Source organism: Narcine bancroftii, chromosome 8, assembly GCF_036971445.1.
Source record: "Narcine bancroftii isolate sNarBan1 chromosome 8, sNarBan1.hap1, whole genome shotgun sequence".
NCBI lineage: Eukaryota > Metazoa > Chordata > Chondrichthyes > Torpediniformes > Narcinidae > Narcine > Narcine bancroftii.
In genome coordinates this window covers 56,080,638-56,152,726 of record NC_091476.1, presented here as the reverse complement: position 1 = coordinate 56,152,726, position 72,089 = coordinate 56,080,638, and the positions used below count along the sequence as shown (strand labels likewise).

Sequence of the window (72,089 nt, the reverse complement as noted above, 5' to 3'; positions counted from 1 at the left end):
CAGAGGCAATGGAAGAGTACCTGTGACAATTTACTGGACCACCATGTTTTCACAGGGTCTAGGCTCAAGAATTGAAAATCTTTATACTATTAAGTTGGTGCCAGAAGCTGGTTGAAGGTTCCTATTCTAAGAGGGGTCATGTGGTTTTGCAAACATGTGATTCTTTGGAGAGAGTTAGAGGGAGAGATGGGTTTACAGCAGAAGTTGGTGTTTGAGGCTGCAAGCTTTGCACTCCTGCTAGAAGACCCCATTTGAAGACGGGGTTTGAGTTCTGAGGTCAGCCTATTCTCAACATATAGTCAATTACAAGAGGAAGTGGCTGGTTAATATGTTTCTCCTGGAATAGGGGTAAAAAAATTTCTCTATGGTAACCTAGAAGAAGAGGTTATCTTTTGGAAAACCCATGAGTGGGCAAGTTTGTTCAGCAAGACACTGAAGTGGCTGATCGAAGGAGATCAGTTTTTGTGTGTGTCGAACAAACAACAAATATCTCTCTGAAACCAACAAAGACCTTCCTTTGTGGTAACACTTTACGTTAAAGCCCCAGAGCCTGGTGAAGATCATAAATGTTGAATTCTGTGCACAGTGTTGGAAATTGCCTGATACCAGTGAACTTGGAGAAGTGAAAAGTGAATGATTGGACAGTAAAACAATGAACTTTCCTGAATACATACACATGCACTTAGAATTAGAAAAGGGTTAAGTTAATAGTCATAAGTTAAAGATTGATCTTATTTTTATGTTTGAAGATAATTAAAAGCCGCTTTTGTTTAAGTGACCGTTGTCTTAGTGAATTTCTATTGCTGCTGGGTTTTGGAGTCCACTGGGTTTGTAACAAGTGGAGGCTCATCCATTATGGATTGAAACATTTGGAGTTGAGAGATCTTAAACTCTTGGAGTTTTTTTGATTTATTAGTAATTTGTTTTAAAGCTTGTGTGTGGAAAAACAGTGGCAATCAATGTTAGGGTATTTTTGGTAGCTGCAGAGAAAAAGAAAAGAGGAACTGATGGTCATTGCTGGCTGAAGTTAAGCATTTTATGAAGAAAATGCAAATGCAGAGGATTATAGTGAAATATTATATAAATGAGGGAACATTTGAAGAGAAATACAATTTTCCTTTCAAAATGCAATTGCAATTGGAAAAATTGAAGTTCGATGAAGAAAGAGAAATGGAGGGTGAATGAGGAAAGAGAGAAATGGGAGTTTCAATGGCAGAAACAAGAAGTAGAAGATTCTGAAAGAAATAGGCTTTTTGAATTAGAAAAATTAAGACTTGAGGTGGAGGGATGTAAGAGAACTGAAGTTCAAACTCCTGTAGAGAATTTTATGGTGAGTCGAGAGGTTAATTTGGTTTCTCCTTTCAATAAGAGAGAGAAAGAGAGAGAGAGAGAGAGAGAGAGAGAGAGCGAGAGAGAGAGGGAGAGAGAGAGAGAGAGATACATATTTTCAGCTTTTTGAAAAGGTTGCTCAGAGCTCAAGCTGACAGAAAGGAAAGTGGCCACTTCAGCTCCAAAGTGTATTGAAGGGAAAAGGGCAACTGGCATACTCTAGTTTGACTGCAGAGCAAGTGGCAAATTATGAGACTCTTAAGCAAGGAGTGTTTGTTCCAGAAGCACATAGACAAAAATTTAGGAGTTTGGTGAAAGCATGCAACCAATCTTATATGGACTTTGGACTAGGAAAATCTGTATGTTTTGACCATTGGTGCACCTCAAAGTAATAAATAATGATTTTGACAGATTGATGTTAATTGAGGAAATTAAAAGGTGTCTTCCCAATTAGATCAAATTATACCTGGATGAGAAAGACACGGAGACATGGCAACAAATGGCTAGGTTAGCAGATGAATATGCCCTGACTGACAAAAGCAAATGTCAGCATAGTCGACCTTTTCAGAAGGTTAATGCGGAGCAGAGCAGTAAGCCTGAAATTCAGTCTTGGGTGAATATTAAGAGGAAAGATTAAGGTAAAGTGGGAAAGGAGAGAATTTCAGGATTTGTAAGAAACCTGGTGTAATGGAGGATTAAAACCATGCGCCCAGATGCTTTTTGCTTATGTGGAACTGACGACACTGGGTCCACACGCAGGTCACCTTACTTTCAGAACTAGCAGATGTAATTAAACACAGCCATGGGGACTTATCTGAAGATACACTTTGAAATGGCATTCCACTGTGAGGCCCAGGGAAAGCAGTTGTCAAATGCAACACTCTGAAATTGACGAATTGGTCACAACCTGTCTTGCTCGAGAAGTTTTAATAAGTCTTTGTATCTACGAGATAAACCAGGAAATCATAACATCCTGGTTCCATAATAATTAATCTTCTAAATTGTAGAATATTATGTTCAGTATTGATTTTGACTGACAAATGTTAGAAGGAGTAGGCGCATGATTAATTGTTTTTGGGGTATATAAGCTTGTGGTCCTACTGCTGAAGTTTAGACTCTCCGAGGGGTGGGAACACCCCTTGTCAAGAAGGAAGAACAGCCAGAGTCCGAGCAACGACCCGGTCGGCACCCTGACAACCTACTACAAGTGTGCAGTTGTTGCCTTGCTTTGGCAGTTGGGACCAGTCCAAGCGTTGATAAGTATAGTTGGAAAGGGCTTGCATATTGTAGTGTGAAATCAGCTGTTAAATTAGTAATAAACATTTGTATAAACTGAACTGCTCTCGGTGTGTGTGTCTATTTTCTTTCGGTAGCTCAAACACTGTGACCAATCTAAAATGAACAAAATGAGAGGTATAAGTTTACCCAAGACAATTGCGCTGCGAGCAGGATTGGTCTCAAGATGTTTCACCGAAAGAAGGAGGTGAGCCCTGAGCAGTTCTTAATTCCTGGATGGACTTCCAAAGATGATGGGTTTGGCATGTTGGCCAATACCCTGGCTTTGTTGGGACCACCCATTAGTTGGGATGAGAAGTCATCAAGTGCACCTCAGGGAGAGTGGGTTGCCACTCTCCTTCGAGAAAAAAGATTTCCTGATAAAAAGGGGACACTGACGGATGGTTTTTGGTTGCTGGCCACAGCCTTACGCCACTCCGTTCAGCGTGAAGCAGAATCAGTTCAAAGAGAAGTAGAATCTCAGCGCAAGAGAAAGCAATTAGAGGAGGAGTTAGAAGCCATGCGACAACGCTGCTCCATGATGAGTGAAATTGTTCGCACCAGTCAGGACAGAGCCAAAGAATTGGAAGATAAGCATGTTCAAACTGTCTGCCGTAATATTAAACTCCGGCAGCAGCTCTGTGCAGATAAGGAAAGGCAAGGAGTAGAACCCGATCCATATCGTATTCGTGCCATGATAATGAATGGCGACGGGCCTGATGTAATTGAGGATTGGGATGGGAATATCTGGAATGATGACCATGGTAATGATGCAGATACTCCTCAGCATGTGTCTAACATACTACCCTCTGCACCTGCTGTTCACGCCTGCCCCATAAGGCAGCAGACTTCCCAAACAGACGGAAGGGGGGATGATGTAAGGGTAGAGATGGAAGGGATGGATACCCCGGTCTCTCAAGTGGAACCAGGGGAAAATACCCAAACCCCTGCTTATGCTCTATGGCCTACCCCCTCTACTGGATGGCCTCGACCTCCTCCCCTAGACTGGGTGGAGGGCCCTGTGGGCCAAAGTGGGAACAGGGGTCGGAAACAGTCAATGATACGTGATTTCTCTGTAAAAGAGTTGGCTGCCATTGGAGATCGATTTAGGCAAAAGGCAGGAACGACAGCAACACTCTGGCAGCCTGGCCCCTGCGTGTCTGGGAACAAGGGGGGGGGGGGGTAATATATATTTAACCCCTGAGGAATTGTTGGGATTAGGAACATGGGCTACTAATATCCAGGTCACTGCTGAGCTGTGGGGTAGAGGGAGAGAGGTGGATTATTTACTTACTACTCTAGGGGATGCCCTGCTACGAGTATACCCTTCACCAGTAGATTGGGATTTACATTTGCAGAACAATTGGAGAACCCCAGAGAAGGGTATAGCAGTAATTCGTCAACAGGCCCTGGCCTCTGCCTTGTATGCAGGGCGTTTGAGGCTGTGGGTACACGGGGGGAGCCCTGATGAAGAGATATTCACGGCCAGAATGCATACCAGATTGGTTCGTTCCGCCCAACCCACTACACGGGGACTGGTTCTGTCCGTAACTAGTCCGCTAATTGGGCACCCTGTGTCTGAGGCGGTGCGCGCTTTATCTGGGCTTCGAGAATTAGAGTTGGGAGGTAAAATGCACTCACGTACAGCCCAGGTTAAGGGTTAGGGTTAGGGTTAGGCTGCTGCTAATAACGGACCGACAAGGAACGACCTTTTTCTAACCTTGTTAAAGTTAGGGGACCTAAAAGTGATATTGATGGGAAACCTACTGCGGTCCTTTATGGCCTTTATAAGAGAAAAGCAGGGGAACATCATCCCCAGCTGCTGAGTCCTCCTGGCCCAGCTGTGCTTTCTGCTCCCACTGCTGCTTCTATCGAGCTGGCTTCTCCTGCTCCAGTTACTCATGATGAGGTAAAACAATGGGTTAAACAGGCTCTTAAAGATAACAATAGCATGTGGTCCTGGAAGCCGCCAAACCCTTCTGAAGCCTGAAGGTGTGAGCAGGATTCCCGTGTCTACTCCATCGAGACGGCGCACACACGGGGATCCGCGGCCCTACATACCGTTAACAATCCACTGGGGTGGGGGTAATGATCGCCAATACTTGGCTTTGGTCGACACTGGTGCAGAGCACTCGGTGATTCCTGGTAACCCCGAACTCTGGACTGGACCGGCCTTTCGAATAGAGGGGTTGGGAGGAGTGGTCACCCTGGCAAAGGAAATAAAAGTCTATGCCATGGTGAGTGATAGCCCTTCCCCTGTCTGGTTACATGCCCTGGTGGCTGCTACTGACGAATGTATCCTGGGTATTAATATGTTGGCCGGTATGGCCCTCAATACTAGCCAAGGGGGATTGGAATTTGGAATTCAAACTATTACAAAAAAATTAGTAGTGGGTCAGGCTAAGTGGGATCTTGTGATGGTGCTACCCCCCCATGAAACCGGTGTGCATTCCACAATATCGTCTCCCTGGGGGGCAGGAAGAGATTACTGCCACCATCGATGCTCTGCAAGAAGAAGGGGTAGTGAGGCCCGCAACGTCGCCCTTTAATAGCCCTGTTTGGCCGGTCCAGAAGCCGGACGGCTCCTGGAGAATGACAGTTGATTATTGTTTTTTGAACAAACATGCCCCACCACTTGCTTCAGCAGTTCCGGATATTGTCACCCTTATTGAAAACATTGCTACTGGGAACTCAGGAACATGGTATGCTGTCATTGATCTCGCTAACGCCTTCTTCAGTATTCTTATAGCTGAGGACTCACAGGATCAGTTCGCCTTTACCTGGAAGGGGTGCCAGTATACCTTCACCCACCTTCCAGTATCGCCTTCCCTCTCAATTCACCATTATATTGATGATGTGGCCTCCTGGAGCCTCTGGCAGAAACAAGAGGGTCACCGAGTCCCACTGGGATTCTGGTCACATACCATGCCTGAGGCTGCCATTCGTTATTCTGTTTTAGAACAACAGTTACTAGCCTGTTACTGGGCCCTGCTAGAGACTGAAAGAATTACAGGCGATGCAGATGTTCAATTGCGACCTGCACTACCTATAATGAATTGGGCCCTGGCTAATGATGCTAATCTAAAGATCGGGAGGGCTCAGCAGTCTTCTATTGTTAAATGGAAGGGGTATATTCAGAGTTGTGCGACCAGAGGGCCTGAAGGGGTGGGCCGCATACACGAACAGGTGGCTTACCATCCCAGGTCAGGAACTCACTTATCGGAGGAAGGGGATGGTGGCTCCAGTCAGTATGCTGAGTTGAAGGCAGTCACCTTACCACTAGATCCCCATGATCACCCTCTTCGCCTGTTTACTGATTCCTGGGCTGTGGCTAATGGACTTGTGGTATGGATGCCTGATTTGCAAAAGAACAACTGGATGATACTTAACCACCCAGTATGGGGCAAAGAGTTGTGGCAGCTGTTGTGGGATGCTTCCCACCATCGTAAATAACCGTTTATCACGTTGATGCCCATACCAATATGGCGACTAACATGGCTCAACAGAATGCAGTAGCAGATCAGCTTGCCACTATCAGCCGTGCTGATACCGTCCCCCTGGCTCGATGAGCACATGAACAGAGTGGTCATTTGGGGGAGAAGGGATCAGCTATGTGGGCCCGTACACATGCTTTATCCGTCCATCAGGATGATGTCCGCATGGTCGTACGTACATGCCCAGAATGTCAGCTTGTGAAGTTCCATACCGTTCCACCTGGTCCGCATGGCCGAATAAAACGGGGTGCTCACTCAGCTGCGGTCTGGCAAATTGATTACATAGGCCCCATGCTAGACTGTATGGGTAAACATTACGTCCTAGTAATGGCTGACACCTTTTCAGGCCTCTTTTTGCTTTTCCCACCAAGATGGCTGACCAAGCTAGCACTATCAAAGGACTAAACCATTTGATTTATCGTTATGATGTTCCAGAGGAGATTCACTCTGATAATGGCTCGCACTTCTCCGGGAAATAAATCTGTGATTGGGCAAATGACAACGGTATCTTATGGGTTCACCATATTCCTTATTACCCGCAGGCTGCCGGGTTAGTTGAACGAATGAACGGCTTACTGAAGGAACAAATTCGTTTGTTAACATCACTGGGGACCCAGAAGGGATGGTGCCATGTGCTGCAGCAGGCAGTCGACAATTTGAATCATCGCCCTTTGAAGGGAGGTACCTTTCCACCGACTTCTTCACGCTTCTGAACTACAGCCTATTCCAGAGGAAAAACAATCATTGCCCCCCCATTCCCGAACTAGAGAATGTTGAACAAAAGGTATGGGTGGCACCACCAGGTAGTGGCCCTCCTGTAAAAGGGGAAATAGTGACACCTGCCCAGGGTAACACTCGGTGGGTAGCTATTGAGGGACAGGATGATTTAGTCTGTTTAAACACTGAACGCTTATAGTATCGTGAGTGACATGTGTCAGGCTTCTTTGTTCCAGGTTCTCCATTTTACACGCCTGGTGATCTGGCTTAACAGCTGCTTTGATGCCAGCAATTGGATTTGTAATGTCGAGGACGTTCCAAGGGAGTTGCCTGTGAGAAACACGGTCCAAGGCATTACATCAAGGAAGTCCTCAGTCACCCGCCTCAAGTGCAGCTTATATAAGTATGTTATTGTTCAGCATGTTTCAAAATCTGTTCGTGAGCTCCAGTATCTGGGTATTGTGGCCAACAAGGATAATTTGAGCCTTGGTTGGAATCCTTTCTCATGGCTAACTGCTACATTTGGGGGAGTGGGCCACACTATCCTCCGTTGGTTGCTCGCGTCATTGCTTATCTTTGTAATTGTTGTTTTGATTTCTCTTTTTTCGCTCCCTCTGTACTCGAATACTGGTTAGGCCTCGCAAATGACAGATTGTGACCAAGGGGTGGAATGTAATGGAGGATTAAAACCATGTGCCCAGATGCTTTTTGCTTCTGTGGAACTGACGACACTGGGTCCACACGCAGGTCACTCAGCCATGGGGACTTATCTGAAGATACACTTTGAAATGGAATTCCACTGTGAGGCCCAGGGAAAGCAGTTGTCAAATGCAACACTCTGAAATTGACGAATTGGTCACAACCTGTCTTGCTCGAGAAGTTTTAATAAGTCTTTGTATCTACGAGATAAACCAGGAAATCATAACATCCTGGTTCCATAATAATTAATCTTCTAAATTGTAGAATGTAATGTTCAATTTGATTTTGACTGACAAATATTAGAAGGAGTAGGCGCATGATTAATTGTTTTTGGGGTATATAAGCCTGTGGTCCTGCTGCTGAAGTTTAGACTCTCCGAGGGGTGGGAACACCCCTTGTCAAGAAGGAATAACAGCCAGAGTCCGAGCAACGTCCCGGTTGGGGGAGGTGGAGAAGCTGCTACCGGCGCCCTGACAACCTACTACAAGTGTGCAGTCATTGCCTCGCTTTGGCAGTTGGGACCAGTCCAAGCGTTGATAAGTATAGTTGGAAAGGGCTTGCATATTGTAGTGTGAAATCAGCTTTTAAATTAGTAATAAACATTTGTATAAACTGAACTGCTCTCGGTGTGTGTGTCTATTTTCTTTCGGTAGCTCAAACACTGTGACCAATCTAAAATGAACAAAATGAGAGGTATAAGTTTACCCAAGACACCTGGTCATGTTCTTGCAAATTATTTAGTGCTGAAGAAGAGAAGAGAAAAGGAGACATTACTAGAACCGTATATTCAGACAATTGGTTTTAATGAGAACAGAGATTCCATACCTTGTAAGAATGCTATGGATGTATCAGAGGTCTTGATTTCAGTAAAGGAAGGACCTTCCCAAGTGCCAGATAAAATTCTCACAGATACTGGGCCTGCCCCAGTCACTGTTGTTGGAGAATGTATTAACTCTTTGATGCACCATCCATCACTCAGGAGACTATTGTGGAGAAACATAATTCAATAGAGAACATAACATATGACTACTGTTTAGTTGTCCTGCACTGAGTTGCAGGGGAGTGTGGAACAGTCACCTTTATACAGGAGCCTGTAGGGAGGGGTCATAGGTACAGCCAGCCAATAGGTATGCTCGACCAGGTAATTATACATTACAGTGGTTTACCACACTCTTGATCAAAAGATGGACACAGGAAGGACAACTTTGATTAGAGGTGTTGGAGGAGATGTTGAGTCAAGATCTCTGCACAAAATAGTGTTGAATTCAGAATTGGCTAAAGGACCTGTTTTAGCAGGAGTTATTTCAAAGTTACCCATGCAAGGAGCCTCATTCTTATTAGGGAATGACTTGACAGAGGATAAAGCCAAGTAAGGATGAGGTTGAATAAAAATGTGAGATAAATCCTGCATGTGCTGTAACAAAGTCTTTATCTAAGAAAATTAGGAAGATCCAATTGATAGAGACTTCGCCAGTTCTTCTGAAATAGTCCTAAAGGAGCAGGTTAAATTTGAGAGTCAGGATTTGTCTTTGTCAAGGAAAGAGTTGATTGAGAAGCAAAAGACAGATTCTGATCTTGCAGTCTTAAGGGAGAAGGCTGTGGATGAGGAGGAGGTTAAGGAAATGCCCTGTGGATATTACAGGAAGATAAATTGTTCATGAGAAAATGGAGACCTCATGATGTTCCTGCAAATGAAGAGTGGGCAATGATTCATTGGGCGGTCATTCCTAAAGCTTAAATTTTAAATTTGGCCCACAGTACACCTTTGGGCGGTCATCTTCGTGTAAAGCAGACCATGAATAAAATTTTTAAACAATTTTTCTGACTTGGTTTGAGAAAGGATGTTGTAAATTGTTGCCAGACTGGTCACATTTGTCAGGGAAACCTAGCGTGGGTCCTCCAGTAGCTCCCTTGCAACCTATTCCTGTTGTTGGGGAACCTTTCACTAGGGTTATTGTGGATTATGTGGGTCCCCTCCTAAACCAGCTGGGAATCAGTACTTGTTAATAATTATGTGTATGGCATCTACATTTCCAGAAGCTATACCATTGAGGAATATCAAAGCAAAAACTGTCATAAAGGCTTTGGAAAAAAATATCAGTTTTTGGGTTACATAAAGAGATCCAGAGTGATCAAAGGTTTCATGTCAGGATTGTTTCAGCAGTTGATTTATGAGCTGGTAATTAAACAGATCACTTTATCTGAGTACCATCCTGAAACTCAGGGAGCTTTGGAAAGATTTCATTCTGCTCTTAAAAATATAATGAGGATTTCTTGTCTGGAGAATGGAAAGGATTGGGATGAAGGTATTCATTTACTGTTATTTGTAACAAGAGAGTCTGTGCAGGATTCATTAGGTTTTGAAATTTTGAAATTGTGTTTGGACATCAGGTTAGAAGACCATTAATGTTGTTAAAAGAACAATGGGTTAATGGGGATGTCCAGTTGGACTTGCTGAATTATGTTTCTAAGTTTAAAGATTGATTTTAAAATGTACGGTCTTTAGCTCAAGAGAATTTAAAAATGGCTCAGGGTAAAATGAAGCATTTATTTGACAGGAATACTCAAGTGAGGAATTTTAACCCAGGAAATAAAGTGTTGATTTTGTTCCCAACACCTGACAATCCTCTTTGAATTAAATTTTCTGGGCCATACGAAGTGAAATCAAAACTGAATGATGTTAATTCTGTGATAAACATTCCAGATCATAGGAATAAAACAAGGTTTGTCATATCAACATGTTGAAACCTTATTATGAGGATAAGGGTAGTGGAGAACAGTCTGTATCAGAGGTGTTAGTTGTTAACAGGGTTGAGGAAATTATAGATCACAAGATCATAGAAACAGAATCTTGTGAGGGTAACTTTAAAGAAACCATCATTCCTGTGCACCTGTCTAATTAAACAATTTTGGATTATTTGAAGGAAAAGTTAGGCCATCTTGAATTACCAGAACAGAGGCAGTTGCTTTTGAAATATGCACATTTGTTTCCTGATGTGCCAAATTAGTGATTAGACAAGATGGGAGAAGCAAGTCTCATAAAACAATGCCCCTAGAGAATAAACATTCAAAACAGTAAAATCATGTTTCAGGAGGTGAAATTATATTGAAAAATGATATTATTAGACCTTTGAACTCGGATTGGTTTTCTTCTTGTGTTCTACTGCCTAAAACAGATGGAACTATTTGAACTTGGAGAATTTAAAAGTGAATATTTGGACAGTAAAACAAAAAAAATTCAAGAGCACATATACATTACATACACATGCACTTAGAATTAGAAGGGGGTTAAGTTAGATTAATAGTAATAAGTTAAAGATTGATATTATTATGTTTGAAAAAAATTAAAAGCAACTATTCTTTAAGTAACCATTGTCTTGGTGAATTTCTGTTGCTGCTGGGTTTTGGAGTCCTCTGGGCTCATAACAGTAGATAAACTAGTTTGGCAGGGAGGTGGGAACCAGATGTGAGGGCAGAGATTAGGGAAGGAGGTGGAAAGTAAGATGCAATGTGTTGTGAGTCTCTGAGGAAGGACATTTGGGGCAAAGCATAAATGTAGTCAGTTGGAGGGTTTGAAATGTGTCCATTTCAATGCAAGGAGAATTTGGAATAAAGGAGATGAACTTAGAGCTTGTGGAATTACAATTTTGTGGCTACAACAGAGACTTGACTCATGGAGGGACAGAATTGACTAAGACAGTACTGGGATTTAAGTGTTTTGAAAGGAACTTGCACGGAGTTAAGAGGGGGGGGTAGAATATCACGGTTATAGAAAGGGAGGATGCTGCCAAGAGAGTATCCATTGAGACGGTGTGGATATTAGACAGAAATAGGAAGGAAGAAATCATTGTACTGGGAATAGTCTATAGGCCCCCAAATAACCCTCTGAGGAGCAGATAGTCAGGTAGACTTTGGAATTGTTCAGAAATTACAGGGTTGTTGGTATGGAAGACATCAATTTCCCAAATATTGATTGGCAACTCTTGACTCGAAGCAGGATAGTTGGGGCAGAATTTGTCAGGTGTATCCAAGAAGGATTCCTGAAAGAGTATGTGGACCAGGCGATGAGAGGAGGCCATATTGGATCTAGTACTGGGTAATGAACCTGGTCAGGTGACAGACCTCTCGATGGGGGAACAGTTCAGTGAGAATGACCATAACACAGCTATGGGCAAGGATAAAAGCAGACAAAATTGGAAAGTATTTAATTGGGGAAGGGTAAATTACAATGGGATGAGGCAGGAATGAGGGAGAGTAAACTGGAAACAGATGTTCGCAGGAGAAAGCACAGAAATAATGTGGAGGAAGTTTAGGGACAACTTGTGCAGGGTTTAGGGTAGGAAAAGATAGAAGGAAAAGGGAACAGTGATTGATGAAATAGGTGAGGCCACTAGTTAAGAGGAAGAAACAAGATGAAGATTCAGGAAACCGAAAACTGGAAGGGCTCATCAGCAGTATATGGTAGCCAGGAAGGAAAAGAAAAGACTTAGAAGAGCTCAAAGGGGTCATGACAAGGCCTTGGAAAGTTGGAATAAGGAGAACCCCACGGTATTTTATATGCGAAGAACAGAAGGATGATGAGAATGAAGGTGGGGCTGCTTAAGGATAAAGGAAGCAACAAGTGCCTGGAGGCAAAGGAGGTTGTGGAGATCCTAAATGAATACTTTGGTTCAGTATTCAACAGTTAAAAAAAACCTTAATCAGGGTGAGGTCAAATAGAACAGGCTTATGTGCTGGATGATGTTGAGATTCGGGAAGAGGAAGTGTTGGATCTTCTTAAAAACATTAAAATTGATATAGCCCCAGGGACGGACATGATATACCTCAGGTTGCTGTGGGAAAGGAGGGAGGAAATAGCTGGGGAAGTGGCTATGATATATGAGTCCTCCTTGACCACAGGGGAGGCACCAGAGGATTGGAAAATGGCAAAGTGATCTCCTTGTTTAAAAAAGGGTAATAGGGAGATTCCTGTATATGTCAGTGGTGTGAAAACTATTGGAGAGGATTGTTAAGGAGAGGATTTAGGAGTATTTTGGAAAGAACAGTCTACTCAGGTTAGTCAGCATGGTTTTGTGAGGGAATGGTCATGCCTTACGAGGCTAATTGAGAGTTTTTTGAGGAAGTTGGGGTGGTGGATGTGGTCGATGTGGATTTGAGTATGGCATTTTTACAAGCTCCCCCATGAGAGACTCACTCAAAAAGTCATGAAGCATGGAATCCATGGAACCTTGGCTTTGTGGATTAAAAATTGGCTTGCATGTAAAAAAGAAAGTAGTAGTGTGTGTAAAGTATTCTACCTGAAGGTTAGTGATTAGCGGAGTTCTGAAAGAATCTGTTCTTGGACCCCTGCTCTTTGTGATTTTTATAAATAACCTAGATGAAGATGCGGAAGGATGGGTCAGTAAATTTGCAGATGATACCAAGGTTGGAGGAGATGTGGATGGAGCTGATCATTGTCGTAGTTACAAAAGGATATAGACAGGTTGAGCTCAAAGGCAGCTAAAGCATTGTTGTCTTTGATGAAAGATTTTAATTTAATTGATATATGGAGAAGAATGCATCCTAAGGACAGGGACTATTCCTTTTATTCTAATAGATTTGATACATATTCTAGGAATGATTTTCTTGCTTTCTGCTCAAAATCAAACAAGAGTGATTGATGTGGATTAGAATCCTAGATTAATATCTGATCATTCTCCTCTTTTGATTGACTTGGAGTTAATAGAAAGACAATATTCTGTTTATAGATGGAGATTGAATTCTTTATTATTGAAAAAGACTGGATTTTTGTCTATTTATAAGACAACAGATTCAATTATTTTGTGATAATAATTTACATTCAACAGAGGATATGTTTATTATTTGGGATGCATTGAAAGCTTATTTATGAGGCAAATTATATTCCTTTTTAAATTCTGAAGAATAAAAGGAATATATGAAGAATTAATCTTTCAACTTTGGAAAAAAATTATGGTTTGTGGAATGATTAAAAAGTTTATTTCAATTGCATAAATATTATTACAAAAACATTTGCCTAAACTAAGTCTGTTTAATTCAAAAGAAAAATGGGAATGAGAGTCAGATACAATTATAGAACAACAAGATTGGCAAAATTTGTGTAAAGAAGTTATGACAAATACTATCAATGTAAGATATAGATTACTCCATTATAATTTTTTACATCAATTGTATATTACTCCTCAAAAATTAAATGGATGGAGATCGAATTTATCGGATCAGTGTTTTAGATGTGGAACAGAAATTGGAACTTTTCTTCATTCTACATGGTCCCATACAAAGGTTAATCCTTTCTGGATTTTTATTAGTAAATTTTTGCAATGGGGGTGGATTTTCCTTTAAACCCTGATTTACCTTTTTTAGGGAATTTTGAAAGTGTCACTCCTAAATTGTCGCTGTCAGATTCCCAATTGAAATTTGTTAAATTAGCTCAAGTAATAGCAAGGAAATGTGTTGCTGTAACATGGAAATCTGATGTTTCACTAACATTAGAGAGGTGGCATGCTAAAATTCAAAATTGTCTTTCATTAGGAAAAAATTACGTATAATTTGAGGAATAAATGTTCTTTATTTTTCAAAATTTGGGGTTCGTATGCTCGATTTACAAAATTAAAATTCTAAAATTTATTTTTGTTTTTCCAGCTCAGTGAAGTTTTCCCTGAAGAAATAATGTAATAATTTTATGATGTCTTTGAGAACTCTGGGTCTCAAATGATGCAATACAAATTCATTAACTGTAATTATTTTATAATGAAAACTATGTATTTTAGTTTTGGTATTATAGTAATTTTAGAGGGGAGGGTTGGAGGGGGTTTCAGTTTTAGATTTTGTTATATATTATAGTTTGAACATATATTTGTTAACATTCTATTATGTAATTTGGAATATTATTTTCAATTATTTGATTAAATAAAATATTCAAAAAAAGGGTTTAAGTGTGCCAGGTTAAAAAAAGTAAATTCAAACTAACCCAATCTAAATAAATTGACGAAGCGCTGGTCGAACAGGTAATGTTGTCATTGCAACAGGTGGACCAAGTGATGGCATCAGAGCAACCGTTGGCTGATTGCGGAACTTCAGCACAGGGTTGATGAGATGCAAACCTTGTAACTTCTGAGAGGGAAGTATTTATATACATGCTGCGACCCAGAAGCCTTCACACTCCTCACCTCAATGGTCAGGGGCAAGATGTGATCAGACATGGTTAGCACAGAGGTTAGCACAATGCTATTTCAGTGCCAGTGACCCGGTTTGGAATCCGGTGCTGACTGTAAGGAGTTTTTACATACTCCCTGTATCTGCGTGAGTTCCCCCAGGTGTTCCAGCTTCAGGGCAGCATGGTTAGTGTAATGGTTAGCACAATGCCTCTACAGTGACAATGATCATGACTGTGGTTCGAATCCCGTGTTGAATTTAAGGAGCTGGTATGTTCTCCCCATGTCTGTGTGGGTTTTCCCAGGGTGCTCCGGTTTTTCCCATCATTAAAAACATTCTGTAGGTTAATTGGGTGTAATTTTGCAGCATGAACTGATGGGCTGAAAGGACCTGTTATCATGCTGTATGTCTAAATTTTTTTAAAAAGTGGATCTGGGAGGTACTCCTAGAAGCACCTCGACCTTCAACTTTGTGTAACTGGAATGATGTTCTCGCTCCCTATTAAAGCCTATCCATAGCAAATAGGTCTGTCGAGTAGGGGAGAAGAGAGTAATGTGGTAGTGACAAGGGGTGGCAGAGTTAGGGGAACGGACACTGTTCTATGCATTAAAGACAGACTGTAATGCGCATTGAAAGAACCAAAGACTTGTTGATCCAAACCAAGGCTTTTATTAACTAAAAGACTGGAGCATATCACAAGTAGGTTGACCAGTCCAGAATGACCTGGTCTGGCTAGGAACAATCCTTTAAGATCTGCCAGTAGGTGTGGCTACACTCTCAGCCAATCACAGTCATCTTACACTACCATCTGTACATATGTGTACATATATGCATTGGTGATAGAATCTGTACTATCACACAGACCTCCCAAGACTTAAGCAAATTTCTTCTACGTTGGGAAAGCACTTGGTGTGGGAAGAGGATTCAGTGTTCAATGCTCATGTGGGCACTAACAAGATGGGTCAGACCAAGAAAGACATTCTTATGAGGGATTATGGGCAACTTCAGGTTCTACATTTTAATTTTGTCCCAAGGCTGAGAGAACAGTACAGTGTAGCAACAAGTCCTGCAGCTCACAATATTTATGCCAGATCTGTTGTTTATGTTAATCAAAATCTCCGCTGCTTGCACAAGATGTGTATCTCTCTACTTCCTTCACAGAGGTCTCCAATAGTTCAGTAGTTAGAGCACTGACCTTGTATACCAGGGGTTGTGAGTTCGTCCCTCGCTGGGGCCTCATTTCTGTGAGGGGCACTGGACAATGTGGTGACTTTCTGTCTGCCTTACAGTAGACAAAGTTAAAGAATTTCAGGTATGTTACATTCTAAATGTAGTATTATGTGACAATAATTGAACCTTTACCTTTATACTCCTGCCAAGAAGCCTCTCAAATGCTACCATTGCATCTGCTCCCCAGACTCCTACCACTATTAACATTAAAAAAATGTCTCCCCACCCTAATTTTTAAAGTATATCCTCAAGTTTGCAACTTTTCAAAAAAGTCATGTGTAAAAGGTTTTGACTGCCTTACTCTAGCGATGTCTCTCATTATTGTATGCATCTCTATCAGGTCTCCCCTCATCCTCAACAATCCAACCTCTCCTTTTCACTCGTGTCCTCTTAACCAAGCAACATCCTGGTAAATTTCTTCCTTACCTTTTCCAAAGTCCCCACATCCTTCATCGAATGGACAACCAGCATTGCATATAGTATTCCGTGTCGCCTCGCCCAGAATTTATATGGCTGCGACATAACTTGCTTACTCTTGTACCCAATGCCCCACCCAATCAAAGCAAGAATGTTCGCACTTTGACCAATCTTAGTGCCAACTGAAAAGTTAACCCACCACCTGTCAAATGCCTGAATTAAGTCCAAGGAGACAACATCCACTGCCCTACCCTCATCCACCATTTTCATCACCATCCTCCAGAAAACATCACATTTTTAAGTCATAGCCTGCCCCACACGAAGCCACACTGACTGTCTCCAATCTGATCATTCCTTTCCTCAAGTACCGAAAACCTGAGCTGATCAACTGGCCAATATTTTCATGGATCTCTTCAACATTTCACTCTGCCAGGGCATGGTAACCACTTGTTTCAAACAGGCCTCAATCGTACCAGTGCCTGAGAAGAGTGTGGTAACCTGCCTAAATGACATCTGACCAGTGGCATTCTCATCCACAGTGAGATTGGTGTTGAAGCATATCTGATCCTGTCTGAGCCACAGCATGGATCTGTTCTAATTTGCCTACCGCAGCAACAGGTGTACAGGAGATGTCGTGTCACTTGCTCTCGACAAAACCCTGAAACACCTGGACAGCAAAGACACATATATCAGGATACTCTGTATTGACTACAGTTTATCATTCAATACTATCATCCCCTCAAAACTGATCAGCAAACTCCAAGACCTGGGCCTTAGTACCCTACTGTGTAATTGGGTCCTGAATTTCCTCACCTCCTGTCAACAATTAGTGCAGATTGGTAAGAACATCTCCGCCACAATCTCCATCAATACTGGAGCATCACAATGCTACACACTTAGCCCCCTGGCTACTCGTTTTACAGCTCCAACTGCATAGCTCAGTACAACACCATTTACAAATTTTCCAAGTATCCCACCATAGTGGCCTGTATAAAAGGGATGATGAGTCAATGTACAGGAGGGAGATTGAAAACTTGGCTGAATAGTGTACTAACAACAACCTCACACTCAATGCCAGTGAAATCAAGGAGCTGATTGTGAGTTTAGAAAGGGAAAACCATAGTTGTACAATCCAGTGATCACTGGGGCCATCAGAAATGGAGAGGGGGATCAGATTTAAATTCTTGGCTTTTTCAGGAAGAGCAAGGAGAGGCCTAAAGTTGAGGTTCTGGATTGGAAAAGAGCAAATTTCGTAGGAATAAGAAGGGATTTGTGGAGTATTGAGTGGGACAGGATATTTTCAGGTAAGGATGTTAATGAAAAATGGAGGATATTCAAAAAAGAAATTTTGAGGGTACAGAGTAGTTATGTCCCAGTCTGGATCAAAAGAAAGGCTGGAAGTCATAGGGAGGCTTGGTTTTTGAGGAATATTGGAAATTTGGTTTGGAGAAAAAGGGAGGTGTACAAGAGGTATAAAGAGCAGGGAGCTGAGAAGTTGAAGGAGGACTACAAGGAGTGTAGAAGGAATCTTAAGAAAGAAATTAGAAAGGCCAACAAAAGGCATGAAGAGGCTTTGACTGACAGAGTAGAAATAAATCCAAAGGGTTTCTATAAGTACATTAAAAGTAAAAGATTAGTGAGAGATAAAATTGGACCCCTTGTAGATAGCGAGGGTAGACTGAGTGAGAAGTCTGAGGAAATGGGGGAAATTTTGAATGATTTCTTTGCCTCGGTATTCACTAGGGAAAAAAATGTTGAACCAGTTGAAGTAAAGAAAAATAGTGGGGAGGTCATGAAGCATATAAGGATAACCGAGGAGGTAGTGATGGCTGTGTTAAAAAAGATAAAGGTGGATAAATCTCCCGGACCGGACAAAATATTCCCTAGGACACTCAGGGAGGCTAGTGGACAGTTAGTGGGGCCATTAACGGAGATATTTAGGATGTCACTGGCCACGGGGGTGGTACCAAAGGATTGGAGGGTGGCGCATGTGGTTCCTCTGTTTAAGAAAGGGTCCAAATGCAAACCTGGGAATTATAGGCCTGTAAGTCTGACGTCTGTGGTGGGCAAGTTGATGGAAAGTGTTCTGAGGGATGCTATTTACAAATTTTTGGAGGTACAAGGATTGATAGGGAGTAATCAGCATGGTTTTGTCAGGGGTAGATCATGCTTGACAAACCTGATTGAGTTTTTCGAGGGGGTTACAAAAAAGGTTGATGAAGGGAAAGCTGTGGATGTTGTCTATTTGGACTTTAGTAAAGCTTTTGACAAAGTTCCCCACAGGAGGTTAGGAAAAAAGGTGGAGGCATTAGGTATAAATAAGGAGGTAGTGAAATGGATTCAGCAGTGGTTGGATGGAAGGTGTCAGAGAGTAGTGGTAGAAAATTGTTTGTCCAATTGGAGGCCGGTGACTAGTGGAGTTCCTCAGGGATCGGTCCTGGGTCCACTATTATTTGTTATATATATTAACGATCTGGATGTAGGGGTAGAAAATTGGATAAGCAAGTTTGCGGATGACACAAAGATTGGTGGTGTTGTGGACATTAAGGTAGATTACCGTAGATTAAAAGGTGATTTAGGAAGGCTGGAGGTGTGGGCTGAGAAATGGCTGATGGAATTTAATACAGATAAATGCGAGGTGCTGCATTTTGGAAAGGCAAATTTAAATAGGTCATATACATTGAATGGTAGACAATTGAGGAGTGCAGAGCAACAAAGGGATTTAGGAGTTATTGTAAATAGTACCCTCAAGGCTGATACTCAGGTAGATGGTGTGGTGAAGAAGGCATTTGGAATGTTGGCCTTCATAAATCGGAGTATTGAATTCAAGAGTAGGGAGGTTATGATGAAATTGTACAAGGCATTGATGAGGCCAAATTTGGAGTACTGTGTACAGTTTTGGTCACCAAATTATAGGATAGATATAAACAAAATAGAGAGAGTGCAGAGAAGGTTCACGAGAATGTTGACAGGATTTCAAGGTCTGAGTTACAGGGAAAGGTTGTGCAGACTGGGGCTTTTTTCTCTGGAGCGTAGAAGATTGAGAGGGGACTTGATAGAGGTGTTTAAGATTTTAAAAGGGACAGACAGAGTAAATGTGGATAGGCTTTTTCAATTAAGAAAGGGGGAGATTCAAACTAGAGGACATGGTTTAAGACTGAAGGGGGAAAATTATATGGGGAAAATTAGGGGAAATTTCTTTACGCAGAGGGTGGTGGGGATGTGGAATGAGCTTCCAGCAGACGTGGTCGAGGCGGGATCATTGGTTACATTTAAGGAAAGACTGGATCGTTACATGGATGGGAGGGGACTAGAGGGGTATGGACCGTGTAAGGTAAAAACATCATGAGATGGGACCGGAGAAGGAGTCACCCAGTACTAAGGAGTAACAGAATGCAGATGTGACCTTGTACGCTCAAGATAAGCTTTGCACTAACAAGAATGATGTGCAGCAGACTAACAGAGAAGGGTAGCAACAGTTTATTCATTGGACAATGTAATGGTATGATATTTACTAAGTACGTATCCTGAGGTATAAAAAAAACACCACTTGCTGATAACGGCAGAATGCGCCTTCTCTAACTAACACTGTTAGTTGCAAGTGTTACAATCTGGTAATAAAGAACAAAGAACCTTGATTTTGACTCAGTCTGGTGTTTGACTCACTCATTCATGAACAAAGCAGACCTAACAATTTGGTTACCCTGACGTGATGGGTGAGTGGACACTGGACGACGGTTTCTGTTTTTCTTGACAATCATCTCAGCCGGCTGATAAAAATGTCCAGAGAAGCCTGTTTTAACAAAATTCTCTCTTTTAAAATCTTTATGATTGTCAGTAAGAACTGGAGATCGGACAAATTAGACGACCATAATTGAAGGTCGTCAACTGCCAGGATTGTAACACGTAAGTGGTTACAGATAAAAGAAAAGTCCTTAAGGTGTTTGAGTGACATTTGATAAGTGCTTCGCCGACAAACTGCTAGAGTTTAAAAAGTCTTTATTGTGTCGTTGCAAAGTCCAATAGAGTGAGAAGGTGGTCTATGAACAATTGGGGACCTGAGTTTTCTGCCCTAAACTGGTTATTAAGAGGAGAAATCTCCCATGTGAAGGTTGGGCTTTGAAAGAAAACGAAGGTTCAGGCTTATTGGTCTCAATTGTATATAAAGACTCACTTATAAATGTCCGGTAGGTATGATAATGTTTGTACACTTGAAAACTTAAGAATTTATTTCCCCAATTCGCTGTGGTGGAATACCACAGCGGAGATTAGAGACCTTGAGACGACAAAAAGAGTACTCAGGGACGCCTGCCTGGTGAACAAGGACGACGACGAAAGGCTGCAAAAGCTGTGTCCGGATCAGGTAGGAGATATCAATGAAAAAGTTGACAGAATCTTAAGAGACACCCGGTTTATTCGAAGTATTTTTGATAAGTTAAATGAGGGTATTCCCAGCATCACCAAGGAGATAAAGTTACGTAAATTCATAGACTGGTACAGGGAAACTGGACAAAAATATAGCCCAAAAAATTTGGTTTCCTAGTTGTAATTTAACTTTCAGACCTCTTTGGGAAAACAGAGAGTGGAAGACGAGCAATCAGAGTATACAGGACAGTCTGAGGTCCACCGGAGGACCAGACTTAGAGACTGTTTCACTAAAAAAATTTTGTCATCTGGCCTGCAAAGAGACATTTTTTAAAAGTGATTTTCGTTAACATAGATCCCCTAAACGGACAAGAACATAAATTAAAAGAGGCATTAGGAAGCGACCCCACAGCAATGGCTGCACAGTTGTCTGCTAAGTTATTAGGGAAATTAATCCAGAATTAGAGAAGCGAAATGCCAGTAAAGAGGCATTGGAGAAACAAAAAATTCTCCGAAAATGTGTAGATTGCTGGAGGAAGATGGGGTGGTTACCCAGGAGCGCTGAGATGTTCCTGACAGGTGAGGGAAACAAAATTCTAAAGCGTAGGGTCTTAGATAAGCTGGAAGAAACAAAACACAGAAGGGAAAGGAAAAGTGCCTGTTTCCAGTTTCCAGCCACGAAGTGTCCGGGTTTGCTCTCTCCCTCCCTCCTTTCACCCTCCCCCCTCTCCCCCTCTCTCTCTTCTCCCCCCCCTCCTCTCTCACCCACTCCCCCTCCCAATCGCAATCTGTGGCGGTGCTGCCCTGAAATCCCCAGGTGGGGCAGAGCAGAGAAATACAATTTGGTTTTAATTTTGTGCCCACAATTCCAGCTCCGCATCAAATGGGATCCTGTTTTATCCTCTCTCCCTCCCTCTTTCCCGCACCCCCACCATTGTGGGATCAGGGCAGACATTGTGGGCTGACGTGTAGCTCACTCGAGGTGGGAGGGAAGGAAGGAGTGATGGTTCCCAGTGGTGGGAGACCCAATCTGATCCAGACCAGTGATCACAGGATGAGAACCTTTCAAAGGTGTAACCATGAAACGAAAGTGTTAATCTGAAGACTTTTCTCCCAGTGGGGCCAGTGCAAGGCATTTTCTCTCTCTATCTCTCGTGCTCTGTGTATCTGCCACTCTATCTCTTTCTCTCGCTATGCTCTCTCTCTTTCTCTCTCTCTCTCTCTCTCTCTCTCTCTCTCTCTCTCTCTCTCTCTCTCTCTCTCTCTCTCTCTCATAGTCTCTGGATGTATGTGATGTCATGTATGTACTCTGACAATAAATCATTTATAAGTGAGTCTTATACAATTATACAAACGGGACATAGAAAGGAAAATCTTTAATCGAGAGTCTGCACAAAAAAAAGATGAGAGACAAGGAGATGCAGTACCGCGATGTCCTAGCTATATTCGAAGAATTTGGTCTCCCTGATGACCCACCTATTATGGCCCCTGTAGAAATAGCTTGTAGACCCCCGCCCTATGCATATGTGGAGACACTAGGTACCCCTGACACCCCAGACGGGACCCAGGAGTCACGTCCCTTATATCCAGATATTGAAACACTGGGACATGACAGGAACATCGGGAATAGGGACATGTCAGACAAGGTACAGGCCCCTTTACTAAAAATAGAAGGGGGAGTAATAGATGTCGAGACCCCCGCGGGATCCAAGAAAATAGAAAAAGACTTAGAGACGCAGAAAAGGAACATGAAAAAGGTTCAGGATAACGTTGAAAACTTAAACAAAGATGTGAATGTGCTGGGGCAGACCAGCAAGGAACAAAAAGAATTAATGGTAGGTGTATTGAAAGAAATGGAAAAGATAACTCCAACACTCTCAGCAGAACTCAAAGCTGGAGGAACAGTAATAGGAATAAAGGACGAAAAGTGTAGTACAGATGAGGAAACGAGATACGGCCCACCATGGGAGGAAAGTAGCATAAAAGAACTCGGGAAGGAGAAGAGTAGACATGCCCGCCTGGACATAGTTAGGACGAAAGAGAAAGACGTGAAACCACTAGACTATGACCGAAAAAATTATCTTAGAGACGAGCGTGAACGATATACCTTTGACTCTGAGACATCATAACCTGACGGGGACAGTGACAGTAGTGACGAAGAGGTGTCTGAACAGGGTGGAATAAATAGATGTATTCCAAGAGTAAAAAAGGAACAGAAATCCCCAAAATTGAGATATCAATGCCCATTGCTGATCACGGGGCAGGGAAATCAAAAATATATACCCTGGTCACGAATGGACTTAGAGAGTCTAATGAAAAAACTTCCTCCATTGAGTAATGGGGCACAATGTTAGGACAACTTTTGCTAAGATTGTTCATTTCTGTATCGATTTTTATCACTTGTGGCTGTTGTTGTATTCCATGCATTCAAACGTTGGTCACGAGGACCATTGAGAGAGCCTTTGCCAACCGCGATGAGCTGCCTCCAAAATATCAAGCTCTACAAGCTACGGAGCGGGACTTTCTCAATTCACAGGAAGCGTCAAAAATTGCTGAGATCAATCCGGAGTCTGATGGAGAATGTGACGAGGAGGAGGGATTATAAAATAGATTGTAACACAAATATTATAACATTGATTGTAACACAAACATTATGAAATAGATTGTAGAACAAACATTATGAAATAGATTGTAGACTATATGTTAACTTGGGTAATTACTAATATTTGGGGGGTTAGCTAGTTATTTGCTTGGGGGCAAATGGAGATGAAAACACAAAAGAGGGTTGGGGGGAGCCCTCGCCCACCAGCCGAACAACCCCGTGAACAGAACCCGTATAGAGCTTGACAATAGTAGGCGAACTAATGTAACGTGGTGGTAGCGTAGTCAGGGGAAGATTGTCCTCTAAAGAGGACAAAGGAGGGATTGTAAGGTAAAAACATCATGAGATGGGACCGGAGAAGGAGTCACCCAGTACTAAGGAGTAACAGAATGCAGATGTGACCTTGTACGCTCAAGATAAGCTTTGCACTAACAAGAATGATGTGCAGCAGACTAACAGAGAAGGATAGCAACAGTTTATTCATTGGACAATGTAATGGTATGATATTTACTAAGTACGTATCCAGCTGCGCTGGATGGGTCACGTCTCCAGAATGGAGGACCATCGCCTTCCCAAGATCGTGTTATATGGCGAGCTCTCCACTGGCCACCGTGACAGAGGTGCACCAAAGAAAAGGTACAAGGACTGCCTAAAGAAATCTCTTGGTGCCTGCCACATTGACCACCGCCAGTGGGTTGATATCGCCTCAAACCGTGCATCTTGGCGCCTCACAGTTTGGCGGGCAGCAACCTCCTTTGAAGAAGACCGCAGAGCCTACCTCACTGACAAAAGGCAAAGGAGGAAAAACCCAACACCCATCCCCAACCAACCAATTTTCCCCTGCAACCGCTGCAATCGTGTCTGCCTGTCCCGCATCGGACTTGTCAGCCACAAACGAGTCTGCAGCTGACGTGGACTTTTTACCCCCTCCATAAATCTTCGTCCGCGAAGCCAAGCCAAAGAAAAGAAGAAAGAAAATCCTGAGGTATAAAAAAAACACCACTTGCTGATAACGGCAGAATGCGTCTTCTCCAACTAACACTGTTAGTTGCAAGTGTTACAATCTGGTAATAAAGAACAAAGAACCTTGATTTCGACTCAGTCTGGTGTTTGACACACTCATTCATGAACAAAGCAGACCTAACAACCGGGAGCTGGTCAGTGGGACTAGGAGGGTGGGGATTTGCTACGGCATGGACTAGTAGGGCCGAACTGGCCTGTTCTGTGCTGTAAGTGGTTATATGGTTATATGGTTATTTATCTCAGAGGACCTTTCCTGGACCCAACATACATGTGTAATCATTTTTTTAAACTTAATTTATTCACTCAAGATACAGGTAATAAATAACATATCATGAACATTACATTTTATATTTTATATAAAAGAAAAAAGAGAGGAAAAAAAAAAGAGAACCCCCTTTCAGTCAACTCTCCTAAGGAGAGCCATGAAAAAAAAGAGAGAAAAAAAATAAAGAAAAATGAAGTATACATATTAAAATCTAATCAATGTAAATCAAAATGTAAATATTCTGAATATAACAACCATTTATGAAGAAAAAAATTATAATTATCACATGAAACATATGTAATTTTTTCCATTATTAAACAATATTTCATCTAATTCTTTGGTTTGGCTTCGCGGACGAAGATTTATGGAGGGGGTAAATGTCCACGTCAGCTACAGGCTCGTTTGTGGCTGACAAGTCCGATGCGGGACAGGCAGACACGGTTGCAACGGTTGCAGGGGAAAATTGGTTGGTTGGGGTTGGGTGTTGGGTTTTCCTCCTTTGTTTTATGTCAGTGAGGTGGGCTCTGCGGTCTTCTTCAAAGGAGGTTGCTGTCCGCTGAATTATCAGGCGCCAGGATGCACGGTTTGAGGCGATATCAGCCCAGTGGCGGTGGTCAATGTGGCAAGCACCAAGAGATTTCTTTAGCCAGTCCTTGTACCTCTTCTTTGGTGCACCTCTGTCACGGTGGCCAGTGGAGAGCTCGCCATATAACACGATCTTGGGAAGGCGATGGTCCTCCATTCTGGAGATGTGACCCACCCAGCGCAGCTGGATCTTCAGCAGCGTGGACTCGATGCTGTCGACCTCTGCCATCTCGAGTACTTCGACGTTAGGGATGAAAGCGCTCCAATGAATGTTGAGGATGGAGCGGAGACAACGCTGGTGGAAGCGTTCTAGGAGCCGTAGGTGATGCCGGTAGAGGACCCATGATTCGGAGCCGAACAGGAGTGTGGGTATGACAACGGCTCTGTATACGCTTATCTTTGTGAGGCACATTATATAATATAACTATATTATATAACATAATATAGGCACATTATATTGCTGTAACAAATTTACATTCCATCTAAACAAAAATTGATGTATTTCAAATTCATAAATATTTGCCATCTCAATTTTGGACCAACTAGGGGGCTGTTCCAAATCCAACAATGAAATAATAAATTTAAATTGGGCTGCTTCATAATAATTTCGAAAATGCAGCAAACATAATCCCCCTAGGTCATATTTCAAAGTTAATTTATTCAATGCTACTCTTGAAAATTTACCTCTCAATTAAAACTCCCTAACTATTTTATTCAAATCTAAAAAAAAATATTGTCAAGTAAATACGGAACAGATTGAAATAAATATTGTATACGTGGAAAGATATTAATCTTAATTGTACCTATTCTACCCAATAAATTAATAGGTAGATCTTTCCATATAACCATATAACCATATAACCACTTACAGCACAGAACAGGCCAGTTCGGCCCTTCTAGTCCATGCCATAGCAAATCCCCACCCTCCTAGTCCCACTGACCAGCACCCGGTTGTTAGGTCTGCTTTGTTCATGAATGAGTGAGTCAAACACCAGACTGAGTCGAAATCAAGGTTCTTTGTTCTTTATTGCCGGATTGTATCACTTGCAACTAACAGTGTTAGTTGGAGAAGGCGCATTCTGCCGTTATCAGCAAGTGGTGTTTTTTTTATTCCTCAGGATACGTACTTAGTAAATTATCATACCATTACATTGTCCAATGAATAAACTGTTGCTACCCTTCTCTGTTAGTCTGCTGCACATCATTCTTGTTAGTGCAAAGCTTATCTTGAGCGTACAAGGTCACATCTGCATTCTGTTACTCCTTAGTACTGGGTGACTCCTTCTCCGGTCCCATCTCATGATGTTTTTACCTTACACGGTCCATACCCCTCTAGTCCCCTCCCATCCATGTAACGATCCAGTCTTTCCTTAAATGTAACCAATGATCCCGCCTCGACCACGTCTGCTGGAAGCTCATTCCACATCCCCACCACCCTCTGCGTAAAGAAATTTCCCCTAATTTTCCCCATATAATTTTCCCCCTTCAGTCTTAAACCATGTCCTCTAGTTTGAATCTCCCCCACTCTTAATTGAAAAAGCCTATCCACATTTACTCTGTCTGTCCCTTTTAAAATCTTAAACACCTCTATCAAGTCCCCTCTCAATCTTCTACGCTCCAGAGAAAAAAGCCCCAGTCTGCACAACCTTTCCCTGTAACTCAGACCCTGAAATCCTGCTGATCTTGTTATGTCCATGACCCCTGCATTGAAGATAGAAGGATTGACTTCTTCCCCTGGTCAACAGGATCAAATGGAACTGGAACAGTTGCTTCCTACACCTTGAGAAGCACCGGCACCTTCTCAATCAAAGGTAGCACCAGCACCATATCCATTGAAGATGACTGAGTTGGAGCAGCAAATGACACACTGACTATGCAGGGCCAGGCTTTGGGAATGCAATGGATTTCCTTCCATTGACCTAGTTGGAATAGTGGTTGTCGAGGATGTGGTCGAGGTGATGGATGGTGTATATGTGGAAGCATGGAGATTTGGTGCTGCCACCTGGTCTTTTTAGCCACCTTGCTACCTCTCCAAATGTCAGCTGGGAAATGACCAGGCCTGGCAGTAGAGGCAACTACTGCCCATGGGCACGTCGGCCACTGTCTCTTCCTCATAAACTGTCTCTCAGGTGTTTGATTTCTTGTCGATTTCGGTGCAGAGATTCCTGTGGTATCCCCAAACATGGAACGCAATCACCCCAATATGTCATGTGCTCTTTTGGCCATGAATGATTCTCACATTCAGACATATGACCAGAGGTAACTCACATTGGATTTCTGTCTCAAGAAATCACTTCACTGGGTTTTCATGCTTGCAAACGTGGCAAATTCCATTTTGAGAGCAGATTTCTTGTCACATTTTTCTTTGTTGGTCGATTTGAAAAATCGCTGCATCATGGACTGTGGTTCTTGTGTGCAAGTGTGCTGCATCTGTCTTCTCTCCAATGTCGTCAGCCGCCTGATGAGCCTTCAACCTGGCTCCTGCCCTTTCCGAGTCTTGCTCACCTAATATCCCCATTGTATCGTCACACAGACGTTAAACATACAATATCCCACCGTATAGAGATTAGGGGTCCTCTGGTGGTTCCGCCGGCACATAGATGACCCCCAAACCATCTTAAAATCATGAATCAGAATTTGACCACATGCAATACTTGGGCATAGTCCACAAATCTGACAGCTGTTGGGCTTCACTGTTGCATAGGGATCTAAAGAAATCTGCTGAGGATTGGAGGCCTTATGGTGAATATCGCGACCTGAACAATTCTATCAGGACTGACTGATACAACATCCCCAACTTACAAGATTCTAGTACGTGCTCACCGTCAGTTTCCAGTTGAGCCTTCTGATGCTGTGAAGACGGCAGAAATTACCCCTTTGGACACAATTGAGTTTCTGCGAATGCCATTTGGTCTACGGAATGCAGCTCAAACATTCCAGTGGTTTATGGACCACGTACTCACTGGCCTCAATTTTGTGCTTGTTTGCATCAACCATATTCTGGTCTTGAGTGTGCATGAAGGGGAACACAAGCGCCATCTTATCTCATTGTTTCCGAGGTTTGATTAGTTTGAAATTGTGATCAATTCCAGTAGATGTGTTTTTGGCGCTGATGGTCTCATAATTTTGGGAGAGTTACGTAACATGGTAGTTTGTGTAAATACCATGTTTTTACACATGGTCGTATGCCATGTGAGAGATGAAAAAATTTCCTACACCCATTATGTTTGGACAGTTGTGACGTATTTTAGACAGGATGAATTTTTATCGCTGATTCCTGCCAAATCCAAGGAACTGCATCTCCATTACCCCTTACTAAATTACTAAAAGTCCATGTCCAAAAGACCATTAATTTTGGGAGATGACATGTTGATATATTTAACACATCCTGAATAATCTTTGAATCATTTGCAAAATTGTTTAGAGCAATATGGAGTAATGTCTGGGTACAAAGTTAATTGAGATAAAAGTGAAATATTACCAAATTCAGATGATGATTATACTAATTGTAAACAGATTATAAGATTGAGATGGTCTAATAAAATTAAATATTTAGGTGTAACCATTGATGTAAACTATCAATCTTTATATATATTAAATTATGTACCTTTATTAAAGAAAATTAAAGTAGATTTGAATAAGTGGAAAGATCTTCCTTCAACATTAATAGGTCATGTGAATTGTATTAAGATGCATATTTTTCAACGTATTCAATATCTTTTTCAGTCAATTCCATATGCACTTCCAAAGGTATTTTTTCAGGAATTGAATACCACTGCGAAAATGTTTTTGTGGAAAGATAAATTAGCTAGGGTGGCATTGCAAAATTGACCTAGAAGTATGCTTTAGGTGGGTTTCATTTGCCTCATTTTCAGAATTATTATGAGACTGTTCAACTAAAATTTATTAATAGGATGTTTGATGTTATTCAATCTCCTGGGTGAGCTCAAGTTGAATTGGCTTGTATTATTGAGCCTCAGGTTCATCATTTTATATTTGTGGAGTCTTTGTTTGTTGCAGGGGTATAGTATGCCTGTTTTAAAACATTTATTGGAGATTTGAACTAAATATATATTATATTACTGGTTCTATGGGTAAAATTATGGCCCAAACCCCATTATATCAGAATAAAGTTATTTCTTTCTCAATGAATAACCCATATTTAAGAATTTGGGATTCTAAGGGTATTAAGGTGGTGGATGATTGTTTTGAAGATCGACAGTTTTTTTTTAACAAGGCTTAGGGAGAAGTTTGGGATACCATCTAATTCCTTATTTGTTATATTATCAGTTATGAGTTTGAGTGAGAGATAATTTTGGAAGAGAAATGATGCTACCTAAATTAACTAAGTTTGAGACTAATTTTGGATACATTAAAAATGGGATCTATTTCAGAAATGTATGCTTTGTTACAAGATGAGTAAACCAGATTTAAGTAAATCTAGAATTAAGTGGAAGATTTATATTTTGATATATCTCAGGATGAATGGGAAGTTATGTGTCAAGAGGGTGTGACTAAATTGATTAATGTAAAATATAGTTTAGTCAATTATATCTTTTTACACCAGTTATATTTGACTTCTGAAAAATTAAAAAGATATGGTTTTAGTAATTCAGATTTATGTTTTAGATGTGGAATTCACACTGGAACGCTTTTACATGCAGTTTGGTCTTGTAGCAAAGTTCAACCATTTTGGATAAAAATTCAAAACTTTTTGGGAGATTTATTTAAGATTAAATTACCATTGGATCCATTAATTTTTTTTGTTGGGATACATCTTTGACTTCTGGTTTAAAGTTAAATAAGTTTCAGATGGCATTTGTTCGTCTGGTATTAGTGGTTGCGTGGAAATGTATTATGATAATGTGGAATTGAATATGGCTCACTGGCATAATGAGTTAAGATCCTGTATTTATATGGAGAAGATAACATATAATCTGTAAAATAATTACCCTTTTTTTGCCCAGATGTGGTCACCTTATTTGAAATTTATGGGCTTGGAAATATCCTAATTTGTTTTGTATTGTAAGTTTGACACACCACACAGCGTATGTAATTAATTGATATAGGTTTTAAATTTTCTCCCCTTGAGGGGTTAAATGGCATGGGGGGGGGGGGGGGGAGTTGTATGTATCTTAAATTTATAAATAAAGTTTTCAACAAAAAAAAAGCCCAAAGCCTTGCTCTCTCTTACCAGATGCTTCTGTCTGTCAATGCTGTGGGGACAGTGTTAGAACAAGGAGTCCATAGGCAATTTGAACCTCTGGTATTTTTTTTTTACCCATGCTTTCATGTTCTCTGATAAAGTATAGTATATTTGATCAAGAACTCTTGGCCATCTATGGCAGAATGAAATATTTCTGCTTTTTATTGGAAGGTAGTCTTTTCACCATTTATACAGACAACCCAACCTCTTACACATACTGCAAGTACAAGCACTCGTCCAGAGAGATTTGCCACTTGGACTTCATCCTACAATTTTCATTGGACGTACAGCGCATCCAAGGAAAAGCAAATGCCTTGGCCAATACCCTGTCCAGGCACATTGACCCCTTGCATACAACTGCCATTGATTTCACCACCATGGCTCGTGCACAGCACATCAATCTCAATCACATCCAGTATCGCCAGATCAACTGTGTTTTCCATCTTCAAGATGTGACCCTGGAAGAATCGAGTGAAAAGTTATTCTGTGATTTTTCCACATGAAGGCAGGTCTTTTGTGCTGGCAGCTGAGGCAGGATATTTTTGAGTCTCTTCACAATCTATTGCATTCTGGTAGAAGAGCATCAATCAAACTAGTTACAGGATACTTTACCTGGCTTCATATTAAATAGGGTGTTGGATTATGGGCAAGGACCTGCTTGTCAATGCTCTAAAGGAGCAGTTATCAACCTGTTTCTTTCCATTCACATACCACTTTAAGTAATCCCTATGCCATCGATGCTCTGTGATTACTAAGGGATTGCTTAAGGTGTGATGTGAGTGGGAAGGTGGAGAACCACTGCTTTAGACCTTTTACTTGAGAAAAATGATCATTAGCCCATTTCCTTTGGAGTTATGAAACCGTGCACATAACAAATCAATCAGGGACAATTAAAACAGTGGTTTTCAAACCTGCAAAGTATGTGTTGAATGATTTACAGTGCTGTACTTATGTTCCTCTGGCATGATGCTGTTCACAAACTACTTCAGCCCATTAATGATGGCCCTTTTCAAAGTCTTACATTGCCACCCAAAGATTTTTGTGATTAACAGGAATGGAAAAGCTTGAGTTTCCATTGACCATCCACATTCTGCATCAGAGCCAGGGTCAATTGAGTGGACCCACTCTTGCCATTTGGGCCACATATCACCTGTCTTGCAATATCTTGCATGGTCAGGCCGAACTGTCAGCTTCCAAACCATTACGTAGTGGGACAGTTCCAATCAGTCACCTTCTTGCATGGCTCAGAGGCTGAGGGGGGCACTATTGTGTATTTACCTTTATTCGGAGGAGAGCGAGTGTCAAGATTACCCATATGGCAGTGAGCCAATAAGGTCAGAGGGGTTTGGCTGGGTGGTATTTGGGGAGTTGAACGCAATGTTGCGTTTTGTGAATAATGAAAGAAGTTGACTTCATAGCGTGCTGCAAGTGTATTTATTTGCTTGTAAGCTGTGGCATATCAGTGTGGTTACAACTTTAATTCGTTTATCATGTGTTTTGATTCACAATCCCTATTCCTTAAAGAATACCATATTTCCTTTTCACTGTTAAATATGATCATTAAATCATGAAGTTCAAGACAAAATTTCCAGCAACATTAAAAAAATATAATATTTTGTCAATCGCACCAATTTTTATGGTCAAAATCGAACAAAATAAAATCCAGGCTGCAATAATTTTAAAGACATTTATTGAAGGTAAATATTAAATACTCCATAGGATTAGTTTCATTGGATAGTCCCAGATTCAAATCATTTGCTAAATAAACTATAACAATGTTTACCAATTCAGTGACTGCTCCAACTATTCCACATTGCAACCAGATGTCAATAAAGGGTGGACTTTTAAAAATTTGGGGAAGACAGAATTTACCCAAGTTTAAGTTAGAAATAAAACCACAGCTGATGAGTACTTAAATCCATTTTAGAATTGCATCTTAAGTGAACAGATATTCAATGTGCAAACATCAAACTATTCCATGATACATCAAAAAAGCATTTCATACAATTCATAGGTTTACATTATAAATTGATTATCAATACAGTAGCTGCACAAATTCCAATCCCATTGAGCTGACATATACTAAAAGTACTTTACAGAAGGGAATTATCAAAAATGTTTTTTCCATCACCTTTATTAATATTTTATTTAAATTCCTCTGAGCAATTACATCAGGAATACAAACTACTTTTGCAAAATTTGTAAGGTGTTGATACGCAGTGCAAACAGAAGCAGCATTTTAAAAGCCTTTTAGTAAAGCAACAGTATTTGCACTGAAATACAAACTGCAAAGCACAACTAACAAGGCTTTAGATTGTCACACTTAGATTGTTAAGAACACTGCAGGAGTAAAGCATCCAAAGTCAGCTGGGGGAAGAAAATTTCCTTGGTCTCTCACGGTTCACAGATCAAGGTTTCAGTGACAAAATTGTTTGCAAAGTGCTTGATTCGGTGACAGTTTTCTGTTGAGCGTTTCTGGATTCCTTTCAATGAAAAAGACAAGTTATGAGCATGGGGAGAGCAAGTACACTTTACCAAATTCATACTAATAGTCAAAGCAAGTTTTTCTTTTAAACAGTTATATTGATTCTATTTTGTGAAGCTGCATTTGTGACTGTAATTGTTACATTTTCAAATGAAATAAATAAGTTCATCTGTCTGTGTGGACAAAAGGTGACAGAATCCATTGTTTGGTTTTACACAGCAATTCTAGAGTGCAACAGTGTCTAAGTACAGGGTTTGACAATTAGGAATAGGTGGGTATAACTACTTTTAGTCGCAGCTTTAAATCTGCATGTAAAAGCAGATACAGAAGACATCTTGGATATGTTTAGTTGATCACCAAAATTACTATACTGTGAGAGTATATACAAATGTTTTTGGGAGATATTGGGAAAGATTTGTTAGAGTAGGTCACATACAAACATAATAAAACAGATCTTATACTGGAGCTCTGTTTATGCTAGAATAGTGGCTTCTTTCAGTTTTTTGCAAGAGCTTTGAAGAGTGCTGGAGACTTCACTAATGGATTGTTGTTTACCAAAGCAACAGATGAGATTGTTGGAGCTGCATATTGTATGAAAGGAGAACTTGCTGTTGTAAGAGGGTCATGTGGTTTTGTAAGAGAGAGAGAGAGAGAGAGAGAGAGAGAGAGAGAGAGAGAGAGAGAGAGAGAGAGAGAGAGAGAGAGAGGAGATCCCTTGCAGTATCAGCCAGCAGAAGTAGCTTGGACTAGAACAGGTGACTGGAAGATAGCTTAGTCACAGCCCATGTAGTTCATGCAAGAGGAGAGGACTGGCTGTCAAATTTTTCACTTGGAATAACAGAAACAGACAAGAAATCTGTGGTGACCCGATAGAAAGTTTATCATCTGGTGAACCCTGACGGCGCAAGTTTCTTCAGCAAGACACTGGGGTGACTGACGGAAGTTCATCAGTTGTGGATGTCCTGGAACAACAAACCTTTCTCTGAAAACCAACAAGAACCTTCCTGAGTGGTAACCATTTACCTTTCGAGCACCAAAGCCTGGTGAACTTTATACATGTTAAATTCTGTGCACAGTGTAAGAATTGCCTGCAACCAGTGAACTTGGAGGAATGAGAAGTGAGATTGGACTGTGAACCAAAGAACTTTTCTGAACTTACAGACACATTACATACACGTGCACCTTAGAAGGGAGTTAAGTTTGATTCTGATTTCAAGGATAAAGATAATTAAAAGCAAAAGTAACCATTTGTCTTGGTGAATATCCATTGCTGTTGGGTTTATGAGTCCTCTGGGCTCGTAACAATATACACAGGCAGAAAAGCAGTGAGTGACCACGAGATATAGTAAGGAAAGGCAGATGGTACAGGAATCCACTGTGATCAACCCATTCTCAAACAGACATTTGGGGTGTGGGTAGTGTGACAGATGTTATATTTTACATAATGTATAGATATGTTTTTGGAAGATAGATTGTAGAGAGAGAGAGAGAAGTAACCATTTGTCTTGGTGAATTTTTATTGCTGCTGGGTTTTGGGGTCCTCTGGGCCTGTCACATTAGGAGGAATCATCTCCCCAGGGAAAACAACAAGAGCTAGGTTTGTGGAATCACAGTTGAGTTGGCTGTGCTGACAGAAGTACTGCAGGGGATTTCAATGAAAGACTTGAGAGGTACACTGTAAGGGGATATGATTGTAATGGAGAAGTGTTTGAGGCTGCAACTAAATTTGACTATAGGAGGGATGCTTTACTGGTGTAAAGGCAACTACAAGAAATACTAATAAAATTTTTAATTAATTTAATTAACGGTCCACATTGATAGAGCTCATTTGAAAAAACAAAACGAGATCCTGTGCACTAATTTGAGGAGATGTCATGCAGGTGCACGCACAGCAAGGTACAAGCAGGTATAAGGACAAATCGCAAAAAGGTCAAAGAGAAATGGGGGGGGGGGGGTGGGGATACAATTTCCCTTTTACTAACTAGCATCATCCTCAACATGAAAGGTCCACAGGCAGCCAAGTTTTTAAAGTACATTCAGGGAAGGCTTTTGAGCCAGCATGTTGATAGTCTACTCGAAAGGGAGAAGCAACAGATGTTATCTCATGGAATGAAGCTGGGCAAGAAGTTGAAGTGTCTGTGGGTAAGCATTTTGGAAATGGTAACCATGACTAAGTCTTCAAGGAAGATACTGAAAATGTTAAATGGCCTGGAAATTAAAAGCTCCCAAATTTGGGGAGGGGAAAAACTTGAATCATAATACATAATACAGCAAATGTAGACTTGTGTAGTTAGTGACAAGTGAGAGGTGGTGAGCATAAAGCAGGAACAGTAGCTCTGAAGTCCATGGAAACCTGAATATGGATTTATTTCAGGGGATTATTTTATGTTAAAGGAAGTAATATAGCAGGTACAGATTGCTAATAATAGGAACAGGGGTAGAAAATAGTCGACTTGTAATATTACCAGCAAACAAGATTAATACATTTTCGATCCATTTTAAGTAGATTCAGAGCAAGGTGGAAACTAGGAAAAAATACATTGGAAAGTGATAATTTGTGTGTGGAAATAGAAGTCATGGGTCAATTCTTAAATGACTGTTCCTTATTACCATTCATTAGGGAATAAAACGCAGCAGCAGTTTTCAATTAGAGGGGACACTAAAATTCTGGAGCATTTTAAAACAGAAAAGGATGCGAAATTTCTTAGGAGTCAGTAGGTCCCCAGAAGCAGGTAAGATGCACCAGGGTGATTTGAGAAGCAAGAAGTTATTGCTAGGGACCTGAGAGAAATATTTTTTTTTATATAGAAGCTGCTGCTCAGCAGACACTGGCCCTTTAGCCCACGATTTTCATGTTGCCTTTTCAAAAATCGTATTAATCCCATTTTCCTGCAGTAGGTTCTTTCTGTAACCTGCTTAAATGACTCTAATGTCAAAAATTTTAATTCTTCCACTTCTATGTCTGGCAACACAGTCCAGGTATTACCAGTTTAAAACTTACCCCAAATCCTCTTTACATTTCCTACCTCTCATCTGGATTTTGATAATCATGGGAAATATTTTGATGATCTACCTTATCTACACTCTCTTGTATACTTCTATAGGGTCATCACCAAACACACTCCTCCTGCTGCTGCAGGGGAAACAAGCCCAACCTATCCAATCTCTTCTAACAGCTACGGCCCCCATTCCAGGCAACATCCTGGTGTATATCCTCTGCACTCTCTCCATTGCTACCTTTCTATAGTGTGGTAACTGGAAATGCAGTTTTCTAAAAGCAATGTAACTTGTGTTTTGTAAAGTTTCAAAGTCCCAACCTTTGAATTCCATGCCCTGACCTATGGGGCTATGTGCTTTCTTCGCCTCTATTTATCCATGTTAAACCTCCAAGGAACTCTAGACTTGACCCTTATATGCATATTCAAGATTCCTTGATGCCCGACTATTTAGTGCTGATGTCCTACCCTTTATAATACTTCCCAAATGTATAACCTCTTACTCCTCTGGATTAACTTTTATCTGCCACTACTTTTTAAAAAGGTAACTAAAAATATTGAAGATGATATAGTTGATGTAGTTCACGCAGATTCTAAGGTCTTTGATGTAGTTTTACATGAAAGGCTAATCCAAAAGGTTGAAGCCTATAGGATCCAAAGCAAGTTAGCATATTGGATTCAATATTTATTGACAATAGGAGAGTGCAGTGTTGGAGGTTTGTTGTGACCTTAAGTAGATTCAGAGCAAGGTGGAAACTAGGAAAAAATACATTGGAAAGTGATAATTTGTGTGTGGAAATAGAAGTCATGGGTCAATTCTTAAATGACTGTTCTTTATTACCATTCATTAGGGAATAAAATGCAGCAGCAGTTTTCAATTAGAGGGGACACTAAAATTCTGGAGCATTTTAAAACAGACAAGGATGCGAGATTTCTTAGGAGTCAGCAGGTCCCCAGAAGCAGGTAAGATGCACAAAGCCTGTGACCCAAGGCATACCACAGAGTTCATGGCTAGGACCTTGTAGTTATTACATAACTTTTTTGACAAAAGGAGGGAAATAATGATTAGACAGATTGCAGTTAAGAAGGTTGTCCAAGTTCACGGAACATTATTGATCAGCTGGTAAACTGAATATGACAATGGCAGGTGGAATTTGATACTATACTTGTAAGGGAAATAAAACTGAAGGGCATGGATAAAGTGAACAAACTTTCCCTAAAGGACACATTCATATCACAAAGTATAGATTTAGATGCAAAGTTAATTATAGGGGTAAGTAGATATGGGGAAAACTGTTTCATCCAGATGTTGGTTGCCAAATGAAATCATTGCCTGCAAAGGTGGTGGAGGTTGGTACTCCCATGTGTAAATTAATTGGAGTATCTGAATTGAGTATCTGAAATGAATCTGAATTGAAGGCTGCAAGACATGTGGTGGTAAATCATACAGACTGTATGCTGTATGATTCTGACAAAGTTTTAATCAAAGAGGAATGGCAGGTTAAAAAACAAATTTATGTAAAAAATTTAATAATTATATTTTATGCAATTTTCTGTTTAGTTTCAAATGGTAATTTTAACATGTGAGAACAGTACCTTTCAGCATCTCTTTACGTTGCAATTTGTAGGTCTTTTTCCCTGAACAGAGCCGGTAGATGAAGTAACCCAATTGATCAACATTGTCAATGCGTTCAGTTACTATTAAGTCTTCATGAACAAGGTAGGTCTGAGGCAAGTAGGAACCAGTCTGTTGGAAGAAAACAAAGATATTCATATTTTACAACCTTTGAATTAGAACACAGCCTAAATAGTCAATTCAAATTATGTTAAAAATATCAATAAATATCTTGTAGCCACAAGCTATGTGAAGAAAGACACACACACACTTTTTAGTGTAGTTGGGTATAATTCTGCTTTATTGGGGGCTCAAGCCCGACTTTTATACAGTTTGGGTTCCCGCCATTTCCCCCCCTTTACTGACATAACGGCCCGCATAACAAAAGGTTACCTGCACGTGGGTACATTCCTACATGACAATCCCTTATTTCCCAGTGCTGTCCCTGTTGGCTGTGCAACAGGGCCAGTGCCATTTTGGGGTTGTTGGCCCTTACGCTGCCCTAGCCATGCGCCTGCCGGTTCGCTTGCTGGGGCTAGTGCCACTGCACCGTCTCCTGGCTTTTGGTTGTACTCACTGCCCGGAGCTCTGATCTGATACCAAAGGCTTGAAATGCAACAAAAATGTTTTTTTTTAAAACTTGTGTGCAGTTTAGAAGGAGTTTAACTATCCCAATACGATTCTAACAACATTAAAATACTCAGTTTAATCGTTAGACACAATCAGATAATAAAGAGAGTATTGGTGTCACATTTGCAAAATTGGTTGTGAGGATTAATTGTCAAGCTGTGGGAAGGTGCTTCAGAAAGATCATTTTCCTTTAGTGGTGGTGTCAAAAACCACTTGATATCATTTAGGTTAATTGATTAAAAGGAAGCAGAGGAAATTGGAAACTGAAGAACAGGCAGCCTGAAAGAATGAAGGTTAAAACTTAATCTTTTGAAAAAGTATCTGGATAAGCAATAGATTCATAACCAAAAGGCTAGGAATGAAAACTCAAATGGCCAACATGAACACATTGGGCCAAATGACACATTTGTGTTATACTGCTAGGATTCTTTAAAGCCTTAAGACTGAAATGTATCCAAGTAGCTCTCCAAGTGGATCAAGAATGACTAATTTAATTTGCCCCCAATCCATTACGAATTGTGGATGAATGTATTGACAGGTGTGACGTTCTCCCAATTTTCAGTTCATTTTATTTGTGTGGGACTGTCCCTTTAAGAGAACAGATTTAACAAGTTTTGGAAAGTGACTGAATTAGCAGCAGGCCTTGAAAACAGCATGTTCTGAAAGTTGATATATTTGGAGAGTGAAGGGAAAGAAGCCCTAGAGAAGCCAGGAGCAGAGATGACGTGACCAGCCTATTGAAAAGACAGTGCACCGCTTGCTCAGGAGGCCATTTTAAGAAGGCAGCACAGAGTAAAGAATTCTTCTATCTCCTTCTGGGAATGAGAAACCTACTTGGCCTCATTGTGTGGTTAGAGACGAAATGTCAGATTTCCTCTTCTTAATCATTGAGTGATGTGAAGACCACTTCGTAACCAAAAAGAGCGAAGGTCACTTTTGCTCAACTGACCCATGAAAAGGGTTCTACTTGCAGAAGAAATACTGTGCTTGGAAAGTGACCAGACAGAGTAATTTGAAATTGGATGACCCACAAAAAAGGGTTTTGGAAGCTTCGTGAGCACCACTTGCTTCACGTCCCCTATGCTAAAAAGGGGAGTTTTGGTTGGCACGTCTAAAAAGGACATTTTGCTGAAGCATCTCTATGAGGGTTTCATGAGTTCATCAACATTCTGTCATCCCCGGTCTCTTTCACCCACTTCATGAACTGCCAACTGCACCCAAGCCCTGCGTGTCACATCAATTTCAAACCCACATCACTGAATTTCGGAAACTGAACTTGGAACCATCTTTCGAGAATTGGGCCTTGAGCTGTAGTGGTTTGGGGTGTTTCAAACACACACTTGTATACTCGCGCATATTTGGGGGGGTTAAGTTAAGTAAGTTTAGTTTAGATAAATTAGGTAAATTCACTTAATTGCTATATAATTATTGATTAATAATTGAAAATGTTCTTTTAAATGTAAGATCATCTGGGCTAATTTTTTTTTTTTTTTTTTTTTTTAAATCGCTGCTGTCTGGGACGCAACACAAGTCAGAGTCCTCATTGAGCCAGCCTTCCAAGTAAATGCCTCTGACTGGATGCAACACAAGTCAGAGTCCTCATTGAGCCAGCCTTCCAAGTAAATGCCTCCGACTGGACACAACACAAGGAGATGGTAAAATGATATTATCCTTGTGTTATGGAAGGAAGAACAAAGAAAACAAGTTGCAAATATCCACGAGCCTTGCAGAGACTGCACTTGAATTATGCAGAATTTCAGAACATAGAAAATTACAGTACAGGCCCTTCATACCTACCAAAAAAAAACCAAACCCCTCCCTACCTCATAATATTCTATTTTTTTCTTTCATCCATGTTGGTGTCCAAGAGTCTCTTAAATGCCCCTATTGTTTTAGCCTCCACCACTATCCCAGGCAATGCATTCCAGGCACCCACAACTCTAAAAACTTGCCCCTAATACTTCCCTTAAACCTTCCTCCCTTCACTTTGTACAGATGTCCTCGTGTTTACTACTCCTACCCTGGGTAAAAGGTGCTGACTGTCTACCTAATCTATCAATGCCTCTCATAATCTTGTCGAAAACTAATAAAGTCATTTCTCATCCTTCTTCAGTCCAAAGAGAAAAGCCCAAGCTCTATTAACATTGCCTCATTAGATACATTTTCCTATCCAGGCAACATCCTGCTAAATCTCCTCTATACTCACTTCATAGAATCTACATCTTTCTTGTAATGAGGTGACCAGAACTGAGCACAATATTCTAAGTGTGGTCTCACCAGAGATTTATGGAAGCTGCAACATGACCTCAAGTCCTGAACTCTATCTCCCCAAATAATGAAGCCCACCAAGCCATTGGCCTTCTTAACTGTCTTATAGATCTGTGCAGCGACCTTGAGAGATCTATGGATTTGGACACCAAGGTCCCTCTGTTCTTCTATACTGTTAAGTATCCTATCATTAACCATGTTCTCTTTCTTCAGGTTTGACCTACCAAAATGTATCACCTCACACTTATCTGGACTGAACTCCATCTGCCACTTTTCAAGTCACCCTTATTTGTTGTTAATACCATGCATTGTACGGTAAAGATAAGACAGGACCATGGAGCAGATTTACATAAATACAAGTTAAAAAAAAGTTAAAATATTAATACAAATAGAATAAAAGTCCATGATACATTATCCATACATGTTCTGGGAATTCAGGATGGTTTAGGGGAAAAACTGTTGCCCAATCTGAAGTTAAGGGCTCTAGGGCTACAGTACCTCCCACCAGAAGGGAGAAGTCCTTCATAATGTTTATTGCCTTTTGTCTGCATCGAGTGGTAGGAAGAGAGCCCAAATGATTTTTTTCTGCTGATTTCACTATCCTCTGAGGAGGTATAACTTCCAAACCAGCCAGTGATGCAGTGCACAGGATGCTCTCCATACATCCTCTGTGGAATGAAGTGAGGATGGAGGGTGGGAGATGGACTTTCCTTGGACTTTGCAGGATGTAGAGGGAGCAGGTGAGATTCTCTGCCAAGTGCACTTCAAGGAAATTGATACTTTTGACTACCTCAAAGGTCAGCGGAGCGAGGTCCCCCCAGGCCCTCCTGAAGTCGACAACCATCTGTTTTATTAACATTCAGATACAGGTTGTTGGTTCTGCACCAGCATGTTAGCGGTTGCACCTCATCTCTGTACGCTGACTCCTCATTCTCACTAATAAGGCCCACCACAGTCGTGTCATCAGTGAACTTGATGATGTGGTTTTTGTGTTTTGCTGCACAACTTTGCATCCTGTCTCTATCCTGCAGTAAGCTATAATATTATTCAACACTATCCATCTTGCCTCCGTCCTTCATATCATCTGTAAACTGAATGACCCATCCCTCCACTTCTTCATCCAGGTAATTTACAAAATTTCCGAAGAGCAGGGGCCCCAAAAACAGATCCCTGCTGAACTCCAAGTCACTGACCTCCAGACAGAATACTTTGTGTCCATGCAAGCCAATTCTGAATCCATACAGCCAAGTTTCTATGGTTCACATGCCCCATGACTTTTTGAACTAGTTTCCCCATGGAGTACCTTGTCAAGTGCCTTATTAAAATCCATATACACGTCTAACTGCCCTACTTTCAATATCTTTTATCACTTCTTCAAAAAAACTCAATTAGGTTCGTGAGGCACAATCCTCCCGTCACAAAGCCATACATAGAACATTATAGCACAGGAATAGGCTCCAATCAAGTCTGTGCCAAACTATTATTCTGCCTAGTTCCACTGACCTGCACCCAGTCCATAGTCCTCCCATCCATGTAACCATCCAAATTCTTCTTAAATGTTAAAATTAGCCCGAATTCATCACTTCAGCTGGCAGCTCATTCTACACCCCCACCACTCTGTGTGTGAAGAGGATCCCCCTAAACATTTCCCCTTTCACCCTTAATCCATATCCTCTGGTTTGTATCTCACCTAGGCAAATGCTCAGACATCTACAAACACATCAATTCACACAGCTACCTCGACTACATCTCTTCCACCCTGCCCCTTGTAAGGATATCATTCCATTCTCAATTACAGTCACATCTCCACCTAAGACAAGGATTTCCATGCCAGATCATCAGATATGTCCTCTTTCTTTAAACAATGTGGCTTTTCCTCTACCACCATAAACTCGGCCTTCACCCACCTATCCTTCATTACCTGCACATCTGCCCTGGACTGCTCCACCTCCACGCGCAACAAGGAAAGGATTCCTCTTGCCCTCACATATCACCCCACCAGCTTCCATATCCAACACAACCTCCTCTGCCATTTCCACCACCTACTACGTGATCCCACCACTAGAAAAATTTTCCCTTCTGTAACTCCCTTATCTACTCCTCCCTCCCCACCAATTGTCTCCTTGGTACATACCCCTGTGACCGCAGATGTTCCATGCATGCCCACATCTCCTCCCTTACCACCATTCAGGGCCCCAAACAGTCCTTCCAAGTGAAGCACATTTCACTTGTGAATCTGCAGGGGTCATCTCTTGTTCTGATCTCCTCTGCATCAGAGAGACTGGACGCAGTCTGGGAGATCACTTTGTTAAGCACCTTGGCTCTGTCCGCTACAATAATATGGATCTCTCAGTGACCACCCATTTAAATTCCCCACCCCCTTGCTGAAATGTCTGTCCATCGTCTCATGCACTAGCAGACTGAGAACATCAGCAAAATGGAGGAACAGTACCTAATCTTCTGACTGGGCACCCTCCAATCAGATGGCATTAATATGAACCTCTGGTTTGCAATAACTCACCTTCCTCCCCCCTCACCTCCCCCAGCTGTCTCTCCCTTCTCTTTCTCCTTATGCACAGACATGATAAATCTTTACCTCTCCCCCTTATCATATCCAATGAAGACCCGGAGATTTTCTGAGATTTCCTGCCTCTGGTTATTCCTTGAAAAAGGGCTTAGGACTGAAACACCAGCAATAATATCTTTGCTTTTTATGGACGCTGAAAAGACTGGCTGAGTTCCTCCAGCATTTCGATGTTTTTACTACAATAATAGCATCTGTAGGCTTTTGTGTTTCCCTTGTATCTCACCTAACCTCAGTGGAAAAAGCCGACCTACATTTACTCTAGCTCCACCCCTCATAACTTTAAATACCTTTAATCAAATCTCTCCTCATTCTTCTATGCTCCAGGGAATAAAGTCCTAACTCATTTAACCTTTCCCTGTAACTCAGTTCCTGAAGCCTCCTCTGCACTTTAAATCTTATAGATATCCTTCTGTAGTTTGGTGACCAAAACTGCACACAATACTCCAAATATGGCCTCACTAATGTCTTACACAACTTTACCATAACATTTCAATTCCTATACTTTGATTTATGAAGGCTACGTGCCAAAACTCTTTCCAACCCTATCTACCAATGACACCACCTATGTTTCCCAGATCCCTCTGTTTTCCCATACATCACAGAGCCCTGCCATTTACCATGTATATCCTAACTTGGTCTGTCCTTGCAAAGTGCATCACCTCACATTTATCCACATTAAATTTCATTTTTACAGCTGGTCCAGCAGGCTTTCCTCACTGTCCATCCACACCACCAATTTTTCTGTCATCTGCAAACTTTCTGATCCAATTTACCATATTATCATCCAGATCATTGATCTAGATCAGCCATTCTTAATGGGGGTACTACACCTCTTCCTCCCTGCTCCGCTCCCCCATGGGCAACAGCATATTTAAGTAAAAGCCCTGTTTTCTTTTCCACTCACATAACAAATTTTTTTAAAGTGTCTTTCATATAGTCTATAGGTGAGAGCCCTACGGGAGGAAGGGGGTGGGGGCAGGGGCATAGACGAAAAAAGGTTGAGAATGGCTGATCTGAATGACCAAAAACAATTCAGGCACACCTCGAGTCTCAGGCCTCCAGTCACAGAGCAATTATCCACTACCACTCTCTGGCTTCTCCTACAAAGCCAATGTCCAATCCCGACACCGATCTCTCCCCCTCAACTCTCCTCACTTGCTGGATTTTGGAGCTTTCAGGATTTTAGATGTCCAGATATAGGATTGTGTACCTGTATTAGTGAAAAATTCCATCTTGGATAAACTGAAGTTTAGTATTACAGTACTATTCTTGATTGACATTACTGATACTTACTGCAAGTCTCATGAACAGTTCCAGTAGATTGCGTGGTGGCATAACAACAGAGGTATTCAATGCAATCACATAGCAGTTATCCAAATTCAGATCCAGGTAAGCAGTCAAAAGCTAAAAGAAAGCAAAAGAACACAATAAATCAGAAAGAAACCTGAAACAACTTTAAAGATTTTAACTTGGGCTTTTACATCTCTACCAAGTCACCTAATATCAACCTGGAAACTCAAAAGGATGAAGAAGAGATTCATGAGAAGATTGCTGGGGCTGATAGGCTAAACTTATAAAGAGGAGAGTAGACAGGCTGGGACTTTTCTCTGTGGAACATAGGGAATCTGGGATGGGGGTACATTACATGGATCTTAAAATCATAACAGAGAGACAAGGAAGATAAATTTAAGGTGAGGGGCAAGATTTAAGAGATCTGAAGGGCACTTTCTTCATACACAGGATGGTACATTTATTGAATGACCAGAGGAAGTGGTCGAAGCAAAGTCAATTCTCACATTCAAAAGACATTTAGACAGGTGCATCTTGAAGAATGGTTTAGAGATATGGCAAAACCCATGCAAATTGTCAAGTTGGACTGGAGAACCCGTTTCCAGACTGTTGAACTCTGACTCTAACCTCTGGACCAGTGAAATATTTGATTCAAGTACAGCTAACATTTCAGAAAGCCCAAATTCAAACCTCACCATGTCAGAAATGGATCTTAAAATTCATTAATAATTTGAAATTGGTCTTGGTTTCAGGGTGATCATGATGACAATCAGGGGACTGTAAAAGTTCATTCTGGTTTACCACTCTCTTGCAAGAAATGTGGACCAGGAAATGAGTGTTTCCCAATGCAATGTGAATGGTCCCAGTGATAGGCCAGCTTTTGCTCCAACACAAACTTATTAAAAGTCATAATTACATTATACACAATTATGGTATGCTCATTGAAGCTGTTGACAATTTTAGTCTACGTGAGTGAGGCACACACACAATAAGTGAGATCACACTAAAATTGCTCTTGGGGAGGAAATCAGTGATCCTTATTTAGACTGGCTTACATGCAAGTCTAGACCCACTGCAATGTAGCTGATTGAAATATCCTCTGAAATGGCCTAGCATGCAATAAAAAATAATTAATAAATTCTGAAAAATAAAATTTTTTAAGAAGTATTTTTGTATCACAAAAAAAAACTTCAATTTGCATAATGGCAATTTTCCAAAGAGAATTCCCTTGTGTCTGTGCTTGGAGCTTATGGGTCCTAAGCAGCTTTGATGCAAACTATGAAGTCCAAATAGACCTTGATTCTCTTGGCATTAATCCAGTGAAAATTAAAAATAAATCAAATGCTTTTTAACCTAGATTTGTAGTCAAACTGACTGTAATTTGAGACAATTTGGACATCTGACCTCTCAGACAATACTTGGTTTTTGACATATTTAAGCTGATATGGTGTAATCAACCCAGAAGCAGGATTAGTTTATTTGGACCAAGTAATTTAATTTCCAAATCAACAGTCCAAAAGCTCAGATGAACAAAACTTGTTTGACATTTCATTCTTAGGAAGAGCAGCAATGAAAAGTTGTCCAAATGTTATTCTATAGCCACAAATTATTACTATGGAATAGAGTCAACCATTTAAATGTTTTCTCCTTTCCTTGTATTTAAAGTGCAACATTATGGCACCTTGTCATATTCTACCCACACCAATGATCTGGGATGCAAGATTTTAACTTTATTCAAATCAATGCTGAGCATCTCTCAATGCATATATAATTCAAATGCACAAGTCAACAAAACTAGATGCCCATGACATTCCACAGACCTAAAACGTGGAAATTGAAAGGTTCTACCATGGCGGCACACCATGAGGCAGGCGAACCGGCCCCCCTTGTCACACACGCGGCAGGGCAGCCGGCCAAAATGGTGCCGTCAGGAATTTCCTCCCGACCTCAGCACCGGGCTCAGAAGCCCGCGCTTGGGGACCCACGTGACGCCCGGATGACGTTGGGGCCCCCCAGCACAGTTCTTAGCCAGGTCTGGTCTGGGAGTATAAGACCAGCCAGGCAGCCTGCAATAAATCAGTTTTGCTCATTGAACTCAACTAGTCTGGTTGTGCGATCCTTCAGTGAGCAGTGTAGCCGCTGCTACAATTGGTGACCCCGACAGGTTCAAACGTCTTTGAACCCAACATGAACAATCCTTCGATCAACACTATAGCCATCAAGCTTCCTGACTTCTGGGTTCAGGAGCCGGAGACCTGGATCAGCCACACAGAGGCTCAGTTTCATCTCCGCCAGATTTCATCAGATTCGACTAATTTTTACCATATGGTTGCCAACCTGGACCAGGCCACCGCCAAACGAGTGCTCCACCTCGTTCAGCACCCAAACGGGTGCTCACCGGCTCCCTCGGCATCTCCAGGTGCCAGCGTGCCACTCAGATGCTGCACCTCGACGCCTTAGGGGACAGAACACCAGTCGAGTTGATGGACGGGATGCTCATGCTCATGGCTGCGGCGGCTGGACAAGAACACAGCCTTCTCTACCTGCAGGATTCAGTCAGCGACCGACGCTTCCTCGTCGACACCGGAGCCCAGATCAGCGTCATCCAGCCACAGCCATCGAGTCCCAGAACAGCCCTCGAGGACCTCCCCTTCGTGCAGCCAATTTGACGTAGAACTGGACATATGGAGACAAGACAGTCCATTTCCAGATCGGCCAGCAGAAGTTCTCATGGAAGTTCACCATTTCTTCCCTTCTAATTGCCATCCTGGGTGTTGACTTCCTCCTCGCCCACAGACTCCTGGTCGACATTCGAGGTAGGCGACTGGTAGATGCCCGTACCTTCCAATCCATTCGCCTCAACGGTCTTCCGCACAGAGTAGCTGCAGATGCCCACGGTCAGCATGCCCAAGGATGAGTTTCAGTGTATCCTGGATGAGTTCCCATCCCTCCTCAAGCCACAGTTCTCCACTGCCTCACCATGCCACGGAGTGTTTCATTACATCCCCACCCAAGGCCTGCCGATCCACACCAAGGCATGCCAGCTCCCACCAGACAAGCTCCAGATAGCGAAGGAAGAGTTCTCACATCTGCAGGAACTGGGAATCATTCAACGCTCCTACAGTCCTTGAGCCTCACCACTCCACCTGGTCCCGAAAGCCTCCGGCGGCTGGTGCCCCTGCGGAGATTATCGACAACTTAACAACGCGACGTTACCCAATCCCTCACATCCAGGACTTTACGGCCAACCTGCATGGTGCGAGGGTATTCTCCAAGGTTGACCTGGTGCGCGGTTATCATCAAATCCAAGTGCACCCCAAGAACATACCCCAAATGGCCATCACCCCCTTCAGCTTGTTCAAGTTCCTACGCATGGCATTCGGGCTCAAGAATGCCGCCCAGACCTTCCAGCGTGAGAAGGGATTTGAATTTCGTATTCATTTACCTGGACGACATCCTTGTCGCCAGCAGAGACCAGGCATAACACAAGTCTTCCCCCGACTGGCCGACTTTGGCCTAACAATCAATCTGGCCAAGTGCCAGTTCAGGAAAGAGTCCATGCAGTTCCTGGGCCAGACCATCACGCCCGAAGGAGCCACACCTGTCGCTATGAAAGTCGCTGTAATTAGGGAGTTCCCACACCCGGACAACCTCAAGTGGCTACAGGAGTTCGCGGGTATGGTCAATTTTTATAACCGCTTCATTCCAGGCGCTGCGCGCATCAAGCAGCTGCTCTTTGCCCTCATCGCGGCCAAAGACAAGACACTCGCCTGGACTCCAGAGGCCAGCAGGGCATTCGAAGCCATGAAAGATGCCCTCGCGAAAGCTACTCTGCTCGTCCACCCACACACTGACCTGCATATGGCACTCTCCATCGGCGCAGTCCTGGAGCAGTCCTGGAAACCACTGGCATTCTTTAGCCAACTTCTTCACCCGCCAGAGTGCAAGCATAGCGCTTTCGATTGTGAGTTGCTGGGCATGTACCTGGCGGTTCGTCATTTCCGCTATTTCTTGGAGGGGAGGCCTTTCACCATTTTTACCGACCACAATCCCCTCACTTAGGCGCTCACTATGGCAAGAGATCCCTGGTCGGCCCACCAACAGCATCACCTCTCCTTCGAGTCAGAGTTCACCGCCGACATTCGGCACAAGGCGGGGAAAGGCAACGTGGTCGCCGATACACTCTCACGACTGGCCATTTGCGTGCTGACGCCCGCCATCGACTTCGACCAGCTCGCCCAGGATCAGAAGTCCGACGAGGAGACGCGGGCCTTCGGTCATCTTGGGCCTGCGGTTCCTGGACCTCCCGACTCCTCATGGTGAGGGCACTGTCCTATGCGGTCTCCATGGGCACGCCGCGACCAGTGGTTCCCCAGCAATGGAGCAGGCAAGTCTTCCACCATATCCATGACCTTTCCCACCCTTCCATCAGGTTCACGGTCCTTATGGAGGCAGAACGTTTCGTCCGGCATGGGCTTCGGAAGCAGATTGCAGACTGGGCCAGAACCTGAACCCATTGCCAGCTTTCCAAAGTACACAGGCTCACCAGAGCGCCCGTACAAGATTTTGAACACATCCGGGAACGGTTCAGCCACATACACGTGGACATCGTCGGACCCTTGCCCGTTTTCCAAGGTAACCACTACCTTTTCACAGTGGTAGACTGCACCACTCGTTGGCTAAAGGCGATTCCGATGCCAGATGCCTCCACGGACTCCTTCTCCCAAGCACTTTTGAATGGTTGGGTCGCCGGTTCAGCATCCCGAACCACCTCACCAGTGATTGGGGTGCCCAATTCACCTCTGCGCTCTGGGCACAGCTCGCCAACAGGCTGGGGATCGAGCTACATCACACCACAGCCTATCACCCACAGGCCAATGGGCTAGTCGAGCGATTGGACCGCCACCTTAAGTCGGCACTTATGGCCCGCCTCACCGGCCCTGACTGGGTGGGTGCTCCTGGGCATCTGCTCGACACCCAAAGACCTACAGGGGTCATCTGTTGATGACCCTCACAACGCACCTTACAACCCCCAGCAGTCACCACACGGTCTACTTCCCTGCCTTCGGGCCCAGTTGGACTCCTTCACACCCCCACCGCCGCACAGACACGGCACACAGGCCTCATGTCCCTAGCAAGCTATACTCTGCAGAGTACGTTTTTATTAGGCGGGGCCTGTCCACAGCACCTCTACAAAGACCATACGAAGGGCTGTACAAAGTCATCCAGCGTTCAGGATCCACTTCCACACTGGACGTCAGTGGTAAGAGAGAATAGTTTATGGTGGACAGGTTAAAGCCAGCCCCCTTTCCTACCTGCCCACCCCGAACCAGTAGTTGTAGCCCAACCCAAGAAGCGAGGACGCCCGGCAAAAAAGGATATTGGCGCCAGTTCTTTGGGGGGGGGGGGTGCTGTGTGGCGATACGCCATTCGGCAGGCGAACAGGCCCTGCTGGTCACGCACGCTGCAGGACAGCCAGCCAAAATGGTGCAATCGGGGGTTTCCTCCCGACCTCAGCACCAGACTCAGAAGCCCACGCTTGGGGACCCACAATGCCCTGGTGATGTCGGGGCCCCCCAGCGCAGTTCTCAGCCAAGTCCGGGTGGGAGTATAAGACCAGCCAGGCAGCCTGCAATAAATCAGTTTTGCTCACTGAACTCATTCTTCAGTTAGCAGTGTAGCCACCGCTACACTACCATAAAATAATTATCTCTCTAATGCTATTGGGTCAGTTCAGTACAAACAATTTTTGATGATTTTAAAAAGTAAACTTGTAAAATCTTGTAACAGACCAAAACTTTATTATTCAGCAATTAAATAATCCCAAAACCTATTTTCTCCTTAAAAATACAATTTACACATGGTACACTCAGATGAGTGTACTATTATTGCTTTGACAATGTAATACATTTATAGCAAATTTGTTCAGTTATCAAAGAACACATCACCATCACACATCCAAACAGTAATTACAAGATTTAATCTTACCAACTCAAAATCATGAATGATGACTGCTGGATCATAATCTTCAAAATCTGGAACAGGGACATTGATCACTGCCACATTTTCTTTATCTCCCAAGAACTGCACATCTTCAAAAGCAAGAAAGTAAGGAGCCTCTGTTTCTGGTGTATGTGGTAGGACAGAGGTGTCCAAATATCGCATTTCACCATGAAATATTTTGTTCTAGAGAAAAAGTAAACTTTAAAATTCACATTAAAAATAAAATCAGTAGCGTTTTATTTCAGGAAAACCACAATGTAATATGCCAGATCAGCATGTGCAAATTTAACTGCAACACTAAAGGCAAATTCCTGCAAACCAGTGCAGGATGCATAATCCCACATTAATGCCATCATGCCGTATTCTATTGTTTTATAGGTTCACCATACCTCAATTTCATTACATTTATGCTGGCCAATGACTGAACATTAATGTAGAAATCTATAGCACAAAAACTTGCCTTTTTACACCATCTTGTTCACGCTCACCATGATGCCTACATGCTAATCCCATTTATCCACATTCAGCCCTGACTCTAGACCTTTCCTACCTGCCCAAATGCCTTCCAAGTACATAAATGTATACATCTGGAAGGAGCTTCTCTGGCAGCCTACACAAGATAACCACCACATTTTGTGTGGAAAAATTTGCTCCTCAGATCTCCTTCAAGTTTCTCCCCTCTCTCATTACATTTGTGCTCTGCATTTCCAAGACTCTTCTGCCCTGGGAAAAAAAAGATCAACTATCAATCCTATCTATGCACCCCAATTTTATAAAACTCTGCAAGATCACCCTCCTTACCGCTGACATTCCCTTGAAATATGTACAGGGTTTGTAGGTTGATTGTAGGGGAGGCGCGGTGGGGAGGAAAGGAGATCACAGGCATGAGCCAGAAGGGCCTCTTACCATGCTGTACAATTGGACAATGCCTTGGCTAATGGAGTCGATTGTCAAATAGTCTTTTCACTACCCTATCCAACTGTGCGCCCATTTTCAGGGAGATATGAATTTGCATCCAAATGGACATCAATATTCCCAGGATCCTCACATTTGCTCTTTATATCCCACCAGAATTTGACCTTCTAAAGTGCATCAACTCACAATGGTCAAGTTCAAGTTCAACCTGTTACTGCTCTGTCCAATTTTCCAACTGATGCACCACTCGTCCATCCTTAAACAATCTTCATTACCATCTACAACTCCCCTAATTTTTGCATCATTTGCAAACTTATTAATTCTATCCCCAAGTCAATATCACAACAGCAACTTGTGAACCATATTACTGTTCACAATTTTTCGAGTTAGGAAAGTACTCATTCACCACTAGCCTCTGCTTCCTGTTACCTATCCAATTCTGGATCTAGTTTGCCAACACATCTTGGATCACTGGTGACAGCCACTTACCTTGACAAAAGTCTTAAAGTCTATGTAAAATTCAATGTTAAGATTTATTTTAAACCACATCTACTGCCTTGCCTTCATCAATTGTCTTAAATTAGCTCTTTAAAAAACACAATTGAGACATGATCCCCCTACACAAAATCATGTTGACTCCACCTGATCAGTTCTTACTTTTTCACTGAATGCAAATTCCTTCCCTCAAATACACAATCCCAGCAAATAGGCAATGATATTTTAATTATGCTGTTAATGAAATTATGCTGTTTACAGGGTTACACATCAGATGAATGTACTGTTTTGGAAGATGACTCCCTAAAAGTAACAGCATATTAAAAAAATAGGATTACAAGCCAAACCTACTGATGCAGAGATCTAATGATTAAATAAAACTGTAAAAAAAAACTAGCAACTTTATATTTACCAAGTAAATGAACTTGGTTTAAAAATTAATATGTTTATTTTACATGCAGAAAAAATATAAATGTTTTGGCAAGTTACCTTTGGAACAATGAAGCGATACAGACAAGCTCCTCCAATTATTAAGCCAGATAGTATGAAAGCCAGTCCAAGGAGTGTAAACAAACATCTCCCTGTGGCATTATCACCCCCGCTTACTGCAACAGATTCTGGATCCTAAACAAAATACAAATTAATGCAAACATTAATACCATCCTAAATTCTTAGCACATTAGCCTCTAACAATTTCTTTTATTTCTAATAGTTTGGTTAATATATTCCATGTATATATTTACAGAATTTTTTTTTAGAATTTAAGAATTAAGAAATACATTTTGGCCCGAAAGCCCATCCTGCCCAATTACACCCGATTAACCTACAACCCCTGGTACATTTCAAATGGTGGGAGGAAACCCACACAGACATGGGGAGAACGTACAAACTCCCTAGAAGCAGCATGGAATTTGAACCCCGGTCCTAATTACTGGTGCTGCTTCTACAATAATTCTCAGACCAATTTGTACTTTAATGTATACACCATTTCCCTGATTCATTGAAACCTAATTGACAGTGATAAGATTTCATACACCTATACACAAAAATTCCTGCACTGCATAAAGACAAATCTTCCTGATTTGAACAGCTCAAATCAATTTGCAATAAATATCGATATGGACAATTCCTGAGCACAAAATTAAAGATTATGCTACTATTTTCCACTGGTTGTAAGATAGAATTAAATGGCATAAAAAAATCCAAAAATCAAGTTCTTAATCTCTCAGTGGTGAGATAATCAAATATTTCTTCATAATATACAAGCTGAAGTTGACGTTTTTAGTTCATTCTTCTGCAGTTTGATGAGCTCCAATGATGTAACATCAACAGAGCTATTGAGATCAGATTACACGTGTGATGTGAAAGTCCTATGTTGCTAGACTGATTTTACACTACCCCTAATTAATATTTTTTTATTGAAAACCAAGATCTGAAACTAAAACCAAAAGTTATGAACTTCCAAGCTTTTATTTTTTTCAGTACAGGAAGAAACAAGATGAAACTATTATTCAGCTGCTGGTTGTACTGAGCTTCGAAGTAAACTAGAAATAACAGCAGAGCTTCCAACCTCTTAAGGGAAAATACATACTTTAAAACTTGGTGAATTTAGGCGACAAAACCGTTCCAAGCAAAAAAGTTATTTAACACCCAAGACCAGCATTACACTCAGGATGGACAATGAAACAAATTTCATTAAATTTTATTTTCAGTCACTTAATACTGCGGGTCAATAAGATCTGGAGATGACATCATCACGTTTTTGGATTGGCAGTCACGGCTGACTCTCTGCCACATCCTGCCCAGTGCAAGGACATGTGGCTAGATATCTGAGAATATGGATGCTCTTCCTCTGTGGTGTTTTCTCTGATGCACAAGGCTCAGATAAGGAAAGGGTTTAGGAAGTGAGCATAGCAAGGTTCAGCAGGTAAGGAGTTAAAGCACAGTGACTCAGTGGAAGTGGATCAAAGGCCAAGGGCCTGGCCTTAAGGAGCTGGCCATTTCTCCTGTAGCTGCCAACAATGTAAAATATCAGAGAAAATGATTCGCATATGCTGCAGTTCACATGCCAAAAGCCTGAATAATGTATGACCGAAGAAGGACTCAGCTCTGCTTGCCTACCCAAGTGATGCAGTGGAGCCATATCCAAATCTGAGAGTGATAGTGTTGAATTTTTAAAAATTCAAAATTCAAAACTTGTTTCTTTTTCTTTTTGTGTGCTTTTCTCCCTGAATAAATTCTGCAAGAACAGCTTATTTCACATCATTGTTTTTTTTTGGACAGTGACTTGTAAATTCTGTCAAGGGTGTATTTCTGTAACCTGAACATAGCACAGTTGCCTGTCGTATAAAAGATATTCACATACTCTGCATCAAATACTAGTCAACTTGGGGAAAGTTGCCAAATAGATGTAGGAGGTAAATAAAGCTGGCAAGATTAAACATTGTGCATTGTTCCAGAGCCAAAGACTGAGCTATTGCAATAATTGACTTCATCCTTCATTTACTCAATTTGCTGGTAAACAGAATGAGGAAAAACTGGCTACTGTTCATGAATTAAGATGCCACCTAACACGAAGAATACTCTGGAATTGTTTTCATCAAGGAGTATCAGCTCTGTGATAGCAACATACTGGTCATTACTGCACTGGACCAGAAGACCATGCGTCTCAAAAACAAATGTTCAAATCCTTCCACAACATCTAGAAAATGTCAATAAACCAAAGCCTAGGGCGGTAACAGTAAAACTGACAGATCATTAAAAAAAAACACATTTATCTTTTAATATCCCCCGAGTAGTTCTGGTGCCCTCTTCAGCAATTTTCTGTCAGTTTCATTGCAACAGAATTCTGTGTTGGCCTGATATCGCCTTAAAAGTCAAATCAGCAAATTCCTTTGGAGCCAGTTTCCAGCTAATTTATGCCATTCATACAAAGAGAAAGCATCATTCAACTATTGACCAACCTGACAAAATCAAAAGGCCGTCATTCCAACAATGATCATCCCACTTCAGACTAAATTCAGGCAAATCTCAAAATAAGAATGATGATGTCCTCAATTGAAGGCAGTTACACATCCAGCATTAAATTTAAATTCTGTATTTTTGATTATACAATTCATTTGATTTGGGACAGTGTTAAGATTTCAGGATAGATTTTTCTGGGAACACCTCAAGTAAACAATGAATAGTGTACAATTTTGATGATGTAAATGAGTATTACTGTATCACTTCAAATTAAAATTATTTTCTATCCAAATTAACTTGCAACCTAATCTTGTATTCTTACTCAATTGTAAGCATTTAAATCCAAAATGAAGGGTTATTGCATAACAAGCCAAAACAGGAAAATAATAGGCACTTTAGTGATGTCAAAAACATCCATTTGACTTCCCTGAATACAAAACAAACGTTGTCTTATCTCGAATGCTTACTTCACTACATTTTTAATTGTGGGTTGGGATAGTGAAAAGAACAAACAATGCCAATAATGAAAGCCTGCTGTCTGCAACTAAGATAAACAAGAAAATATGCAGATTCTGGGGTCCAGATTTGTCATGCATGTTAAAGGCAGTATTTTATGAATCGCTTAACCCCAGAAGCAGCATTAACAGAGGTTACAGAAAAAGGCTGAAAACAGTCTTGATGAAGGGTTCCTGCCCAAGACATTGTGTGTGTTTATACTAAGGACACCTCGCATTTTAGGACTACCCGAACTGTTTCTACCGAGCGATGATTACGCGGTGATGCGAGGAATGCGAGGTGATGCAGGGCGATGCGAGGTGACCAGGAAGTCCGACGAGCAATTGAAAACCGCGGGTGAAAAATCGTGACTTCTGGTGAGTCACCGCGGTGTTTCCACTGCGAGGTCATCCCTCGCATCACCCTGCATCGACCACCTCAAAAGTAGGACGCCGGAGCACCTCGAATCGCCGCACATCGGCCACAACTGGATGTGTTTACAGTGCGGCCAGATTCGAGGTGTCACCGCGCATCACCGCGCTTTTCCCGGCTCAGTAGAAATTGATTAGAGTGAAACCCGGAAACCTGATTGTAGTAAGTCCACACAGAAATGGTGGAGGAGCGTCCCGTGGCTAAGCGCCTCCAGCATTTCTGTGTGCTTTTAAGACACTGCTCATCCCTCCAGCAGGCTGTTTATTGTGAAGGACAGTCGCAGTCATCAGGCTCCGGAAGCGTTCTCGCACTGACCCTTAGTACTCAGTGTTCTTATCTTTCAATGCAACTCGGGAACTGTGTTCAACCTTGCCTTTCGACTTGATGTTAGATAGGACTTGTTCAGGCCGCCTTTGGAAGATCCCTTCTGACTGCACCGAATGCAATGTGGCTAATAAAACCGAAACCCTTTCTGCTTGGGTGAAAGAATCCACGATGAACCCTTTAGAAGAATGAAAGGTTCTGATATAGGATGGAAGGAGCAGGTTATTTTTTAAAACTTTCCAACGTTCCAAAGTCAATGTGAAGACCTGCGGAGGCAACGTTGGACAGATACCACTGGGAAGGGCCCGACTGAGGCTCCGGGGCCTCGTCAGACGATCCGAAGGGTGCGGCGGTTTCAGGCCTCCCGAAGGGGCCACCCCCACCCCCACCGGCTCCAGGACCAGGCCGGCCGGGGAAGGCACCGATCGACCCACCGACCATCCTTGCCCACGGCGCTGGGAATCGAGCCGCCGGTGCCGAGGCCGGGCTCCCGGGGCCCGGGCCCTGCACTTCCCATCGAGCGGGCTTACCGGCTCGGGAACCAGCAGAGCTCCCTTCGCACCCTTCGGGGCCGCGGGCGAGTTGAATCCAATTTTCACCATGTCTGCGAGGCGGAAGCTGCTCTCCCTCAGCTGCGCGTCCTTCACCTCCCGGCCGCTCTGACGCACTCCCGACCGCTGCTCGTCCGCGCAGACGCTCTCGCTCTGTCACGTGGGACCCCGTCCGTTGCCGGCCGCGCAGGCGTTCTCACGTGGAACCCATCCATCGCCGGCTCTCACATGGGACCCACTCCGTCGCCACCGCGCAGGCTCCCTACACCCGTCGCCTTGACCCGCAGAGCAGTGGCCCTCTGGGCGGCCTTCCTCGGCCCCAGGCAAATGGCGAAACTTCACCCCGCCTGCAGGTACAGAGGATGATTGCGGTGTTCTGATTGACAATGTTCAGGCGGGTGGCTGTTCAGGTGTCCGCTTGTACGTGTAGTCAAATGATAAGGAGCAGAAAGTTGTGATAGTAGGAGATTTTAACTTCTGAACAACAGTTTTAAAAGTTCTAATTTTCAAAACAAGATTTCTAAGACTGAACTTTGAATCATCTTTTCAGAATTGTGCTTAAGTTGTAATTGTTTGAGTGATTCACACATTTGCACCTAGTCGGGGTTAAGTTTAGAGTTAAGTAAGATTTTATAAATAGTTATTAATAAAATTATTGTTTTAAAGATACATTGTCTTGGTGAATTTCTAATGTTGCTGATCTATCTCATAACAATACTAAGACAAACATTTGACTAACTGACGCTACAAATTTGACATAAAGACAGACTTAGGAACGGATCTTATTTATAACCGGGGATTGCCTGCACTTTCTATAGCATAATCAACATTTCAGGTACATTTCATGTACCCTTCATACGGTACGTGCTTGACCTGCTGAGTTTCTCCTGCATTGTGTTTTTACCTTTTTGCTCGGAGGTATTGGTACCTGACAGAATCCCCAGATTCCCCATTTTGCATCTGGTTGCACAGCAGATGCAAAGGTGCCTGTGACAGCTGAGTCCTACTTCTGGAGCACACTGGGCTGCAGAGGCAGAGAGCAGACAGGAGTGATGCACTGGATTCACAGCCACCGGTGCAACTCTAGTGAGTGTATCGCTTGGGCTAGGAGAAGTGTCCAATTGCAGTGTGGACCCCAAGAAGTAGTCCTTCCTTTTAAAGAAAATACGCAAATATGAGGAACGAAAGGAAAAAGTTAAAAATATCAATAGAAAAGAAGGAAATGAAAGATAAAATATGGAATTTGAACTTTCTCTGGTTGGTGAGAGCTTGGGTGAGTGCGGGTGAGGGTAGTTAACCATATTTACCTGGCAGGGGAGAATTGTTGGTGAAGATCGATGCTGTCCGGGGTGGGGGTTGGAGGAGGGGAACCTGACCAAAAAGTTTTTTTGAATAAAATAACAATAGTAAGATTTTTTGGAATTATTATAAACATTAGTGGAAGCAATAATGAGGAAGACAAAACAACAGACTGGGGAAAAAAATGACTGAAACAAACAGCAACTACTGAAGAACTTGGGCCAACCTTGCAAACAGAGCCTGTGGAGCCGATTCCTCATGCACCGAAGTTGATGCGACAGCCGCCGCCTAGTGCTCAGGTAACTCCGGCACCATCCCCTCGGAGCCCTGATGAAGATGGCGCTGGAGCTTGGAGATGCCCTCCTGAGTCTCAGGAGCAGCTGCGCGCATGTGGAATTCTGTGCATGTGCACTGAGCAGGGTCTGATTCTCGCTGCGGGGGTTGGTGACTCCTCACAATCTGGCAGTGCTGGGCTGTTGAGGGAGAGGCCTAGACCCCACAGACAGATGGAGCCGCTGTCTATGTCGATGGAGGTGGATGAAGAAAACATCGTTGGGATGGCTGAAGAAAAGGAAACAGTCATTTATCAGGGTAGGCCCTTAGCGAAGACTGTTCAATATATGGAGAGTAAATCTGGGCCTGCAACTAATCCAGACCCATCAAGTCAGTTTAATATCTTAACTAAACAAATGCAAAGTTTATCAACTCAAAAGAGTCAAGGTTTTTCTCCTATGAAGGATGAAATTATGACTATTCGTAGAGTGATGTGGCAGAATGTGGAAAGCTGGTGGATAAAATGCAAATTAAATTTTGGAAAATTGAAGAGGAGTTTCAGGATGGTCGTGAAGATGTGGTACAATGTAAAGATATGGTTAATAAGTGAGAGGATTCTTTTACTGCTTGGGAAGTACAAAGAAATGATTTATTAAAGAAAATTGATGTTTTGGAAAATCAAAGTTGTAGAAATAATATTAAGATTGTGGGTTTACCAGAAGAATTTGAAGGCTCAGATCCAGTACAGTTTTTTCAGAGTTGGATTCCTGAAGTTTTGGGAAGAGAGTATTTTCTGAATGGTTTGGAATTGGACAGAGCACACAGAGCTATTAGGAAGAAACCTTTTGCTGGCCAACCACCACGCTCTGTTTTAATTAGATGCCTAGGTTATCAAGACAAAGAAATGATTTTAACAGTTGCAGTTCAAAATGCAAGAAAGCACCAGACCCCTTTGTTGATCAAGAATAACAGAGTGGTTTTTTTTATGCAGACCTGAGCCAAACTATTATTAAGAAATGTAAAGAATTTAACCCTACTAAAACTGTATTATGGAAGAAAGGATCTCAATTTGCATTTAGATAACCTGCCACTCTCAAAGTTTTTTATGATGAATATCAAACCCACTTTTTTACTGATGAAGATGATGCACTTCAGCTCCATCTCCAACTGACTTTGAGGCTCCAAATCTTCGGTAAGGCCAGATTTTTCAGATTCTTCCAACTTCTTGAAATGCAGTTTTTTTTATTGTTGAACTTTAGTTCTTTTAACCAGTTTCCTTCTCATATCATATACAGTCTTTTCATAAAACTCTCAAACATATATTAAGTCTTTAAATTCGAGTTCTGAACTTTCCAGCTGAGGAGAGATAGGCTCCCACGTCTTCACCCTACACCATCTTGTCGACTCAGCAATCTATTTCAGTGAGGTTGGCTGCAGCGATGGCATCCTCTATGTGTAGAGCGATGCAAGATGGTGCCGCCGCTGCATTGTTAATGTTGCTACAGGAGGTACACTACGTGCATGAGTCTGCCGTGTTGAGCACGTCAAGTAGCACGGCTGAATGTGGGGCAGTGGGGGATGCGACGCATTGCTTACAACTGCGTCTTTAATGCAGTATGTGAGGGACTAGCCGGGGATGGCCTACCAGCGCTACGCAGTCGCTGCCAGGACTTGAGCAGCGATGCGTATGCGCGAAACCCTCGAACGAGTGAGGGCTGTGGGGGCTGCTGCTCAGCGTCGGGCTGAGGAATTCAGCCCGATGCTGGGTGAGAAGCCGACCTGCAGCCAACCAAGAGAGGTGCAGGAGGCTGAATTAGGGGAAGAATTGGAAGAGGAGCTGGAGCATTATCTAGAGGAAGAAGACAGTCAACTTTTATTAACTGCAGCCAAAGTAGAAGGTACTCCTACATTTTTAAAGTTACCTTCACCTTATAAGTCTCTCAGTACAATGAGTCCTATGCCCATTTCTGGTGTGATGGTAATGTTAGAAACAATAACAAAGCAGAATGAAAGTTTGATGGATTATGTTTCCACCAGTTTTCAAAATGTTGACCAACAGCTTTCTGACATTAGACTTAAAATCACTGACATGTCTGGTGAGATTGCTTCAATGAAGGTGGATGTTAATAAATGCTTGACAGTAGTGGATAAAGTTGAAAATAACATTAAAAATGTAGAAGACAGAGTGGATCAAGTTGAAGGAGCGGTGGCTGGATGGCAGATTGAGAAGAAGAATTTTTTACAGAAGACAAACTCATTATAAAATCAAAGTTGGCAAAATAATATAAAAATAGAGGGGTTGCCAGAAGGTTTTGAAGGAATAAATCCTACGAAGTTTTTTAAAGAATGGATTGTTGAAATATTTGGTCCAGTGGGTTTGGAGATAGAGAGGGCTCACCGTGCATTAAGAAAAAAGCCATTGCCAGGGCAACCACCTCGAGCTGTCTTGGTGAGATGTTTGAGGTATTAAGAATGTGAGATGATTTTATGTGCTGTGGTTTTACAGGCTTGTATGAATGGTCCAATGGTAATTCAGAATAGTAAAGTTTTTTTATGCAGATATGAGTCAGGTGGTTGTTATGAGTTGGAAGGAGTTAAACACTGCAAAAGCAGTTTTATGGAAAGAAGGGTGTAAATCTACTTTTAGATACCCAGCAATTAAAAAATTTTTCTATGGACAGTATCAATCTTAAATTTTTTGAAAATCCACAGACAGCTTTGACTTTTGCTAACTCTTTACCAGATTATAAGTTGATACAGGATTTTTCTTCTAAACCATTGGTGGTGTTGAGCAAAGCTGGAAATGGGAAAGCAGAAAAGCAACTGTAAATTGAACAGTTGATGGATCTACAAGAAGAAAATCCGGAAGCATCCAGTGCCTGAGGGGTTCCGTTGCTCTCCAGCTGGGGAGAAGATGACATCCCAGTTAAATCCGAAGTCATCAGCCACTGTTGGTATTAACCGCACCCGGTTAATAAGGGGGTGTACTGCGATGCAGATTTTTGGGGGGGGGGGTGGGCTTTAAGGGTTTTTTTTAGGAATTAAAAAAAATTGTTTGTTAAGGGGATATTGCATTTTTGCAAGAAACTCATTTGACAGAAAAAGAACATCTGAAGTTGAAAAGAGATTGGGTAGGACATGTAATTTGATCTTCATTTAATTCTAAAGCTAGACGGGTGGCGATTTTAGTTAATAAAAATATATCTTTTGCTGTAGACTCTTTTTTTGCTAATGCGGGAAGTGTGTTAATTGTACGATTTTTTCTGAACGTTGGACTTTAATGAATATTTATGTACCAAATGAAAATGATCAGACATTTATTTCAGAGGCATTTATAAATCTGAATCAGTTAAATGGGAATGTATTGGTAGGAGGTGACTTTAACTGTTGCTTGGATCCTTTGTTGGACAAATCTCCAAAAATTGTTAAAAGAAATAAGATGGCGAAAAGACTAATTGAGATGATGAAGGACTTAAATTTAGTAGTGGAAATTTGGAGGAAATTAAATCCAACTGAGAAAGATTATTCAATTTATTCAGCTTGACATAATTCCTTTTCTAGAATAGACTTATTTTTGATTTCTGCGCATTTACAAGGTAGATTTAATTTCACAGAATATAAAAGTAGATTATTGTCAGATCATTCGTTTAGGCACTGAATTAACTGAGACAGCTTATGGAGGTTTAATGAAATGTTATTGAAGAGACCGGACTTTAAGTATATGAGAGATCAAATTATTTTTTATTTAAAAACGAATGAAAATTAAATTCAAAGTAAGTTTATTTTGTGGGATGCTTTAAAAGCATATTTGAGGGGACAAATTATTAGCTATATAACAAAGATTTAAAAAAAAAGAATATTTATTAGGAAGTTCAAATTTGAAAAAAAGAAATTGAAAGTTTGGAGAAAAAATTACAAAAAATGTACAGAGGACGATAAGATAAAATTATCTAAATGGAAATTGCGTTATAGTAATTTATAAACATAAATATGAGAAAATGATATTGCTGTCTAAACAATGTTATTATGAATTGGGAGAAAGAGCACATAGAGTTTTGGCATGACAGCTTAAAATTGAGCAAGTATCAAGGACAATTAATGCTATTAGAATGGAGAAACTACTTATAAATGAGAAGATATTAATGAGGAATTTTTTAAATTTTATGAAAATTTATATTGGTCAGAGGTTGATCAAGAAATAGATATGTAGCGGCAGCTACACTGCTACTGAAAGAACACACAACCAAACGGGTTGAGCTCAGTGAACAGAACTGAGTTATTGCAGACTGCAGGGCTGGACTTATAGTTCCAGCCTTGACCTGGCTGAGAACCCTGTTGAGGGGCTGCTGACGTCACCCGGGCGTCACGTGGTCCCCCAGTGCAGGCTTCTGAGCCCTATGCTGAGAAGAAGGGGAAACCCCCAACGGCGCAATTTTGGCTGGCTGCCCTGCCGCATGGAATATAAGCGGGACCGGTTCGCCTGCCTAGTGGTGTGCTGCCATACAACTCCCCCCACCAGAACCGGCGCCAATGTCCTTTTTAACTGGGTCGCCTCGCTTCTTGGGCTGGGCCACAATCACTGGTTCAGTGGGGTCGAGGTGCACTGGCTTCAGCGTGTCCACAGTAAACAGTTCCCGACTGCCGCCGATGTCCAGCGTGAACGTAGACCCTGAACACTGGACAACCTTGTACGGCCTCGTAAGGTCTCTGCAGAGGTGCCGTGGGCGGGCCCCACCGAATAAAAATATACTCTGCAGAAAGCAGCTTGCTGGGGATGTGAGATGCCCATGTGCCGTGTCTGGGTGGTGGTGGGAGTGTGAAGGAGTCCAAGCGGGTCCAGAGGTGGGGAAGCAGCTCATGGGGTGACTGCTGGGGGTTGTGAAGCATGTAGACCAGCTCAGCTGATGACGCCTGCAGATCCTCCTTGGGTGTGGAGCAGATGCCCAGGAGCACACAAGACAGTTTGTCCACCCAGTTGGGACCAGTGAGGCAGGCCATAAGTGCCGACTTAAGGTGGCGGTGCAGACATTCAACCAGCCCATTAGCCTGTGAGTGATAGGCTGTGGTGCAGTGTAGCTCGATCCCCAACCTGTTGGTGAGCTGTGCCCAGAGCGCAGAGGTGAACTGTGCGCCCCGATCGCTGGTGAGGTGATTCGGAACGGCGAACCGGGCAACCAAACCATGCAACAGTGCTTGGGAGCAGGAGTCTGTGGAGTCATCTGGCATCGGGATCGCCTTGGGCAAACAAGTGGTGTGGTCCACCACCGTGAACAAGTAACGGTTGCCCTGGGAAACAGGTAAGGGCCCGACTATGTCCACGTGAATGTGGCTGAACCATACCCGTACATGCTTGAAGTCTTGCATGGGTGCCCTGGTGTTCCTGTGTACCTTGGACATCTGGCAATGGGTGCATGTTCTGGCCCAGCCTGCGATCTGCTTCCACAGCCCATGCCAGATGAACTGCTCTGACACCATCCGGACCATGGACCTGATGGACAGGTACGAAAGGTCGTAGATGTGTTGGAAGAATTGCCTGCACCACTGCTGGGGAGCCACTGGATGTGGGGTGCCCATGGAGACTTTACACAGGATGGTGCTTCTGCTGCTCGGAGTCAGGAGGTCTCAGAACCACATGCTTGTGATGGCAGTCCTGAAGGCTTGCGACTCCTCATCCCACTTCTGGTCCCGAGTGAGTTGGTCAAAGTCGAGGCCGGGCATCAGTGCGCAGATGGCCGGTCGTGAGAGTGCATCGGCAACCACATTGTCTTTTCCTGCCTTGTGCTGAATGTCGGTGGTTGACTCTGACACGAAGGAGAGGAGACGCTGCTGGTGGGCTGACCAGGGGTCCTTTGCCATCGCGAGTGTCTGGGTGAGGGGTTTGTGATCAGTGAAGATGGTAAAAGTCCTCCCCTCCATGAAATAACAGAAATGCCGCCCCGCCAGGTATATGCCCAGTAACTCACGGTCAAAAGCACTATACGCACTCTGGTGGGCAGAGAAGCCGGCTGAAGAATGCCAACAGCTTCCATTGTCTGTTCACCTGCTGCTCCAGGATGGCGCCAATGGCTGTGGCAGAGGCATTGATGGAGTGCGCCATATGCAGGTCGGTGTGTGGGTGGGTGAGCATGGTAGCTTTTGCGAGGGCATCCTCGGTGGCCTCGAATGCACTGCAGGCCTCTGCGGTCCAGGTGAGCATTTGTGCTTGGCTGCGATGCGCGCAGTTCCCGGGATGAATAGATTGTAGAAGTTGACTATACCCGCGAACTCCTGCAGCCCCTTGAGGTTGTCCAGATGTGGGGATCCTTGAGAGCGGTGACCTTTGTAGCGGCAGGTGTGGTTCCCTCGGCCGTGATGGTATGGCCCAGGAACTGCATGGACTCTTTCCCAAACTGGCACTTGTCTGGGTTGATGGAGAGGCTGAAGTCAGTCAGCCGGGAGAAGAGGGTGCACAGGTGGGCCTTGTATTGCACCCGATCCCTGCTGGTAACAAGGATATTGTCCAAGTAAATGAAGACGAAATCCAGGTCCCTGCCCATTGAGTCCATGAGGCGCTGGAAGGTATAAGCAGTGTTCTTGAGCCCAAACGGCATACGAAGGAATTTGAACAAGCTGAAGGGGGTGTTGATGGCTGTCTCAATTGTTTGTCCAATTGGAGGCCGGTGACTAGTGGAGTTCCTCAGGGATCGGTCCTGGGTCCACTATTATTTGTTATATATATTAACGATCTGGATGTAGGGGTAGAAAATTGGATAAGCAAGTTTGCGGATGACACAAAGATTGGTGGTGTTGTGGACATTAAGGTAGATTACCGTAGATTAAAAGGTGATTTAGGAAGGCAGGAGGTGTGGGCTGAGAAATGGCTGATGGAATTTAATACCGATAAGTGTGAGGTGTTACATTTTGGAAAGGCAAATCTAAATAGGTCATATGCATTAAATGGTAGGCTATTGAGATGTGCAGAGCAACAAAGGGATTTAGGAGTTGTGGTAAATAGTACCCTCAGGGCTGATACTCAGGTAGATGGTGTGGTGAAGAAGGCATTTGGAATGTTGGCCTTCATAAATCGGAGTATTGAATTCAAGAGTAGGGAGGTTATGATGAAATTGTACAAGGCATTGGTGAGGCCAAATTTGGAGTACTGTGTACAGTTTTGGTCACCAAATTATAGGAAAGATATAAACAAAATAGAGAGAGTGCAGAGAAGGTTCACAAGAATGTTGACAGGATTTCAAGGTTTGAGTTATAGGGAAAGGTTGTGCAGACTGGGGCTTTTTTCTCTGGAGCGTAGAAGATTGAGAGGGGACTTGATAGAGGTGTTTAAGATTTTAAAAGGGACAGACAGAGTAAACGTGGATAGGCTTTTTCAATTAAGAGTGGGGGAGATTCAAACTAGAGGGCATGGTTTAAGATTGAAGGGGGAAAATTAAAAGGGGAACATGAGGGGAAATTTCTTTATGCAAAGGGTGGTGGGGATGTGGAATGAGCTTCGACAGACGTGGTCGAGGCAGGATCATTGGTTACATTTAAGGAAAGACTAGATAGTTATATGGATAGGAGAGGACAGGAGGGGTATGGACCGGGCGCTGGTCAGTGGGACTAGGAGGGTGGGGATTTGTTACGGCATGGACTAGTAGGGCCGAACTGGCCTGTTCTGTGCTGTAAGTGGTTATATGGTTATATTAAGATGTCACAATGCACCAGGTGACTGAGCTCATGCTGCCCTTAAAGGGGCATGCTGAATCTGAATAAAAGCAGTCGTTAACGACCCTCAGTGTGATGACTGTGTCTCTCTCACTGCTCACACCACCACAGTGGTGATCCTGACAACCCCAGATGAATTTCTGGACTCCTGAAAACCATGGATTCAGCAGAGCTTAATGCTGTCTCCATCAAGCTTCTCCCCTTTTGGACCCACCGACTGAGAAAGTGGTTTGGTCAGGTGGAAGCACGTTTTCAACTCCACAACAACTCATATGCCACGATGTTTTACCACATCATGAGCGCTCTGGACCAAGATATGGTGGCGAGGGTGGATGACATCATCCACCACCCCCCATCTGTGGGCAAGTTCACCACCCTTAAAAATCTGCTGCTGGGAACTTTTGGGCTCACACCCCCAGCAACAGGCTTCCAGGCTCCTACACCTAGATGGGCTTGGAGACCATAGTCCTTTGGCACTGCTGGATGAGATGCTTGCTGTGGTGGAAGACCACAAGCCTTGTTTTCTCTTTTGCCAGATATTCCTGGAGCAAATGCCAGAGGACATTCGGCTGCACCTTATGGTCGAGGACTTCTCGAACCCGAGTACGCCCGCTGGCTCACAAAGTGGGAGAACGAGGCAGCCCTCAACTTGGTGGATGTCCAGGAACTAGCAGACCACCCCCCCATCCCCAAGACCAAGACAGAGGAGGGCCAGACATCCCAGTGCTTCTACCACCAGTGCTGGCGAGTGCAAGCTAATAAGTCCCACCAACCCTCCGGGTTTCAGGAAAATGACCAGGCCATCCACCATTAATGGCTGCACAGCTGGCCGCATGAACAACCTTCTTCATGTGACAGACAGGTCCACCGGCCACTGATTCCTAGTGGACATGGGCCGAGCTGAGCGTCCTCTCCCCCCCCCCCACCCCCTCACTGCATTAGAGACTCGCACCTGATCTGTGGTCCAACCCTGCTGGCGGCCAATGGCTCAACTATCAGGACCTACAGCACCCACAGGGCACAGATCCAGATAGGAAGGGAGAGGTTCCACTGGAATTTCATCCTAGCCTGTTGGGGGCCGACTTCCTGAGGTCTCATGGTCTCCTGATCGATATAAAGGGCAAGAAGCTGATCAATGCCCGAACATTCCACTCCACACGTCTGGACACAGCAGATGCCCACAGGCCCAAAATCACTGTTGTAGCCACCGCCAGAGATGAATTCGCAGACACCCTCCACGTGTTCCCCGCCATCCTAGAGCTACTTTCCTACACAGCTGTGCCCAGCATGGGGTCTTCCACCAAATCACCACTCAAGGCTCCCCGCTGCATGCTAGACCCAGACAGCTGCCACCTGAGAAGCTCCAGCAAGCAAAGGAGGAGTTCTCCAGACTCCAAGAACTCAGAATTGTCTGGTGCTCAGACAGTGCCTGGGCATCACTGCTCCATAAGTTCCTGAAATTGTCTGGGGGCTAGAGACCATCGGCGGTTGAATGATGCAACCACCTCCGACAGGTACCCGGTGCCCCACATACAGGATTTCTCCGCCAACCTCCACGGCTCACAGATCTTCTCCAAGGTGGACCTCGTGCGGAGATACCATCAAATCCTGGTGCACCCAGATGAAGTGGGTAAGACGGCCATTATCACCCCTTTCAGCCTCTTTGAGTTCCTGCGTATGCTCTTCGGCCTAAAGAACGCAACCCAAATGTTCCAGCGCCTCATGGACATGGTCGGGAGGGATTTGGACTTTCTGTTCATTTACCTGGACGATATACTCATTGACAGTCGCAGCCGCAACGATCACAAGGACCACCTCCGCACCCTCTTTGCTCGCCTGGTGGATTTCGGCCTCACGATCAATACGGCCAAATGCCAGTTTGGCAAGGAGTCCCTCCAGTTCTTGGGGCACACCATTTTGATCGCTGCGGCCACACCAGTGCCGGAGAAGGTTCTGGCTGTCCAACGTTTCCCCAAACCCCTCCACCCTAAAAAGCCTTCAGGAGTTCGTGGGGATGGTGAACTTTTACCATTGTTTCATCCCCGGGGCTGATCGCACCATGTGCCCATTGTTCGCGCTGATGGCCACCAAGGAAAAGACTCTATCCTGGCTGGAAGAGGCGAATAAGGCTTTCATTGCAATGAAGGAGGGCCTAGCCAATGCGACACTACTAGTATACCCACAACCAGAGGCGCACACAGCGCTCTCCGAGGATGCCTCAGCTACGGCAGTGGTGGGGGGGGGAGTGTCCTGGAACAGTGGCTCGATAGACATTGGTGCCCACTGACCTTTTTCAGCAAGCAGCTGCCCCCACCAGAACTCAAATATAGCGTCTTCGACTGGGAGCTCCTGGCGCTGTACTTGGCCATCGCCATCTGCCACTTGTGCTACTTCCTCGAGGGCAGGCCATTCACAGACTTCACGGACCACAAGCCCCTCACCCAGGCACTGGTGATGGCCGAGGATCCGTGGTCCACCAGACAACAGCGCCACCTCTTGTACATGTTGGACTTCACGACTGACATCCGACACAGGGCTGGTAAGGACAATGTGGTGGCGGATGTACTTTTACGACTCACCATCAACAATTTAGCCCCTGGCCTAGATTACGCCCAACTGGCCCAGGCCCAGAGGAACGATGTGGAGATGCAGGCCTTGCAGAGCACCATCTCGGGCCTCAAACTCGAAGATGTCCATTTGCCCAGCAGCCTGGACACACTGCTCTGTGATATGTCAACAGGTACGCCGCTTCCGGTAGTCCCGTTGCACTGGAGAGCGAGGGTCTTCAGTCTAGTCCACGACTTGGCTCACCCAGTGGTGAAGACGACGGTGCATATGGACACAGAGCTCAAGAGAGAGGTGGTGGAGCTCGCCAGGAACTGCCAGATGCCACACCTCCAAAGTCCACCGACTCACACAGGCTCCCTTACAGAACTTTGACTCGGCGGCTTGCAGGTTCCAACACATCCACATCGATATTGTTGGACCCCTACTGGTGTCAAGGGAGGCTTGTTACCTCCTCACGGTGATCGACCATGCCACAAGGTGGCCGGAGGCTATCCCGATCAAGGAAGCCTCTTCGGAGACGTGCACCAGGACTCTGGTCAACTAGTGGATCGCCCGATTCAGAGTCCTGGCGCACATCACCAGCGACAGGGGCGTGCAGTTCACGCCCGCCCTGTGGGCCCAGATGACGAAACTCCTGGGGAAAAGCTCCACCACACCACAGCATACCACCCACAGTCCAACAAGTTGGTGAAGAGGTTCCACAGGCACCTGAAGGCATTGCTCTTGGCCAGACTCTGCAGAGCAGATTGGGCGAACGAGCTACCCTGGGTCATCCTTGGGATTAGGACCTACAAGCCTTGGTGGCAGAGATGGTGTACGGTGCAGCGGTTTCCCTACCGGGTGAGTTTTATGGGTCAGACCCTGACACCATGGCCACCAATGGAAACCTGCTGGTGGACCTCCGCAGGAGACTGGGCTCCCTGGCTTCCCCACCCCAAACATGCCAATGGCACCCAGCCATTCCACCTCCCCAAGGAACTCAATTCAGCTCAGTTCATTTTCATGTGAAGGGGGCCACAGAGTGCACTGCTGCAGCGACTGTACGAGGGGCTGTACAAAGTCTTGCACTGGACCGGAGGAACCTTCACCCTAGACATTGGGGGGAGGGAGGAACTTTTTATGGTGGACCGCCTGAAGGCAGCCCATCTGGACTTATCACAGCTGGGTCAGACGGCCGTGCCCAAGCGCCGGTGTCGGCCACCAAAGCGAAAGGATGCATAGCCGGTTCTGGGGGTGGGGGGGGGGGGTTATGTGGTGGTGCACATCCTCATAGCGAACCGGCCCTGCTTGTATCACAACATGGCGGGGCAGCCATGGGGAAATGGCGTCGTCAGAGGTTTCTCTCTGACTCCAGAATCCCTTCCAGTGCACACCCTGGGCAGCCATTATGATGTCACAATGCACCAGGTGACTGAACTCATGCTGCCCTTAAAGGGACGTGCTGAATTTGAATAAAAGGTCATTAACGACCCTCAACGTGGTGGTTGTGTTTCTTTCACTGCTCACACCACCACGATGGCGAGTAAATTAAATTTTGTGACACTTAATGTTAAGGGCTTATAATCTGATTAAGAGAAAGAGAGTTTTGGCGTACATTAAAAAGTTGATGGTAGATATTGGTTTCTTGCAAGAAACTCATTTGATTGAAAAGGAACAGAAATTGAAAAGGGATTGGGTTGGTCAAGTTATAGCTTCTTTCAATTCAAAAGCAAGAGGTGTTGCTATTTTGATTCATAAAAAATTGCCTTTTAAATTAGAATCAATTGTTTATGATTCCACTCTAAAAGTGGGTAGATTTTTAGTGATTAATTGTCAAATTTATTCAGAATTTTGGACACTTATGAATATGTACCAAATGTTGATGACAAGAAATTTATTCAAGATTCCTTTTTTAATTTGGTGCAAGCATATGGAAAGGTAATGATTGGAGGGGATTTTAATTATCTGGATCCATTATTAGATAAATCTGCAAAAATAGTGACTAGATCCAAAATGGCAAAACAAATTTTAGTATTAATGAAGGAAATGAATTTAGTTGATAGTTGGAGAAGGTTGTGCCCTAAGGAAAAAGATTTTTCATTTTATTCATCCGATATGATTCTTATTCTAGAATAGATTTTTTTTATTATCAGCTCATTTGCAAGGACATGTAGTATATCCACTGAATATAAAAGTAGAATATTGTAAATCATTCTCTTTATTATTAACAATTACAACTTCAGAAAAAATAGAAACTACATATAGATGGAGATTTAATTCTTTATTATTTAGAAATGTAGAGTTTTGTAATTTTATAAGATATCAAATACAACAATATTTACAAACAAATACAGATTCAATTAAATTTGTTTTGTGGGATGCTTTAAAAGCATATTTAAGAGGACAAATTATAAGCTTTTCGAGTAAAGTTAAGAAACAGTATTCTAGCGAGTTCAATAAATTGGAAGAGGAGATAGAAAATTCAGAAAAAAGATTTACAGCAGAATTCAATTGAAGCAAAAAAGATACAATTGTTAAATAAAAAATTGCAATATAATTCATTACAGACATAAAATGGAGAAATTATAACAAAGAACTAGACAAAAATATTATGAATTAGGGGAGAGAGCCCATAAAGTAATGGCATGGGAATTAAAGACAGAGCAAACTTCTAGAACAATTAACACCATTAGGAAAGATTCAAAAATTACATATAAACCCCAAGATATAAATGATTAAGGAATTTTATATGAAATTATATGCATCTGAAGCTGGAAAAGATGAGATGAAAATTGATAAAATTTTCACTGACCTTCAGTTAACTTTTTTTGAGTATTAAAGAACATAATGGCTTAGATGCTCCCCTTACTTATAGAGATGTTATCAATGTCTAACGGGAAATCCCCGGTAAAGATGGATTTACATCTGAATTTCATTAAAAAATTCAAGACTAATTAATGCCTCTATTAATGGATGTATTGAAACAAGCAATGGATGTTCATTCTTTACTGGATTTTTTTTCTCAGGCAATTATAACTTATTCTCAAGAAAGAAAGGAATCTTTTAAATACTGGATCGTATAGACCTATCTCTTTATTAAATGTTCATTATAAAATTGTAACTAAGGTTCTAGAAAATAGATTATCAAATTACTTACCAGGTTTAATTCATTTAGATCAAACTAGATTTATTAAAAATAATTATTCACCAGATATTGAAAAATTAATTAGTTTGATTCATATTTCTCGGGAGGAATCCAATTTACCAATGGTCTTATCATTAGATGCCAAAAAGGCATTCGACAGGGGTAGAGTGGAATTTTTTACTGAAAAAATTTAGGTTTGGACCAATGTTTATTAGTTGGATTGAATCTTTATATAGAAATCCTTCTGCCAGAGTGGTGACAAATGGCATGTCATCGTCTTTTTTATTAGAAAGATCTACTAGGCAATGTTGCCCTTTGTCTCTGGCACTGTTTGCTTGAGCTATTGAACCTTTGGCATGCAATTGATAAGACAAGATAACAATATCAAAGGTATTAAAGTGAAATCTGAGGAGTACAAGATCAATTTATTTGCTGACGATGTTTTGATTTATTTAACAGAACTCCAAAATTCTTTAAAATTGCTATATGATTTTGAAAATTCATTAGTATGGGCTAATACTAAGTTAACTAAAATTGGTGAGAAGATGATGGAACAATTTATTTATAAATGGAATTCACTTATTTTGAAACATTTAATTGAATTATGGAGTATGATAAATGAGGAAATAGGTACACAGGGGAATATTTCAGGAAAGACACTTTTGTATTAGAATGAACTTTTTCTTTTTACTCT

General features: G+C 42.7%; 1 protein-coding gene across 1 annotated transcript; it reads right to left on the bottom strand.

Annotated features, from left to right (window-relative positions):
• Window positions 1-32,053: 32,053 nt before the first annotated feature.
• On the bottom strand, window positions 32,054-56,574 carry LOC138740713 (integral membrane protein 2A-like). Its single transcript, XM_069893766.1, has 6 exons — window positions 56,410-56,574; window positions 52,154-52,288; window positions 50,240-50,437; window positions 44,255-44,365; window positions 37,458-37,608; window positions 32,054-32,863 (listed from the first exon to the last, which is right to left on the bottom strand). Exons 1-6 carry the CDS (start codon window positions 56,479-56,481, stop codon window positions 32,775-32,777), a joined length of 756 nt encoding a protein of 251 aa, XP_069749867.1. The 5' UTR covers window positions 56,482-56,574; the 3' UTR covers window positions 32,054-32,774.
• Between the last annotated feature and the right edge of the window lie 15,515 nt (window positions 56,575-72,089).

Coding starts and splice junctions, on each gene's coding strand:
- LOC138740713 (XM_069893766.1), bottom strand. CDS start 56,481: ATGGTGAAAATTGGATTCAACTCGCCCGCGGCCCCGAAGGGTGCGAAG. Junction 52,289..56,409: donor CTCTGCTGGTTCCCGAGCCG/GTAAGCCCGCTC, acceptor TATTTTGTTTAG/GATCCAGAATCTGTTGCAGT. Junction 44,366..50,239: donor TCATTCATGATTTTGAGTTG/GTAAGATTAAAT, acceptor GCTTTCTTTTAG/CTTTTGACTGCTTACCTGGA.